Genomic DNA, 72,089 nt, shown 5'->3' on the forward strand with positions numbered 1-72,089 from the left:
AATAAAGATAAGACAATTCAAAGGTTAACAAACAAATTTGGAGGGTTTCTTCAATTGTTTTCACTTGTTTTGCAAATGAGATTCGAGGCCTCTCTCAGCTCGGATCCCTCACTTTCGGATCTGTTCCTCCAACTTCTCAGACGAGGTCTCGGATCTAAGGGTAATGATATGGATTCGAACTCAGATCTAGCTCCCCTATTTCCAACTTCAATTTTCTTCCTTTTTCGTGCGACTTTCTCTTCTTATTTCACTTATGCGTTATCCTCCAAGAAGTACATTACATCTTCAACTCAACCAAGTGTTTCATGCACCAATAACTTACAAACACCACACATTTATGCATTAATCCACTCATTTTGCATGTTTAGTTCCCGAAGTGACACTTGAAGAAATTTTCACCAAAATGGGCTTAAAAATGGCTATGAACCCCCTAAAAACATGCCAAAAGCTTGTAATGTAACCATATGAAACACATGTGAAATATTCACTATCAAACTCACCCACACTGAATCGTTGCTTCTCCTCAAACAATACAACAACCCAATTAAACAATGATTCAAGTGTCAAACAAAACATATGCACAATAAAAGTCAACTCTTACAATTTGACCATCAATTATTATGCAATTCTTCAAAATGCACTTACTACTCATAATATCTAATAAAAGAGAAACAATTATACATAAATTTAACCATATTCAAATCAATCTCTCACCCTAACTTGGCTCTACAAATAAGCAACTCACACAATCACAAAGTAATACTTTCTCCGACAACCATCATCATTTTTCAAAACTCCCTACCAACAAACCCATATTTCAACAATATTTTCACATGATCACCATTTCCACAATCATTTCCATCATTTCACTACAAAAGACAAATACTACATGCACTACTGACCACAAAAGATAAGTAAATCAACAAAACCCCTCCCCCACACTGAATATTCACATTGTCCTCAATGTGAAGGGAAGGAAAAGAAACTAGTACTCTCCTAGAACAATGTCAAGGTGCAAGTTGACACCACGATCATCACGAACATTCGAATCTACTTAAACTGCAAGAAAGGGTACATTGCGAAAAGGGATATAAGCTTAGCAAAAGTACAAAAGACATAGAAAGCTCGAAACTAAAAAAAATAAAAGCACTAAAAGACTTAAAAAACTAAGCCGAAGAGCCCCAAATCCTGAAGCATCTTGATGACCTCCATCCATAGGTACCTCTTCAATATCTCTTGCTTCGTCTTCACCACATGGCACATGAGTCGATATTGATAACAGTATAGTTTACATGTTTTTAGTGTGTTTTATTAGTTAGTCTTGGTGTTTTTTAATCACTTTTATAGCTAATTAACTAGGATTCTAGTAAAAATATGCATTTTATGATTTAAATGGTAAAAATTGCATTTCTATGGATTTTAACAGTGAAAACTTCATGTTTTTGTAGGTTTAAGGATTCAATCATCATGGAGTGAATTGAGAAGATAATTGGATGATTGATGATGATTTGAAGCAATCAAAAGAAAATATGAAATGCAAAAGAGGAAATGCAATCAGGAACAAAAGGAATCAAGTTTCACAACTTTGATACTTTGTGGTATTTCAGCAATATCTTGAGCTACAATGATAGGATTCGGATGATTCTTGAACCATTTTGAAGTTAAGAGATAACTCTACATTTGGTATACAGTCATCGAAGTATAGTTCAGTCATTTTCCTAGCCAAATAGCTGAAACACAAAAGTGCATGTGCATTGTTGAAAGCTGAAATATAGCTCTAACCAGTTGAGAGTATTTTGGTCATATCTCGGTCCATAGAGCTCCAAATGAAATGATTCTTGAGGCATTCAAAAGCTAACTCAAAGGGATAAAACTTTTATGTTTTTTCACAAGAGTTAGTTCGGTCTCTATCATTGAGAAAATATCGGTAGAAGTGGAACATGACTATCCAATACACGAGATCAAGTCGCATATTCCAAAGTTGTGTATTCTCTTGTGCTTTCTGCAACTTGCTCATCAACTTGCTCTACTTTTACACAACTTTTTCAACTCAATTATAGCTATCAATCCTGCTATATCTGATCAAGAAAAGGTTGGAAAGTTGGAAAGACAGCTCATGAGAGTTTCAAGAGTAAAAAAATGACAACCAGAAACAACTCATTTGGCTCTTGAATCCTCTATAAATAGAAGCCTTTAGAGAACACATTTGACAACTTTGGAAGGCTAGAGAAACTCACCAAAAATGTGGTCTTCACTAGAATTTTCTTAGTTCATTAGTTAGAGTAGTATAGTATAGGTAGTGTTGTTTATCCATCTTGTATTTGTAGTTAGATTTGGATGAAGATTGAGGAGCAAAGATGTGAGAGTTTGAATCTCATGTGACAAGGGTGACTTCTCTCCTTTCACTTTCTCTTTTGTATTTGATTTCATGTTTAACTATAATACAAGTTTAGATCTTGTTCATCATGTTTAGTTAAAGTTTATGCCTAGAGTTATGGATGAATTTTCTATATCTTGTTAGTGATGTTTACTTGGTTATTTGATGGTATTATTTTGAGCAACATATTTGTCACTTTTGCTTCTCTAATCATGATTAACCGGCCATTAATTATGATAATCTTAAGGTGTTAAGTTTGCAATGAGAATTGAAATTTAACACTAGTTCAAACAAGTGATAAATCTAGGGAGTTCACTCAGAAGAGTAGATGTGCACCTTTGTGGTTTTAGTGACTTGTTTCATGTAATTTCATAGAAAAAAATGAGATTGTAGTTAATTCATGACCACGAGAGTAGGTATGGTTTAGCTATAAGTATAGTTGATTTAGTACGAGAGTAGGTTTCATATACATGAGAAAATTACGCCATAACTTGCCAAGTTAATAGTATTCACTTAATCGGTTATCTCATTAGCAAGAGTAGTAACGAATTCTATACCTCTAGGAGCTTTCTAGTGTTAATTTTATTACCTTTACTTCATATTTATAGTCGAAATAATAAGGGATTTCGAAAATCACCGATAATTGAAAATATTCTCTGTGAGATCGATCCTTAATACCCTATACTCGCTCACGACCTATATACTTGCAGAAAAATAATGTCTGGGGTATTTAGAATTTATAAATGTGAAATTTGATTATGGATGAACTAATTGCATATGTATACCCCGCGCACGTCAAGTTTTTGGCGTCGTTGCCGAGGAGGATTTGGCAATATCGGTACTAAGAATTACTTTATTAATTTAGACATTTTTACTTGTTTTTCTTGTTTTTGTTGTGTCAAATGTCTTGTTTGTTATATTTAGTGTCTTGTTGAGTCTTTTATTTTGGGTTTAGTTTCTTATTTTTGTATGTGTCGAGTCATCTATTCTCTTTGATCAAACTTGTTTTTGAACAACTTTGAAGACATGTTTAGGAACTCAAGGAGAGTAGAAAATATGAGGGGACAATGCTGAGAAGTAGAAGATCGGCAATGAATTATTACTACGTGCAAAGCTCCATGGATAGAAGTAACCAAGATGCTGAAGGTATGACATTTGAAGATGGTTTAAGATGCTTAAAGGCTAAACTTGATGTTATAAAGTTAAAAATTTAAATGGACACCATTATGAATATGCTCTAGCAAAAGAGGAATGTTAATGTTTTTAATTCTAATCATATGATTTGTGACTTGTGTGGAGATTATCATACTACTTATACATGTAGGCAAACACACAATGTAGATAATTGTGATGAATTAGGGCATTACAATTATACATGTAGGCAAACACACAATGTGGATAATTATGATGAATTAGAGCATTACAATCCTTGTTTTGATCAATATGGTGTTAATAGGGGCAATTATTATGCTTATGGTTGGGATAATCAATGTGCTAATAGTAATTTTCTATGTTTTTATGATTACCAACCTGAATGTATCCAATTTGAATCTAAACCATCTTGGGAATTGGCAATAAAAAGGTTAGTTAATGCACCTTCACCTTTGGAATTAGAAAGTGAACCATTAGCTAACGATTCTAAGCCATCTTGGGAATTAGCTTTGGAAAAGCTAGCTAATATAACATCCGATCGTTTTGCTAGAATTGAAGAAAAGTTAGATGAATTAACTTCTCACTTTTGTAGAATTCAAGATCAACTACATGCATTATGTGAAGTTATTTCTTCTAACGATATACACTATGACCCTAGCATGAATGGTAAGCATGTTGCAAGTGAAAATGGATTGCATTTTGATGAAAATGATGAATCCAATTTGAGTTCCAATGAGAAAATATCCATTTCACATAATAGTACCTTTGGAGCTAACCTTGCATCTCAAGAGGTGAGACTTAACGACTTATTTTTCACCCCTCTTGAGAAATGTATTGATAATATAAGTTTTAAAGGTATTATTGCCCAAAAAGGTCAAGCGGACATTCCTTTGATGAGTACTCAAATGACACACATTTAAGGTAAAATAATGAATCACTTGAGATAGGTAAGCGTCTTCCATCTCTCTTATCATTTAATTATGTGATTTTTATTATTAAACCACCTTTTAATGATCCACCACGACCTAAAATGGTCGATTATTCATTAACAAAACCTCCTCGAAAAATGAGGCAAAATAGTCGAGTCAACGACTATAAACAAAAGCACTTTTTGGGAGGCAACCCAATGTTTGTTTAAATTTATGTTATTTTGGTGTGATTTTATGTTTCAATTATGTGTTTAAGTTATTTTGTTATTTTTCATTTGTAGAATTGGGAAATAGAAGCAAAGGTGACCATTTGAGGAGAAAAAGGCGAAGTTTGATTAAGGAACTCAATCCCTCGAATTGAGTAAATGTTGTTTATGATTCGTTAAAAGGGGTTAAAATGCATGTTTTGATTGTTTTACATGTGCGTGCATTGAAAATTTTGATAAAAGAATAATCTAGAATGCATTTTGAGTAATTGGGGTACCATATGCAATTTTAGAAAGTTAAGATTTCTGCAAAAACTTGCAGAACAATACACGATGCACAGAAATATGCGACTTATGGTCGCGTATTCAAGAACTCGTGTATTGTGTGCTGTATTTTTTCAATAGAAAATGTGATTACAAAAACGCGACTCCAAGTCACTTTTTCATGAGCCGCGTATTCGATCCTGTGTTTTTTCAACTGAAAACGCGAAGTTCCAAAACACAACTTCAAGGCCACGTATTCAACTCACGTATTTGGAGACCAATTTAGAAGACAAAATGCAGGTTCATTTCCTTTTTCTTCTTCTTGCTTCACCTCACACACATTTCGCCAATCTCCTCTTATACACCTTTTCCTTACATGAAATCATCCAACAAACATTATTTGACCTTCATAGAGTCTTGTTAACTTATTGAAATTCACGTAAAATATCTTAAAAATTGGTTTAAGGTTAGGGTTCTTAATTTCTTAATCATTAATTGGAGGTCAATGGGGGTGATTTTCATAGGACTTTTTGCATCATTTGCATCACCAAACATCACTCTACCAATGTGAGGTAAATTTCTTGAACTTAACTTGGTATTTTATATTCATCATTTGTATATCGTTTGAAGTTATTGATACACTTTGAATGATGAATTTGTGATGCTATTTGTTGGTGTATATAAGTTCTATTATGCTTATTTAACATTTCTAAGCATGTTTAAATGATCAAATATGGGAATGCGATGATCTATGCAATATTTTACTTTATGCATATTCCTATTTTATGATCAATGTTGTACTTGGCCTTGGATTATTGTTAAGCATAATTGAATGGTTCAAATTGCTAAAATGTGACTTGTTCATGTAGCTTACATGTCTACATTTTTTTATATGGTAACATTTTAGCAAATTTGAATTTGTAAACTTTAAAGAATGACTGGTTTATCTAGTTAGCAAAATGATGCATTTATATGGAAATTTATTGCTTAATTTTCATATAAAGTGAAGAAATTTGAATACGTGAAGGGCAAAATGTGTGAAGTGAAGTGTTTTATTGTACCTTGAGGAGTTTCTTGTCAACCATATACCAATACATCACCAAGACAAAGACATAGAGTTACGAATCGTCGTTATATGTTTACTAATGCCTTTGTTATCACCTTTGTTTCTCGTTTTCAATTTGTAGGTTTCTTACTAATGGTTACCTATGGAACTTGTGAAGTTCATGGCTTGGATTTAGTACATTTTGGATCAATGGCTCGTGAACTTTATGCTTTGACACTTCAATCGCAACAATAGAGGAGTATTACTTTCTTTATGTTGGTTCCCTTTTTACACATTGAGGACAATGTGCATGTTAAGTGTGGAGGGGGGAAATTGAGATTTTATATGTTGGTTGTGATTGAAATGATTTGGACTTGCTTAGGAAATACTTCTTGTGCTTTAATTTGTTCAAAACTGGGTTTGTTGGTAGGGAGTTTAGTCCATTCATAAGGGGAAACTCTGTCAAAATTTTTTCAAAATCTTGTCCAATTTTGCAAAATTGCCACAAAAAGTTTCAAAATTTTTTAATTTTATCCAAGGGGTAACAAGTTCCACACCATTAGTAACTCAAATTCCTTATACTTTTGAGATAAATATATGTGGTTTGAAAACTTCTTTTTTCATTTAACTTAAAAATGACTATTATGTGATTATAATTTGTGCATTTATAGGAAAGTATATCATGTAAAGCTGAGAAAATTATGCCTACATTTTGCATATTTGATGAAATTTCTTCTCTTTACTTGATTTTACATAGTTAAGTGGTTAATATGGTCAATAAGTGTAATATTTTTCTCATGGTTATTCTTTTGAGGGAATAATTATTATCTTTACTTTGAAAAAAAAACAAAGAAAAAAAGGAAAAAGGAAAAAGAAAAAAGAAAAAAAAAAGTGAATAAGAGTTATTCTATTCCAATGGTTCTGGTACTTAGTAACTGGGAGTCTTCATCTACAAATGTCGACTTTTGCATAAAACGGTACTTGAATTAAGAGTATGCAAAGCAACTTGAATATGTGAAATGTTCAGTAACCGGCGATTTTCATCTAAAAATGTCAATCTTTGCATCAAAAGGCACTTTCACAACTTAGGTAATATTTCGCTATATGATATGAATAAATCCCTCTCTAAGTTGAATAAGAAAATGATCATGGGATTAGATAGTACTTTTATTGACCATATGAGTTACTTACTTGTGACATTGGGTAAAGGTGAGAAATTAAGTTGAACTAGCATAATTAGGGTATGATTAGCTCTCCTTTACTAGATATTATGAGTACTTGAGGATTAATGGATGATTGCATAATGGTTGTTTATCTTGTTCTTGAGAAAATGAAGTTGATTGGTGCACATATGTTTATTTTCAAAACTTGAATCATTGTTAGTTTGTATTTCTTATTGCTTGAGGACAAGTAATGGTTCAAGTGTGGGGGTATTTGATAAGAGTAGATTTTACTTATTTTTAGTGTGTTTTATTAGTTAGTTTTGGTGTGCTTTAACCACTTTTATAGCTAATTAACTAGGATTCTAGTGAAAATATGCGTTTTATGTTTTAAGTGGTAAAATTTGCATTTCTATGGATTTTAACAGTGAAAACTTCATATTTTTGTAGGTTTAAGGATTTAATCATCAAATGGAGTGACTTGAGAAGATAATTGGATGATTGATGATGATTTGAAGTAATAAAAAGAGAATATGAAATGCAAAAGAGGAAATGCAATCAGGAACAAAAGGAAGCAAGTTTCACAGCTTTGATATCTTGTAGTATTTCAGCAATATCTTGAGCTACAATGATCGGATTGAGGTGATTCTTGAATCATTTTGAATCGAAGAGATAGATCTACATTTGGTATGAAGATATCAAAGTCCATTTCAGTCATTTTCCTAGCCAAAAAGCAGAAATACAGAAGTGCATGTGCATTGTCTTGAAATAGAGTTCTAACCAGTTGAGAGTATTTTGGTCATATCTCGGACCACAGAGCTCCAAATGAGACGATTCTTGAGGCATTGAAAAGTAACTCAAAGGGATACGACTTTCATGTTTTGCACAAGAGCTAGTTTGGCCTCCATCATTGAGAAAATATCGGTTGAAGTGGTGTTGAAGTGAAAACGCGACTATCCAATACACGAGATGAAGTCGCGTATTCCAAAGTCACGTATTCTCTTCTATTTTCTGCATGTAGACACCAATTTTTTTTAATTAATGTTGTATGTGTGGTTTTAGTGATAATCGGTTGATTTTTGTTTAGACGGTTTTTGCATTTTAGCTCATTTTCGTTTGTCTAGCTTTTTTAGGTTTTATTTTATTTCCCTTTTTAGTTTTTAGTTGTTTTTGTAGTTTTTAATTTATAAGTTTTAGCGTAGATTTATTTTAGAGGAAAAAAAAGAGAAAAGTAAAAAAAAGGGGGAAAAGAAATGGGAAAAATGGTTTAATGCATACTGGCCTGTTTTGAAAAAAATGAAAAGTTTGAATTTTGAAGGAAAAGTTTTTAGTGTAATAGGCATTATTTACTTTTTGATACATTTTAATTGTTTTTCAAAGGAAAAGAAAAAATATATTATTGTTTCAGATTACAAGCATTTGTGTTTTTGGTGGCATTTTATTGTTATCTCTTTTATTGTTATGTTTATTTAAGTAAAGAAAAGAAAGAAAAGAAAAAAGAAAATGGATGAAAAATGGAAGTTGTAATTTGCTGTTCAATTTCTGTTATCATAAACTTTGTTATTATCATTTATTTCATTTTTATTGTTATTAATTTCTGTTTAAGTAGCTAAAAAAAAAAAAAAAAAAAAAAAAGAGGAAAATTGTTGCCGCAGCATGAAAGCTGCGGACTTACGCAGCTTGCAAAAGAAATCTGGGACGGCTCCTTGGCTGCAATTACTGGAGAAAGGACAATGGTTTTAGGGCTCCCAATTGATCATATAAAAGGTTAAGAAACAGGGCAGCCGCAAAAAAGAGAGAGTCGGAGGGGGGACAAAAACAAGAAAAGAACGGCAAAAGAAAGGGAGAAAAACTAGGGGAGGGGTTTTTACGGCTGGAAGAGGCAGAAAAGGATTGAAGGCTGCGTGGGTTTTGAGAGGAGAGCTGAGAGTCTAAGAGCTTGGAAAGCTATAAACCTGAGAGAGAAAAAGGAGAGCTACGGGAGAGTGACGGGAGGCAAGCAAAACAAACGGCAAAAGAAAGAAACAAAAGAGGGAAACGGCAGAAATTCTGGTCTCCAAGGTTGCAATTTTTCCAGTGAACGGCAGAAAAAATTGAACTCCCAAAATCTGGATTCATACGTCTCAACTTCATAGACAACAAAGGTAATCCCAACAAACTCAGCAGTTTGTATGTTTTTTTTTTCTTTCCATTAGGCTTTTATAAATCTTCAATCTGGTTCACAAGTTCACGGTAGGAAGTGGCAGGTTTGAACATGTTTTGATATATTGTGTTTATCTTGTTTTTATGTGCTGGGTTTGTTGTCGGAGGTTGGGATTGAAAATTGGGAGGTTGTTTGTCAGGAGAATCAGATTTGTTGGGTAGTTATTGATCATGTCCGTTTGGTCTTATGGGCTATTTCTTCATGTTTGTTCTAACGGTAGAGGTGCTGAAAAGTATAGAATTTCTGGACTAGATTTCGCATGTGGAAGTGTTGGATATTGTTTTATTGATAGAAATCTAAAAGTTCATGATGATGGTTGTTGTGATGTGGTTCATGTTTTGAAATCCATACGACAAAGGTTAGCTGTCGGTCTGATTTGGCATACAACCAAATTTGCATTTGCCGATATGTTCCCTCATCTCTTCGTTAGTTGTTTGCATCTTCGTTGTTTCTGTTTTCTTGTTCCCTGGCCTTGCGTGTGATTGCATAGAAGTTTATGATGGGGTCGATAAATTGTAGCAACCCGATTGTTTTCCCAGATTTTCTAAGCGCTTGAAACCAAAGTTTGTTCACTTTCTGCTTTATGGTCTCCCGACAACTCCCTATTTTGTCATAGTCATAAGCCTGACCTTGTAAATGCCGAAGCATTGGTTGTTACAGGTTTATTTGCTGTATGTTTATGTCCAGTTTCCTCGTTAGAATGGTCTGAGTTTTATGAATAAATTGCTGTGCTAACAACAAAGTGAAGACCACTGATTTCATTCGCTTGTTCCAGATTCGCATGATCCTTTGTGAATAAGTCTTCCAGCACTTTCATAATCCCTAGCTAGTTTTTAGCCTGTCTAAATGTCTAAATTTTGTTTGTTTAGTTTAGAGTTTGAATGCTTGGTTAGGAAAATCTGATCAAAATTTGTTTTGGACATGAGTTGGCAAACGAAAAATGCAGCAGTTTTTCTTTCATTTTTTTTCGGCAAGCAAAAAAAAACTGATTTATTGGTTGTTCTTGGCATGATTTTGTTTTGTGAAACTGTATGGTTAATAAGTGCTAGCTATGTTAGTTAGAATCAAATTGAAAATGGTGCGTGAAATGCATTGATGAAATGATGTGATAGTTATGATAAAATGGTTAACACAAATTTTGGTTGCTCGAATGAATGGAAAAATTGCAGCAGTTTCGTTCTTCCAAATGTTAGAACTCCTGCCCAGAATTTTGTATGGAATTTTTCTAAGTTTTTTGCCTGCTTGGATGATGGTGATGATATAGTTGCTGTTTAGTTTAAAGTTGGGTTTTGGATTTGAAATCTGTTTCCGAAAACAAGTTTATGTTTGAGTTTGGTCTCGATTTGATGAAGGCATAGCAGAAATATGGCAGAGACAATTTTTCTTTCCGAGAGATTGCATGAACCTGCATGAAATGTTTCTGAAAATTGCGCTTTGGCCCCCCAAGTCTCCTTTCATTTCACTATGACCCAATTAATTGAATAATCTCCTCAATTTGATCCTTGGCAGTTTTAATTTTGCAATTTCAATGTTTTGCTTCGCTTCAATTAATTACCATGCTTTGCTTAAATGGCTCTTCGTTCATAATTTTAAGAGCTTTATGACCATATGAGCCTGTGTTTGCATGTTTTCTTTAATTTTTCCCAAATAAATTGGTACCTTGACCATTTCCTTTATTTTGGAGGGTAAATTAGTAACTTCACTACATTAGGGCGTCGATTCAAGGGAGGTACATTCTACCCCTTTATTTGCACTTCATTTGACCCTAGGTGCTCCTACGTGTTATGTGAATATGCATGCCTACTCCGCTTTCCTTACCTCCTTGCATGCATTTACTGGCTTTTACTTTTATTTAAGATAGAGCTCGGAGAGCTTCTGGTCCATTTTCCCTTCCCCTTTATGCTTTTATGGGGTATGTGTACACCTCTTGGCTTGTAATAGATAGGGCTCGGAGAGCCTTTGGTCCATTTTCCCTTCCCCTTTATGCTTTTATGGGGTATGTGTACACCTCTTGGCTTGTAATAGATAGTGCTCGTAGAGCATCTGGTCCATTTCCCCTTCCCCTTAGTTGCTTGCTTTTGTTGTTACATGTTAAATTGCTTTATTAGGCTTTTGCATCTAGTCGAGCATGCTAAGTGCTACGTGTTATGTGTTTACGAGCGTTTTGGCATGTCTACTCGCTTTTTTTGTAGTATAGATGAATGTGATGGATGACTGTACGTTTCCACTAGTCCAACGCTAGTCGGAATTCATAGAATGGGCTAGTCCAACGCTAGACCCTTAGGGATCTCCTCTCATTAGTACATGTGTGCATGTTCATTACATGTCATGCATTCTTTTTAGTTTTATCATTTTGCATGCCCCTCGAACCCCTTTTCCCTCCATTTTAGGATTTTTGCATTTCATGCTAGTTACAGGGTTCATTTGCTTGAAAGTCCCCTTAAATATGGGATATAGACGAGTGTGGCTTTTTCTAAAGCCTTAGCACGCTTATATCCTCTCTATAAAAGGGCAAATTGAGTCACGATTTAGGTCTCCCCGTCCCAATATGCATGAATTCCCTAGGCTCATGCATTCTAAGTCCACTCCATCATTACACTTTCACTTTCCCTCTCATTTGCACACGTACACCTTTTTATTCTTTCACTTGCACATGAACACTTTTCCTCCCATTTTTGCACACGTACACCTTTTTATCCTTTCACTTGCACATGAACACTTTTCCTCCCATTTTTGCACACGTGCACCCTTGAGTTTCTTCACTTGCACACGAACACTTTTATCATTACTTGCACACATGCACTTCATATTATCATGTCACATACCGTACATTGCCCACTCACGTGCGCACTTTCATTTACATATTTATTTTCTTTTTATTACTTTTTCAAACTCATGTCCTCACATTGCACGCATGCATTTCATTCATTTGCATCCCACTTGCATTATTCGTGACTTCTTCAAAGGATTGATATTGGGCTTCACAATTAATGTGATTGGCACCACTCAACCTTTGAAGGGAAATTTCCCCCAATTCCCCTAGGTCTAGGGTTTGCATTCATGTAGGGCACTCAAATGTAATAAATTCTTTGGTTAAAACAAGAAAATCTTTGATTAAATCAACGCAACTAGCCTTGGCTAGGTCAAAGGGGTGCCTTGGATTCTATCCTTGCCTTCCCCTTTGTCAAACGTGACTCCCGAACCTTTTTCTTTGGTTTACGTAGACTAGGAGTCGTTTTAAAAAGGGTTTATTACTACTTGACTTTAAAACTCATTTTTGGGTGACTTGGTACACCTTAAACCATTACCAAGTGGCGACTCCAAACTTTTCATTTCAAAACCCTTTTTAAAACTATTTTTTTGGCCAAATCGTCGCTTTCCAAAGTCCCATGGCCTTTACTTTTACTTTGCACACGTTCACACACCACACTTCACACACATACATTCGACGATCGAAAAGTGGGGCGCGACACTGCAACTTGCTCATCAACTTGCCCTACTTTCACACAACTTTTCCAACTCAATTCTAGCTATCAATTAGGCTGTATCTGATCAAGAAAATGTTGGAAAGTTGGAAAGACAACTCATAAGAGTTTCAAGAGTAAAAAATGACAACTAAAAACAACTCATTTGGCTCTTGAATCCTCTATCAATAGAAGCCTTTGGGGAACACTTTCACAACTTTGGAAGGCTAGAGAAACTCACAAAAAATGTAGTCTTCACTTGAATTTTCTTAGTTCATTAGTTAGAGTAGTACAATATAGGTAGTGTAGTTTATCCATCTTGTATTTGTAGTTAGATTTGGATGAAAATTGAGGAGCAAAGATAAAGAGTTTGAAACTCGTGTGACAATGGTGTGGATTAATTATTGGACTTCAGGTGATTATTTTAAGATAGTAAAATTAATCCACTCAGGTGATATTAATTTAGCAAAATAAAACTAAGTACTTTAGTATTTTATGTTGAGGTGCTAAAATTTATTCTAACTCTAAAAGTATTAATTTAGTCTAGCAAAATCGAGAAATTTCATGTCTTAGAAAAATTACATTATTCCTTTCATGAAAAGTGTTTTTACGCACTTATTTTGAAACAAGTGAAAATAATACTAGTATTTACTAATGAATTAAAAGTGCAAATGAAATATGACATGATATTTGTATTTATATACATATTTTTTTTCAGGGTTCTCACACGCCTGGGTGACTATCTCCTGGTGAAAAAGTTGTAACTCCTCCAATGTCACGTGTGTCTCTCCTAGACTCCCGGACGACATCCGACATCCCCATGCTTCTCCCTGCGGATAGGAAGACGTTGGGATGGGGAGGCGCAGACAGCCTCTAACATCCCAGCCACCCCACAGCTTTCCCCTAGCGTACTGAGGACTTCAAAGCGATTGCCCATGCCGCTCCCTTCTCCCTCCTGCTCTGTTACCAACTCTTGAAGGGGCACTGGCATTGGAGTCAGGTATGTCTATGGGCAATGCTGGGCTTCGGATACTCGATGCTCCTCCACCTCGTGAGAAGGATCCTGCCGGCGGTCCTGGGCAGGGAGTTAAGCGCCACAACTGCCATGTTGTCATGCATTGCCTCATTCACTTGGGTTTCCGTCTGCGATTGAGTTGCAAACCCTGGAGTCTGGTTCTGCCCGTGAGAAAGTACCGTGTCCCGCAGAGGCAATGGAGATGCGGCCGTGGCCTCTCCAGCGGCAACATTCTGAGAAATGCCACTGTCGTGTGATATTTGACCATCGCCATGGCGACAGTCAGTAGCATTGGCCAGTTTGGGGACAAACACTTGACGGTTGGACTGGGCGGGCACCGGCTGGGCCGCAGCGGATGAAGGCTTAGGGGGACGCAGGGATGGGTTTTTTATGTTGCACTCTACCTCCTCATGTCCAAATCTATTGCAGAAAGTGCAGAAGGCCAGCTACCCCTCAAACTCCACCGGTTGCCAAAAGCCAAAATTCTTATCTCCGATCCATATGTGCTTAGGTGGCGGCCTGGAGACGTCTAGTTCGACCAGAACCCTGGCCACTGACGGGCGCCATAGATCAGCTGTTGCCGCATCAATTCGCAACAGCCTTCCCAGCGTCGATGCAAGTTTGGAGAGTTGCGTCTTGTGGAAGAATGGGATGGGAAGCTCTGGGAAAGTGACCCAGACAGGGGCCACAACAATCTCCTGGTTTGCTCTGAAGTCTAGCGACCACTTTGAGACTGTCATGGGCGAACCATTGATATACCAGAGCCGACACAGGAACAGTCTCGCGTAATCCTCTTGGAGGGTAGGACGGATAAGAACATGATTTGGGTCCAACAGACCCACAGAGTAGGAGCCTTTCAAGCCCAGGGATACAAAAAACTTACGTATGAGATCCATGGAGGGTCGGCGTACTCCGAATCTCCCTACCAGCGCATGGCGAAAAGGTTCCTTCAAGCGCAGCATGTCCTCTCGAGTCATCCGCAGTGTTAGCTCTCCTCGAAAGGAAGAGACCACTCCAACCTCCGAGCCCGCATTTGGCAGGGCAGAACAGGCCACAGCCGCCGCAAAGCTTATGGGCGCTTGAGTGGGATTGGCAGCAGAGGGATCCACAATCTGGTGTCCAGGCGGCGTGGAGGCCGCCATGCCGACAAGCCAAAACAGAAACCCTAGTTATTTGGAAGTGCGGAGTTTAGAGTCCCTGGAAGAAAAACTTTTTTCATCACTTAGAGCTGAATTTAGGAATTCTTTTAAATGGTTGGACTAATTCCTTTGATGTCGGAAATGGTCCATCCTAAATCTTTCAAATGCTTCCTCAAAACTCTTTGGAGTTTATCAAATTGCTCCTCATCAAGAGTCACATTGACAATCACGGGCAAAGTTCCTTTCTCCCCAAGAAATGCATATTTAAGATGGTTGGAAAGTGACTTGACGTCAAACTATGGAGCTTGCTCATGAAATGGTGGCGAAAGTCCTTTGCTTATCCCTAAACTTTCATATGAGTTGCCTCTTTTGTAAGAGATTTGTGCATGCAAGTAATTGGTCATTTCTTCTACTTCCCCCTCATATAATCCTACATCATTTAAACAATGTTCAAGAGAATCATAGTCAAATTTAATTTGACTCATCTCTTTTGTCAATTCATCACATATGCCAGTGGAATAAACATGGTTGGTGAAAGAGTGATATTTTTTCATTTTTGTCAAATCGAACTCCACCTCTTCTTCATCAATTTGAAACTTGAATTTGCCACGTTTAACATTAATTATAGAACCTGCGGTGGCAAAAAATAGCCTACCAAGAATAACAGGTATATTAACATCCTTCTCGATATCTAGAACAACAAAATCAAAGGGAATAATAAATTTTTATATATTAATTAGCACATTTTCAAGAATATCCAATAGATATCTAATAGACTTATCGGCCAATTGAAAAGAGATGTTAGTACGTTTTAATTCATTCAATCCCAATTGCCTAGTCACAGTTAAAGGAATCAATGAGCACTAGCAGCAAAATCACATAATACCTTAGAGAGCTCTACATTACCAATAGTGCAAGGAACCATGAAACTCCCAAGATCCTTCAATTTTGGTGGCAATTTATTTTGTATGATAGCACTACATTTCTCGATTAACACAATAGTCTCGTAATCTTCTAATTTTCTCTTTTTGGTCATTATTTTCTTGAGAAACTTTGCATAAGAGGGAATTACAAAATAGTATCAACAAATGTAATGTTAATATGTAATTGTTTAAAAATGTTGACGAATTTTTCAAATTCTTTGTTAACTTTTGATGATTTCAATCTATGTGGAAATGGAACCGGTGAAGGAATAGGGATCATTTCGAAGGTTGATGGTTCACTTAATTCCACTTTGTCTTTTCCTTTGTTTTGCTCACTCTCTTCTACTAGCTCACTCCCCCGCTCTTCTTCTTTACTCTCATTTTTTTTCTTTCATTATCTCATCAACCGACAGCTCACTCAATCGCTTACCACTACGGAGGGTTATAGCCTTAAATGTTCTTCTGGGCTTATCACGATTTTGCTTGATAACTCCCCTTGGTTCCTATTTTTTACAACATTGGCTATTTGGCCTAATTGAATCTCAACATTCCTATACATATTGGTGAATTGGTCCATCCTACCCTCAATTCTTTCAAACCGTTGAGTAGTGGTGCTAGTTAATTTTTTAAATTTGTTATTTGATGCATTTGCTAGTTTCTCAATTGCCAACTCCGAAACTGGTTTAGACTACATAGGTGGTTGTTTTGGTTAAAAATTAGGTGGATTTGTTGGCTGTGATTGGTTCCCTTAGTCCTTCCATCCAAACTTTGGATGATTTTGCCACCCTGAATTGTAGGTATTGGAGTATGGATTGTTTTGGGGTTGCTGGCTATAATTGTTGAGATATTGTACCTGTTCAACACTTGAACAAATAAAGTCATCGTGGTCTCCTCCACACATAGTACAACATGCAACGTTTACTCTTTGATTAGAACTAGAACCAACTTGTCTATTAAGTATCTTAACCAAGACTCTGCAGATGGAAATAAAAAGGCAAGAACTGACCTTCTCAAAAGGCAACTGAACGAAGCATATAGGAAAGAAGAACTGCACTGGAGCCAAAAAGCTAGAATAAAATGGCTACAGGAAGGAGACAGGAACACAGTTTTTTCATGCATTTGTCAATGGGAGAAGGAAAAGGAACCAAATACAGCAATTGCAGAAATCTGATGGCAACTGGACCTCTAGTGATGAGGAAATAGGAGCTGAAATAGCAGAGTATTACAAGCACTTGTTCACATCTTCTTGCAAGGGAAATATTGAGAATATACTAGAGGGAATTCCAAATTCTATAACTGATCAAATGAACCAGGAACTGACCAAACCAGTGATGGAAGAAGAGATAAGTATTGCAACATTCTCTATGGATCCTAACAAAGCCCCTAGTTTGAATGGTATGTCTCCTATTTTCTTCCAAAAATTCTGGCATATCATTAAACTAGAGGTAGTAAATGCAGTTCAAAGTTTTTTCAATCCAAATTCATGTTCAAAGCTCTAAACCACACTGTTATTTTCTTGATTCCTAAAGTTGATTGCCCCACTGACCTGAAACACTATAGACCTATTAGTTTATGCAATGTGGTGTGTAAAGTCATTTCAAAGATTTTGGTGAATAGACTAAAACCACTCCTTAATACTTGCATTAGCAAAAATCAAGTTGCATTTGTCCCTGGGAGACAGATCCTAGATAATATTATTATTTTCCATGAATATTTGCATTTCCTAAAAAATAAAAGATATGGAAAATAGGGCTTTATGGCTGTGAAATTGGACATGGCTAAGGCTTATGATAGGATGGAATGGCCTTTCTTACAAGCCATGATGAGGAAAATGGGTTTCTGTGATTTGGGGATAGAATGGGTCATGAAATGTGTCAACACAATTTCATACTCTTTTAATGTTAATAGGGAATTAAAGGAGTATATTTCACCAAGTAGGGGAATTAGGCAAGGAGACCCTCTTTCACCATATTTATTTCTCATATGTTCTGAGGCTTTTCCCAATCTTTTAAAAAGGGCAGATCAAGAAAGGACAATCAAGAGATTGAAAATTAGCAGGAGGGGACCAACTCTTACACACTTGCTATTTGCTGATGATTCTCTAGTGTTTTGCAAAGCAGGAACTACTGAAGCTAGGAAACTAATGGAGCTATTGCATAGATATGAATTAGCATCTGGACAACTGGTTAATTTGGAGAAATCAAGTGCCTTCTTCAGCAAAAAATGCAGATGAGGAGCAGACAAGGCAAATCTGTCAAAAAATGCTTCATGGTTTTGGCAAAGTGTAACTAGAGTGAGAAATGAGCTGGATGATGGAATCAAAAGGAGAATAGGAACCAGAAGAAGCACCAGAATCTGGGAAGATAGATGGATTCCTAACTGTAATCAAGGCCAACCAATAACCAAAAAACCACCAGGCTGCACTCTGCAGAAGGTGGCGGACTTGATAATTGGGCATAGGTGGAACGGGCCTCTGATATACAGGCTTTTTAAGAAGAAGGAAGATGAAGATATCCTAAGTATTCCAATTAGTGTGGTTGACAAAGAGGACAGTACCTTCTAGCCAGATAATAAAAAAGGAGAATACACTATGCAGTCAGGTTACAAGAGAATATGGAGAAAAAACAGAACAAAACCAAAGGCGAATAGCAAGTAGACAACACAAGCTATACCAATCCCAAGTCTCCTATATGGAAAGTACTGTGGAAAGTGCCAGTCAAGCACAAACTGAAAGTGTTTATGTGGAAGTACTTAAGTGAGGGACTACCAGTGAATGAACTAATATGGAGGAGAACACATAAGAAAGACCCCTACTGTAAAGGTTGTAGGGAAAGGATGGAAACAATGGAACATATATTTTTTGAATGTGGCTAAAGAGATTTGGAAACTAGCGCCCATTCAATGGGATGGAATCATGGCATCAACTGGCAACTTCAAAAAATGGTGGTCATCAGTTATTGAAGCAAGATACGGACAACAGGGGATGGAACACATTGCACTCACAGTAACTATAGTTTGGCACATTTGGAAAGCAAGGAAGGAAAGAATGTTTGAGGCCAAAGTAAAGGAACCTATGAGAATCATTACTAAGGCCAGTAATGAATGGCTAGAGTTTCAAAGTATGGATAAGCCAGTAAGTATCAGAAGCATAGCAGAAACAGAAATACCACAGTAACAAATCAGGGCAGAAAGGCAACACACACTCAACACAAGAATATAGAGAAGAGTACTAAGAGTTTCAGTTTCAAGGCAAAAAGAGACAAGCACTGTTGGCTATGGTATAGCTGCCAAAGATGGAGGAGGATGCTACATAGCAGGATGGGGACTAAGAGAAAAGATGACAGGATGCAACATTCAACAGGAAGTTGAAGCTATACGTTATGCTTTAATTAAAACCTTGGAACAGGAATGGACAACAATTACTGTTGAAACAACCAGTAAGGAGCTGCTGAATCAACTGCAAAGGAATGCGAATAGGAACAACTTGGTGGCTACATTGCTGGAAGATATACAAGCACCGAGTATTTTGTTTCGAATGTGCTCCTTTTGTTTGGTAGGAATAGAAAATACGGATCTAAGCTACATAATTAGTGCTCAAGCTTTGAGCAGAAATCAAGATGTGGAATAGACTTTTCCAGTTCCATTATACTAAGTTGCACAACTTGTAAAACATCCTTGAGCCTTTGCTTAGATTGTATATATTTTTTATATAAGTAATACAAATTATCGTTTCGAAAAAATATATATTAAGTATCTTAACCACATTATCCATCTTGGCATTCAACATATTCAAGGTATCTACTTCAAGCATACCTGCGGGTCTTCTTGTATTACCTTACTCATTAGCCTATTGATAATTGTTTGCTGCCATCTCCTCAATGAGTTGTTGAGCTTCTTCGATAGATTTACCTATCAATGCTCCACCTGTTGCAGCATCTACATGAGTTTTGGTGGAATAATTTAGTCCATTATAGAAGGTTTGAACCATGAGCCAATCAGGCAAATCATGATGTCAACATCTATGTAAAAGCTCCTGAAAATACTCCTAAGCTTTATATAATGACTCTCCGTCTTGTTAAGAGAACCCAATTATATCCATACGAAATTTAGCAGTTTTGCCTGATGAAAAAAATTTATTTGAGAATGTCTTGGATAAATTGGCCCAAAATGTGAAAGTATTAGGAGGGTATGATTGTAACCACACCTTGGCCTTGTCTCTTAAAGAAAAAGGAAACAATTTAAACCTAATTGCTTCGTCACTCACTCCATTAAGTTTAATTGTATCACATATTCCCAAAAAGATAAACAAATGAGAATTAGGATCTTCGGTAGCATTACCTCTATATTGAGATTGTTGCACCATTTGAATTAGTGCAGGTTTAATTTCAAAATTATTAGCATTTACCGTAGGTCTTGCAATGCGTGTTTGTAGTTCATTCCCTCCAAACAATGCAAAGTCCCTTAAAGGTCATCTATTCTCTTCATCCGCTATTGTATCAATTGGAGGAAATTCAATGAAAATTCCCCTTCCTTCTTGATTTTCCACGATATCTTGCAGTGTTTGCCTTTGTAGTCTCCTTAGAATTCTTTCAATTTTCGAATCCAATGGAACTGTTTCATGTAGAGCTCGGTGCATGCACTATTGGGATCACAATTAAGAGAAGTTAACTACAAACTAAACAAACTTGATAAAGTAAAAACCACTCTATCTACTAACTAAAAGATATCCACAATACACTACAATATCTAGAGTAATAAAGATTGTTTTAGCCCTAATATTGCCATAGTTCCCCGACAACGGTACCAAAAACTTGACGAGATTTATACCTACGTTCTAATTTTAAATGTAATTCTCTCATTAATCGCAAGTGTACGGGTTGTGTATTGTAATACAAAGGAAATAGGGTTAAATTCCACAAGAACCAATTTTGAAGTACGGCTTAATCTGTGAGAGCCCGAAATTTACTGTGTATTTCATGCTTTTGTTTTAGAAATGAAGGTGTTGTATTTACTTGTTACTTGTTACTTGTTTCTTGTGATTAAATAACTTGGATGTACCCTATATTAGTGTTAGATCAACCTTTATAGAAATTAACACTAGAATAAGAAATTACTAGGAACATAACATGAGAATATAGAAGTGAGGGGTAATTGTTAGAATAACTCTTGACAATTCACATATGTTTGACAAGTAAAGATAGACTTACCTTGCAATTTTATTCATTTAGTTATCTATTTGTTTATTTATCGATTTGATAATTATTTTGCCTTAATATTTTTATTAAATTTTACATGTGAAAATTTGTGTGTGGGGTAAAATGCAATTTTTTCTTTTTAGTGGGGTGTGAAAGGAACTTTTGAAAAAAATGAGGGGGTTTAGTACAATAAGAATTCTCTAGAGGGTGACATGTGTCACCATAAGAGCCAAGCCTCTTTCTTTGACTTTTGACCAAAGCTTTCTTACCATTTATCTTCCATTTCTTGCCTTAAGAAATAACAAACAAATATAAGAGAAAGAAAGAGAGAGAGAACCGTGAGCCTGAGGAGGAAAAGAGAGAAGAAACTTCATCAAAAATTGCTTGAATCTTGCTTGTATTTTGTGGGAAAAGGAAGAACATACCTTGGGGAATCCATCTACCTTTGCTAGAGCTTGAAAAGGGAAGAAGATTTAGTGGTTGGAAATTCATCTTAGTTGGAAGGAAAAGAGATAAAAGGCTAGATTAACCTCCTTTCTTTGTTTTATGTTCAAAAATAAGGTTGACTATTGGATAAAGACATGATTTGATGGTGACTCTTGGTAGTTTTCAAGTTGATGATATTTATACTTCATACTCGAGTTAGGGTTTGATTATACATATGCTTATGGTATAATTTTAATGACTATCTTGTCATAATTTTGGTTTCATAAGTGTTTATTGTTGTGTTAGTGATGAAACCCTATGGAATTACTAGATGTTTTGGGCTGAACTTGGTACAATGAGTTGGAGGAAAGTCAAAAAAATTGGGAGGAAAATTTCTGGTTGCTGGCCGAATGGAAGGGCTGCAATTGCAGCTTTTGTTTCAAAATTTTCTTGATGATCTAGGCTTGGTTTTTCTCAAAATACGTTATTCTACTTTACCCTAGAAGTGTGTGCTGAAATTTGATCAAAATTATGCATTTTAAGTGGCTTAAACCTTACATTTTGACCAAAACCCATGGCTGGAAATTTTCCTGCAGGAGACTCTGAGTAGTCTTGGGAAATCTGTCATTTCTTGGTGTAAAAAAATCCAAATTGAGTTCTGCTTGTTGCGTTGGAAACTAGATTCAGAGTAATTTCCCGTGAAAATTTCAGAATTTTTCTCAATTCCTATGAATATCTGTGATTTTCCAAAGTTGACTGAATTTCCACACCTGCTCTGTTTTTCTACTGGATGAAGCAGCAATTTGAGGCTAGAATTTCACTGATTTATGGATAGAATCTTACAAATATTTCTTCTGGGAAATTGTAACCTTTTTAGTCTATTTTTCAATGGTATAAAGTTTATAAATTTTGGATTTAAGAAGCTTGAGATATGATTTTTCAAATAGCATCGCGCAAAATTGGAAAAATTCTATTTTCCTAAAACTGTTCTTACTTCATTTCCAACTTTAAGTTGAAGTTGTTAAACCATTTTGAACTTGGTTTTATGATTGGAATGAGGAAATTCTTGGTTACTCATGCCCCTTAGGTCTAAATATTCTCTTTTCACTCCAAAATCATATTTGCATCGTTGCACTAGTAGACTTGGATTTTCTTTAGTTCACCTAAGTTTTGAATGGTTGAACTATAATACTTTATCTTGGTTGTTCTTAGGGTTTGTTGGTGATCAAGGGCATAACTCGGGGGCAAATTTTTAACGTTATTTTGCTTAAACTGGTGAGTGTCAAGTGCATTTTTCTTGATATCTTGATTTGAATGATACCACGTGTTATGTGTTGAATTATAAATTTGATGAGGCGAGGGTGTACTTTATCACACTCGTCCTCCCCTTCTTGAATGATCTTTTACTTGTTTGAACTTGATTGACCTATACTTGTGGTTGTACTTGTGCTCGACTTGTAAGTGTTAAGTGACAGCATGTGCTACACTCAATCCGAGTGGGAGGTGTCTCTTATTCCGTCTCAACACTTTTATTTTGATTAAATCGATTGGAGAGTTATCTCATCGACTCCAGTGCTGAACGACAACATGTACCACACTCAATCCGAGTGGGAGGTGCCTCTCATCCCGTCTCAATACTTTTATCCTGATTAAGTCAATTGGAGAGTTATCTCATCGACCCTAGTGCTGAGCGGCAGTATGTACCACACTCAATCCGAGTGGGAGGTGCCGTTCATCCCGTCTCGGTACTTTTATCGTAATTAAGTCGATTGGAATGCTATCTCATCGACTATACTTGTTCTTGTTTGGGTATACTTGAGTATTACTACCACTATTTCTATTTGGCGTTCGGGTCCGGTAGGGGTTCGTGTCAAGTGAATTCTATGGACTTGTTATTTGCATGGTTGACGGAGTGTCAACAAAAGAAATAACATCCAAGATCATGAAATGGCAAACTTGTGGATTAATTCCTGAGATTAATTCCTGAGAGCTCGTGTATCCTCTTAATGAATGTGTTTTAGTCCTTTTGTGGCTTTACGTAAAACCATTGTTGCTATTCTATATATGTGCTATTTGAGTTGAATTATGGTACTTGTTCTACTTACTTGTTTGATATCTTGGCCTCACTGAACGTCTGCTCATCCCTTTAAGTTGTTATTCCTTAACAGGAATTTGAAGTGAAGAATTGGAGGTGCTAGGCTAGCCAACTTTTGTCTAGAGTTAGTGTGATTCCTTGAGTGACTTTTGGACATTTGAAAGTGTAGATTTCATTTGTATTTGAAATATTATGGTTGTAATAGTTAACACTATTGCCTAAGGATTGTGGTTGTTGTTATTCAAGTAGTTTTTTGGTTTTAAGAAATTGTTTGGCTTGAAAATCGTGATTTGTTTCAAGTGAGTGCATGAGTCTTGGCAAGAGTTGGGCAGGCGGTCCACCAAACCCTTAGGTTTGCCCTAGGTGGAGGTGGGGCTATCACAGGTGGTATCAGAGATTTAGGTTTTAGATCACTATAATGTATCCTAAACTAGATGTTTAGGATGCCGGACTGTAGAGCTAATGTGAGATGTAATTGAAATACTAAGTGAAAGGATGATTAGTAGAAGTTTAAATAAGACTTGAACCATTATTGGATTTATAGGAATGGAAGAAATTAGTGTGATTGTGAGATGATAGATTCTTTATCTTGATGGTGTGGTGCTAGCTATTGTTAGTACGAGGCAAAGGTTACCAAGTATATGAACTAAAAGAATATTTTAAGGATGTAAAATGACAAGACCCGAGAGCTTGAAACTAGTATGGTTAAGGAGTAAGAGTTGATTTACGCTATTCATGAGCAGTTATAAGAGACCAATTCTCGCCTCGCCCAAATGGCAAGATAATGGGGGATAGAATTGAGAGGATAAAGTTTAGTGGTGAAGGTTAAGACACGAAAGATCCTAAGGTTAGACCTGAGGCTGGACCGATTAAGGAGATTGGGTTACGAGTGTTGATATGAATTAGTCTAAGCAATACCTAATTGTACCTCAATAACAAGGGGTTAGACTTGAAATTTGATGCGTGTCTTGAATGTATAATGTGCTGGCACTGCAGACCTATTTAATTCCTCTTTTGAACGTTTGGACTTGCTATATGTTTACTGGAACTTGTTGTGATATAACTTAAACAAAGTATGCATTACTATGGTGAACCTAGAGGACCATCGTTTGGCTCCTGATTGTCTATCCTTACTTATATAATTAAGTGATTCCTACCTTATTGATTTTGTCTTTCTATGTGGATCTATGAACTTAGATTTGTGTGAGAATGGAAGTTGGGGATGGCTTGGGAACATCCATGTAAACCTAGGTAACCCTAGACTTAAGAAAGTGATCGGGAACCTGTGGTTTCCCGCATCAAGAATCAAAGGGCAAGTTAGAGGATCTAGTAGTAAGGGTTATCAATTGGATGAAAGGAAAGGCAAGTGACTTTCATGGTATTCCAATTCAAAGGAGTGGCTTGTTTGTGGAGAAACATTGTAAAAGTTAAATAGAATTTGGTACATTAAGTTTAATCGGTGTGACACTTTTGTGTTATTGGTTAGTGCATTAGCAAGAATTTCAAGTTGTAAATGATCTGGGGTTAAAGGTTTTAGTTTAGTTATCGAGACTTAGTTGGGAAATGGAAAGGGTTACCAAAGGGAGCAAGAGACTATAGATTCTTCGTAAACATACTTTGTGGAGATGATTGTAAAATGAGGTGAAATAGAGTGTGAAATTTTGGAGCTTGTGAACTCGTGAGTAATTTCGGGAAATTAAGAGATAGTACTTTAACATATGCAAAAACAAGCATAGTTATTGTGACGTAAGTACCGAAAATAGTAATTAGTATCTTTGGGTAATGCTCTACTGGAGTTGAGAATTTACTAAGACTCATTTTCTGTGGGAGTTAGATGCCTTTATATTGGATCCTCAAGAGTTTAAAATTATATGGTTAGAGTCTTCATTGGTGATGAGATGCTTGTAGACACCAAAATTTCACCATTTTTATTTCATTCATTTTATTCATATTTTTGTTTATTTTAACTTATTTTAATTTACTTTGTTTCATTTTACATTTCTTGAGGAAAATCATTTTAGAAAATCAGAAAAAAGAAAAAAAGAAAGAAAAGAATTAAAAAGAAAAACAGATGAGAATTGAAAATCAGTTTTAAAAGAAAAATAAAAACCCACGCGCGCGTTTTCTTCTTCAGCTGGTACGAGAACCAGCTATGCTAAGTACAGGAATTTTATTGTAGCTCCATTTTGCCCCGTTTTTCTACTCATTTTTCTGATTTTTCATTCCCAAACTTTGGCCACCTCAGCCCCTTTGATCCGCATCAAGAGCCTTCTAGAACAACAGCCATCGAGTGGCTCTAAAATGCCCAGCAAATCACAACTCTCATCCTCATCTTTGAGATGAGGGTTTGAGAGTTTGTGTTCCATACAAATAGAACAAAAATGACTGAACAAAAGAGGGGACAAGAAGTAGAGTAAAGGGGTGGCGGCCAGAAAGAAAAAGGAGAAGAAAAGGGTTTCGGGCAAAGGGTTAAGAAAGAAAAGAAAATGAGAGAGCTTGGCGGCTAGGGTTCAGAGGAGTAGCTACGGGTTAAGGGGGTTGAGAGCAAGAAAAAAGGAGAGCAAGTAAAAAGAAGAATGGAGAAAAAAGGAGAACGGAGAAGAAAGGAAAAAGGGAAGAGACCGGGAGAGTGAAGGGGGGAGAAAGAGAGAGGCTGAGCGAGAGAGGAAACTGAGAGCAAGAAACAAGACTGAACAAAAAAAAAGCAAGAGGAAAAACTGGAAGAGAGGTTTCGGCAGAGAGGGAAGAGATCTGGGAAGAAAGGAAGAAAAAACCAGAAAAAGCGAGAAACTAAGGAGGGTTTTTGAGGAAGGGAAGCCTGGGAAAGAGAGAAAACCAGAAGGAAAAAGAAAGGGTAAAGGGAAGAAAAGAAGCTATCGGCTGAGGAGAAAAGGAAAAAAGGCAAGGGATTTTTCGGGTAGAGAAAGAGGGAAGAGCAAGAACTGAGAAAGGGGAAAGGCTTCGTGGGAGCTAGATTGGGAAGAAACAACAGAAACAAAACAAAAGAAATGGAGCTTCGAGGCTGGGAGAGAAAGAGCAAGAAGGAAGAAAAGACGGGCAACAACAGAGAGATTGATAGAGGGAGGTGAGGATGCTCACCTTGGCCACCCCCGCATTGCCGAGGTGACCTCATTTCGTTCATCACACAAGCGCGGTCATGTCCTGGACATGACCCCTGAGTTCGGCCAGATCTCTGGCTGAACTTCTTAGATGACCTCTAGGCTCCCACCTTGGCTGCACGCTGATGATTTCAACACGTCTGACATCACATAGAACCAGTGCTTTATCTGAAAAGCACCTGATGCTCTTAATGGTTACTGCGCAAGACTCCCCTTCATCATGTCCAGACGGCTACAGTATTAGAGTCAGACCTCCTGCAGGAAACAGAACCGTAATGGCCAGGACATGGGTCCCACTAGCATGAGCCCTCCATCTTGTCTTCCATTCCTGCCATATAAATACCCCCCATGTGCTCTCAACGAGTAAGCATACTGTTCATTCATACACGCTCTTGTTTTCTCTCGTTCTCTCAATATACTAACTTGATCGTCGGAATGATCCTAGGGGAGAAGCCCTGCCATCTATTTCGGACAAGCGAATCACCACACTTCACTTGAGAGAGGACTGATTCAGGTCGGTTCGGCTACCCACCAAAAATCACCTCTGCAATTAGCGCCGTCTGTGGGAACGAGATTACTGCTAAATGAGATCCACGCGCTCCAGAAGCGGGAGAGGTCCCTCAACCGGGGCTGGGCAAGCCTCGAGAGCTCAGCAAGGTCACATCTCAGAGGAACAAGGGTCTCTGAGGACCCAGCCCACCAACGAAGACGCCATCGCCAAGATGGCCGAGTTCGTAGCGGACAATCCCAACATTTTCGAAGAACTAGGAAGGTACTTCAAGAGACAGGGGAAAGAAAAAACCAAATCCTCCAAAAGGAGGTTGACGAAGTCACCGGAGGTACATTCAGGTGAGGACTCTGATGAGGGGAATCTCTCTCGGAGCACCTCCAGGCGCGCCTCTTCCAAGGTGACCTCCAAAATTGCCTCTATTTCCCGGGCATTTTCCCGGAGTTTACTGGGAAGACGACTTGAGGACCCACCTCGGCGCCCAGGGGGCCTAGCAGCCGACTACATGAGGGCTCCGCCCTTTACCGATGACATCAATGGGGAAATGGTTCCACCTAATTTTAAGCTCCCAGTATTACATCCCTACGATGGCCGAGGTGATCCCAAGGATCACCTCCGCGCCTTCATCTCGGCATTCCGTCTCTACTGCGTCCCTGACGCCGTGATTTGTCGAGCTTTCTCCATTTTTCTACAAGAGACAGCCCGAAAATGGTTCTGGGACTTAGAACCGAGGAGCATTTTCTCACTGGACGAGTTGGCAGACAGGTTCATTCACCGTTTTGTATCGTCTCGCCCAGTGACAAAAACTTCAGCCTACCTCTTGAACCTACAGCAGGCTCCCGGCGAGTTACTGCGCTCATATGTGCAGAGGTTCAATGAGAAAATTGTGCAGATACCTGATCAAAATGAGCAGGTAACCATAGCTGCCTTCACCAACGGGTTGATCGCAGGGATCTTCCATACAGAGATACATCGGAATTACCCCCGCTCACTTCGGGAACTCTAGGAATGGGTAGACCAAGGAATCCGAAATGAGGATCTAAAGCGCATGAAGCGGGAAGTCCAAACAGCCCGTACCGGGCAAGAGCCCCGGAGGAAAAAAGAAGTCGGCCGAATCGAACAAGGCCCCAGTGGCTCGTCGAATCAATTTCGCGATCGTCGGAATGTCTTTGACCGGATCGTGAAGGGGAGGTCGTCCACCTCGGACGCTGAGCTGACTCCCCTTAATTCCAGTCGGTCTCACATTCTGGCTGTAATGAGGCAGAACCACCTCGGCCGAACCCCTCCTGAAATTCTAGGAAGGAGGGAGAAGAGGAACTCCAGCCTCTATTGTGCCTACCACCGAAATGTTGGGCACGAGACCGAGGACTGCAACGATCTGAAAAGGGAGATCGAGAACCTGATCAAACAGGGATACTTGAAGCAATTCGTTCGCAAGGATGGAAGCTTCAACCGAAGTGCCTCCCACCGAGATAATCGAGGCCCTCGTCGAGAGGACAGGCGGGACACAAAGAGTCATTGCCGTGGGCTCGAGTACCATAGGACAGGCGGGACACAAAGAGTCACGCTGGTGATGTCAACACGTCTGACATCACACAGAACCAGTGCTTTATTTGAAAAGCACCTGATGCTCTTAATGGCTACTGTGCAAGACTCCCCGTCATCAGGTCCAGATGGCTACAGTGTCAGAGTCAGACCTCTTGGCAGGGAACAAAGCCGTAATGGCCAGGACATGGGTCCCACTAGCATGAGCCCTCCGTCCTGTCTTCCACTCCTACCCTATAAATACCCCTCATGTTCTCTCAACGAGTAAGCATATTGTTCATTCATACACGCTCTTGTTTTCTCTCGTTCTCTCAATATACTAATTTGATTGTCGGAATGATCTCAGGGGAGAAGCCCCGCCATCCATTTCGGACAAGCGAATCACCACACTTCACTTGAGAGAGAACTGATTTAGGTCGGTTCGGCTACCCACCAAAAATCACCTCTTCAGGTGGCAGCGGGTAAGAAACTAGAGGAAAAAGGCTGGAGAAAGGAAAAACAAAAAAGGGGTTCTTGGCGGCTGCAAAAGAGGGCAGAAATAAGCAAAGGAAAGGAAAGAAAAGAGCTACCGGTTGAGAGAAACAAGGGTTTTGGGGGGAGGCGAGAAAAACCAAAACCGAGAGAACGAAAGTGAGGAAAACCGAGAGATCCAAGAAAGAACAAGGGAAAGAGGAGAAGGAAGATTCGAGGCTGAAAACCCAGGCTCAGGTTTCTTCATCAAAGTCTGCAGTTGGTCTCTCATCAAACCTAGGCTAAGGAGTCAAGTCCAGAGGCGGTGAAACAGGTAATCTTCTACCCTTTTTCTTGTCCATTTTCATTCCTATATGAAATCCAATCTGCTAACCAGAGATTCTGGATTCTTGCTTAGTTGTCAGTTTCGTATCTAGACCATGCTGTCTGCGTTCTTCCTAGGATGATTAAAGTCGCACTTGATTTAATTATAACTGAATCTCGTCTAGTTGTGCATGGTTGTTGTTTCTTCTTCCTTTCTCCCGTGGTTTTGTTCTCTCTTGTCTTGCGTGTCCTTGTCCCAGAAATTCTGTTTACAAAAACTAGGAGGCTTAGTTGATGTTTTTGGCAATTATGTTATAGGGTTGGGATGGTATTTCTTGTCGAAATCGCAAGCCGCGAATAGTCGAAAGTTGCAGAAGCTTATGGGTGAGAAATTGCAGAAGAATGGCTCCAGTTGCAGAATGTCTCTTTCGTAGCTTGCATGCAAATAAAAAAAATTGCACTTTAACCCTTTAATTTTAATCTAATTATATTATGGCCCAAAAACTTTTCCAATTGAACCCCTTTTGCTCTTTTTTGATTGACTTCATTCCTCTTGTTCATGTTTAGTGGCTCATTAGGTGGCTTAATTCTAGAATTTAGGATAATTGGTGTTGAATTTTGTTAGTTGATTTTTCTTTGCTCGTTAGTTTAGATTTAGGTAATATTTTGTGTTTGGGGTTTAGCATTTGATTTTGGTATGCTTCATCGTAAGCACTTAATTTTATTTTTTTTATTTAAACCTTTAATTTTTGTAATAATAATGATTCGACCCCTCAAATTTCTTTAATTCTTTCAATTGGGTTTTTGCTTGTTTAATTTGTTGCATGTGGGTTGTTTATGTTTATTTAAAAACTTTAATTGGTTCAATCACGTGTTTATTTCCATTTCTTGTGATCATTTGTTAATTAAAAGTGATGCCTTGACTTTTTCTTTGTTTTGGAGAGTAAATAAGAAAAATTTTATTTCATTAGGTCACCAATTTAAGAGAGGCACACTCTACTCCTTTATTTTGATTTACTTGATCCTATGTGCTCCTATGTGCTCCTATGTGACTTTATGTGTGTAATTGCATGTTTTTATTTTATTTTATTTATTTATTTATTTAGTCACTTTATTTGTTTTAGTTTTGTGTATTTATTTTAATTTAATTTTTGATTATTCGAAAAGGCATTTAAATGCCAAATTGTAATAGTTAGGGGGTTCAAGACATGTATTTAGATAGGATATGTAATAGTTAGGTATTTATTTTTTTATTATTTATTTTTATCTATTTTATTTCTCACCCCTTTAGATTGTAGTTAAGGCCCCCAATTGTAATAGTTTGGTCTCTCTTTACTCTATTTGCTTTGTGTGTTTTGCATGCTCGTGTGTTTACGTGTTACTCACTTTCTTAGGGTCTTGCATCTAAATATCATGTTTATGTGCTATGTGCTATATATGATTTATGTGTTTATTTACTTTATTATGTTTTACATAATTTATTTCATTGTAATAAATGCATGACGTCACCACACTAGTCTAACGCTAGTTGTGACACCCTTTTTCTGACTCCACACTAGTCCAACGTTAGTTGTGGCCCTCCTTTCTAATTTCTCATTAGTCTAACACTAGTGAGAACTTATAGCCATGGGTTAGTCCAACGCTAAACTCTTAGGAACCATCCACGCGCTAGATCATATTTGTATGACGAAACACTACATTTCATACATATTTTCTCCATTTTAGGATCCTTATTATTTTTGCATGATGTTTCCCCTATGTATATCTCTTATCCCTATGTGTGAATCATGACATTAGATTTACATTTCATTTAAGGAAAGTTAGAACTAGATTAGTTTATTTGCTTGACAACATAGGAAATAACCCCTTCAAATATGGGATATGGACGAGTATGGCTCTCTAGTTTTAGCATGCTCGTATTCCCTCTATTAAAGGGAAAATAGAGTCTCGAATTTTAGTTCCCCACACCCGTTATGATGCATTCCTTTAGGTCATGTATATTTGTATAATTATTATTTTCTTTTCTTTTCGTCGAGTCTCATTCTTTGCAATTTCGTGACCTCTTCAAATAATCACTTTGGACATCACAATTAATGCGATTTGCACCAATTAAAATTCGAAGAGACATGTTAACCCCGATACATTAGGTCTAGGGTTTGCATTCATATAGTACATCCAAATGTGATAAATTCTAAGATTAAAATAAGAAAATTTTTGACTAAATCACGCAACTAACTCTGGCTAGGTTGAAAGGGTGCCTTGAATTTTATCCTTGCCTTCCCTTTTTTCAAATGTGACTCCTGAACACTTTTCTCTGATTTTCGAAGATTTGGAGTCATTTAAAAAGGGGTTTTCTCTATTTTTTATTTTAAATTCATTTTAGGTAACTTGGTACATCTTAACTCAATACCAAGGGGCGACTCCGATTTGTTATTAAAAACCCTTTTTAAACTATATTTTGGGCCAAAATCGTCGCATTTTTAAGTCCCATTTTAGGCCCATTTTCTTTATTTATTTTCTAAAAGATCAAAAACTCATTTTTTCACTCAAAATAAATCAAAAATTTATTTTTGTAAACTTCATTATTCTTTTCATTAAAAATGGGGCGCGACAGCTTGGCGACTCCACTAGGAAGTTAGAGAGTCTGAGCATTTGATTTAGTCAATCTTTTTCTTTTTCTAACCTTCTTATATATCACATTTGGAAGTTTTAGGTTGCATTTTTCCTTTTTAGGATTTTCTTGCATTTCACAAGCGCAATTGTCTCGATATCCGTGTATGTGAATAATGTGTTTATCTCTTTCATTTACTTATGTGTAATCGCACTTTCATCTTAGGGGAAAGGGGTAGCCACCCTAGAGCTTTCACCTACATTTATGGTATTTAATCCCTCTCTTCAAAAGGGGCACTTCATACGTGCATACGTTTTACTTTTATAACCCCTCATTTCTTTTTACTTTTAGTGGTTGTCACACCACTCCACCCGTTAGGATTAGGATCGATCCACTTGAACATGTGGCCGTGGCACGACGTGCGCATAGCAATGTTCGAGAGATTACTCGAACCACCGACTCTTAGGCCTTAGAATTGATGATCCTTCACCTTTGGTCTGAAGATTTGGGGACCTGAAGTTTTATCGAGTCTAGATGCATTAGTGAACCCAACCTCATGCATTCATATTAGAAATCGCCTGGGATAGAATTGACCGTACCTAATTAGGAACACTATGCATGAAGGGAGGGATTCCACCCCTCTTTCCTTGTTTCTCTTTCTTTTTGCCTTCTGTATCATCTAATTGCTTAATGTATTATGTGTTATGTGTTGAACTAACATTTCCTTGTTTTCTCGTCTGTTGCATTCACAAATATTAGAAAGGGTAAAAAATAAAAAAAAACCCCTGTAGCAAAACTAATACACAGAAAAGCCCCCCATAATTTTAAAATATACAACACGACTCCTCATGCTTTGAACTAAATTGTAAAGGTGACGAAATCCGTTAAACTTAACGGAACTAGACGAAATGACCAAAATGCCCTGATATAATTAAGCAAAAGACAGCTCAAAAAAATCATTTGTTTTATTCTCTAAATAGAGAGAATTGAGAGTTAAAGGATAGAATAGGTATATTTGATAAAAATTAGGTATAAATTTTTTTTTTTAGATTCCAATAAGTCATTTCCGTTAAGTTTAGCGGATTCCGTCACCTTTACAATTTAGTTCAAAGCATGAAATATTGTATTGCATATTTTGAAACCATAGGAGATTTTTCTGTGTATTAGGTTTACCACAGGGAATTTTTTTGTTTTTTGCCCTAGAAAATAAGAGTTCTGACGTGATACTCTTTTAGAACCTACCCTCTTAGATAGGTTATGACATGTTTAGATTTCGATGTATTGCATTCGTTGGTTAATAATTGCATGTCATTTTAGACCCACCCTGACATATGAATGGTCCCTTAGATCATGTTTTCATTTTAAATTGCATATTTAATGGCTTTGATAAGTTGGCATCATGCATAAACTTTAGAGGGAATGCCACATACGGAATCCTATGTTAGGAATAAGCTACCCTTTTGTCTCGGATACTTAATCCAAGGAGATTTGCATGTTTACATTTTTGTAACATCCAGAGGAGTAGTGCACGAGGTAAGGTAGGATCCGATCGTTTTCATAGAGCGATCTTTTGTACATTAGAATATGAGCATCTAATACTCATTTTTTTGGCCTATTTTATCAAATTGGTAAAATTCTTTGCATAAAGGACCGTAAATTGAATAAATTCATGAATGACTCCTCATTATTGAGACAATAAATGAATCAAAGCCAAAATCTTGATTGTAGAAGGCTTATAGACTAATGCGTTGGCAACAAAAGTGTCAAATTAGGGTTTTTATCGATTAGATGAGCTAGTCTATTTTTAGCAAATTATCAATTTCATTCAACCCATTTGACCAATTAGGGTTTCAATGTCAAATTTCAAATTGGGAAACCTAGTCGATTTTGAGAAAACCATCCATTGCATCCAACCATTTGATCGGTTGGGGTTTCGATCCATGCTTCACTGAGAAAATTTGTCAACAAATTTCAATCTCTCCGATAGAAAGTTCTTCAAGGCCAAATCGTTGTGTTTTTACAAATTCTTGTATCAATCAATGCAATCAATCCATTCGGACTTTACTCTTGTTCTATCAGGCTAGAAATCTCCTGTCATTCAATTGGCCAAAATTTTCAAATTACCCTCCAATCGAATGGCAATAAGTTGATCGGATCCATCAGGTATTGTATAGTGCCTACCCTGAAGGATTGCATTTTCATACTAAACCAACCATTGGCGTAAAAAGGGTCCCTCAATAGGGCATGCATTTGAATTACCTCAATATATACTAATTAGTGTCTTTTTCTTTTTCTTTCTTTTCTTACTTTGCCAATAGCCGATTAAAAAATGATGCTAAATAGGGTTTTCTAAAATGTCAGGTGTTTTTCAAATATAACTACAAGAAGTCCTATCGTCACACGATCTCGCAGTCGAGTTTCGAGAAATCGTGTAAATATGAGCGCACATCCGGAACCATCTGATAGATCCACCACGGCACCTCCAACAGATGCTGCAAATTTGGGAGCTCAATTGAACGAGATGTTACACAAATTCAATGAATTGAGCGTGGAGATGACGGCCTAAAGGCGCATGATTGACCAATTGGTTGCTAGTAGTGGCGGTGTCCAACATGATCCCTTGCCTATTGGCCAACTTGAAATAGAACACCAACCACCTCCTCTATCCCATACCCAAGTTACCTTTGCACCATCCTTTACCCGAAGAAACTTTCACCTACTCCACTTCCAGTTTTCCATGTACTTACCCCTATAACACCCAAGTTAACTCAGCCGGCATTCAAATGCCTCAAAATTACCCATCGAACATGCCAACTGACTCTCGAGTACCTCATTACATCATCACGGGATTTACCCCCAATGAAGAAATTTGAAAATCTTGGAAGGGGCTGAATTAGTGAGATTCCTCCCTCTTAAAGGGAAGTTTCGATAAATTTGGGGAATTGTTTTGGTTAAAGCCAATGAAAAATCATTCATGCGTGTGTCTTTTGTTTAACTATGCTTTTTGTAAATAGTTTTCAATCAAGTGGCTTTTGAAAACACGTTTCGTTTAGCAAGTAACATGATATTAAGTTTGGTTTTTTTTTGAAATGCAATAAAATGTACAGTTTTATAGGTACTGTGACTTACACATTCTTTTCAAATGGCCCAAAATAAAACCCCATGACCCTTTGGATATTACCATTCCGGAATTTGATGGCTGTAATCTCGATACTGCATGAATGTAAGAATAGCGAGGAGGTATCCGAACATACTTCAAAGAGATTCGAAGGAGGAACTCAGACCGAATGGGGATCAAGATGAAGTAAATAAAATTAGTGGTCACTTAAATAAAAAGTAGAAAAAGGAGGCAGATGGAAAGCAGTGTCAAGAACAATAATCTTTATTTGATGAGAAGCAACCAAATGTAGTCAAAGTAGCAACATGTGCTTACAATAAAAGGGTAAAATCGTGACTACTCGAAAAAGAGATAGTGTGACTACTCGGAAAAAGAGACAAAATGTTGAGGCAACTGTTGTCGGTGCAAGATTGGAAAGGATTTGTTGTAAAAAAAAAAAGAAAAGAAAAAGGAAGAGTATTGTCCGTTCGGATCACTTATGTTTCACAGATATGGATGAACAGGGGTCTTCCTCTGTCAATTAATTCAGATACATGTAGGAAATTTCACATTAATGAAAGTTTCCTTTCAGAGTTAATGTAAAGAACGGAATGAAAGTCAGGCCTTCTTTCTTTCAAATTACACATTCTATCCCTAGTTATCCCATTTGAACTTTCAGAATAAATTATTTCATTTGGCAACCCCTGAGAATCGCAACCCCACACTGGGGCAAGTTTGAATTGAAAAAGGAGGAAAGAAAAACCTCAAGAGGTGAAAAGTGATAAAGGAACAAAAGGAAAGAAAATTAAAGGAAAAAAGCCTCAGTTAAAAAATAAATTGGGGCAAATTTTGAAAAAATTTCAAAAGGTGAATGGAATGAGAGAAGAAAAAAAGAAAAATTAAAAAAAAGAACCTCAGTTGAGAATAAGTTGGGACAAGTTTTGGTTTAACCCTAAAATAGGGTTGATACAACAATGCGATCTCAGATCATTTAAACCACTTTTGAAATCCGCTTTCAAGTCTTAACTTTTCTAAGCACTCCACCTGACCCCATTACAAAAGCCAAAAGTCGTGACTTCTGTTCTTTGTAATATCTCTGTCAAAAATTTTTTTAATTAATTGGCAAAATGATGTTCATCTACTGATACCAGGAAATTTTTTAGAGGTATTTCTGAATTGATTAGGTATGAGGTTGACACTGCTCATCATGTGAAAACCCGCAAGGACGCCTTTAAAAGAGAAAAGGAGAAAGAAAAAAAGAAAATCAAGAAGAAAAATAGGGAAAAAAGAGAAAGAAAAAGGAACAAACAAAAGGATGGAGGGTAATCTTGGTGAAAACCTGAAATGACGCAAAGGTAGGGTTGCACAAAGAAAGTAAAGGTGACTCAGTTCATTGGGATTCCTTTTCACATTGTGATTTTTCTGCTGGCATTGAATTTCAGACGGACGATATCCAAAGGGTCAAAAGGGGCACTTTGTTAGAGGCCAAAATATTTTGGTCATCAACATGATTGATGGATTTGTGATTCATTTCTCTAAAGTTATCTTTTTTTTCAATGCAAGTCGATGGTTATTTTTTGCATTACTTTGGTTTTTGACATTTTTGTATAAAAATTCTTTGGGTGTTGCATAGTTTCATTTGTCTCATTGGATTTTATCAAATGACAATTTTCTCTATTTATCGAAAGGTGCATATGTATAAGTTTTCATATTAAGTTAGCATTGGAAGCTGAGACAGCCAAGATGCAATTTGCGGTGCAAGGTCGGGTTTTGCAGCATCGAGAAAAAAATATCAAAATACTCATGTTTACATGTTTCTCAAAAGCCAGACGGATCGAACGGTGGTGACATTATTTTGATTATTTCACATAGCAAAACTGGAAAAAATTATTTTTGTAATAAAGTCATGGAATGCCACACAACAATTAAACATTCAGGGTTCAAATAGAAGAGTAAGTGCGAATCAAGGTCATAAGGAGGAGCAACAATGCCACAATGCAAAGCAAATGAATGGTTGTACAAAAATTGATTCAAATTGGAGCAATTTTTGAAAAGAATTTTCAGGTAAGTATTCAAGAACTTTTTCATGCAATAACGTGTTTTTCTATCACTGTTAGCATCGAATTTATCTCACTAACGTGTGTTTTTCTTTCACTGTTAGCATCGAATTTATCTCACTAACGTGTTTTTTTCTATCTCCGTTAGCATCGAATTTATCTCACTAACGTGTTTTTTTCTACCACCGTTAGCATCGAATTTATCTCACTAACGTGTGTTTTTCTTTCACCGTTAGTATCGAATTTATCTCACTAACGTATTTTTCTATCACCATTAGCATCGAGTTTATCTCACTAACGTGTGTTTTTCTTCCACCGTTAGCATCGAATTTATCTCACTAATGTGTGTTTTTCTTCCACCGTTAGCATTGATTTTATCTCACTAACGTGTTTTTCTATCACCGTTTCCATCGAATTTATCTCACTAACGTGTTTTTCTATCACCGTTAGCATCGAGTTTATCTCACTAACGTATGTTTTACTTTCATCATTTTTCTTTCACCGTTAGTATCGAATTTATCTCACTAACGTGTTTTTCTATCACCATTAGCATCGACTTTATCTCACTAACGTATGTTTTTTTTCACCGTTAAAATCGAGTTTATCTCACTAATGTCTGTTTTTCTTTCACCGTTAGTATCGAGTTTATCTCACTAACGTATTTTTTTATTCACCGTTAGCATCGAGTTTATCTCACTAACGTGTTTTTCTATCACCGTTAGTATCGAGTTTATCTCACTAAAGTGTTTTTTTTCTTTCACCGTTAGCATCGAGTTTATCTCACTAATGTGTTTTTCTATCACCGTTGGCATCGAGTTTATCTCACTAACGTGTGTTTTTCTTTCACCATTAGTATCGAGTTTATCTCACTAACGTGTTTTTTTTTCACCGTTAGTATCGAATTTATCTCACTAACGTGTTTTTCTATCACCTTTAGCATCGAGTTTATCTCACTAACGTGTGTTTTTCTTCCACCGTTAGCATCGAGTTTATCTCACTAACGTGTATTTTTCTTCCACTGTTAGCATCGAGTTTATCTCACTAACGTGTTTTTTTTCTTTCACCGTTAGCATCAAGTTTATCTCACTGACGTATGTTGTGTTTTTCTATCACCGTTAGCATCGAATTTATCTCACTAACGTGTTTTTTTATCACTGTTAGCATCGGATCCATCCCACTAACGTGTTTTCCTACTTCCGCTAGGTTTGGGTTTTATCCCGCTTACGATATTTTATTTTGGAGCATTTTGAACTAATCACTTTGTTTTGCATGACAATAAGTGTGTTGGACTAATCACTTTGGGTTGTTTGATTTAGTTCACCATTGGAATAATACATGTAAGTATTTGGTGTCTACGTCTTTGTCTCGAGTCACTTCGAAACTCAAATAAAGAGGGGCAAGCCGTAGACACCAAAATTTCACTATTTTTATTTTATTCATTTTATTCATATTTTTGTTTATTTTAATTTATTTTGTTTCATTTTATATTTCTTGAGGAAAATCATTTTAGAAAATCAGAAAAAGAAAATTAAGAAGAAAAGAATTAAAAAGAAAAACTGAAATGAAATGAAATCAGTTTTAAAAGAAAAATAAAAATAAAAAAAATGAAAACTGTGTGCGCGTTTTCTTCTTCAGCTGGTACGAGAACCAGCCATGCTAAGTACAGGATTTTTATTGTAGCTCCATTTCGTCCCATTTTTCCACTCATTTTTCTGGTTTTTCATTCCCAAACTTTGGCCACCTCATCCCCTTTGATCTGCATCAAGAGCCTTCTGGAACAACAGCCATCGAGTAGCTCTAAAATGCCCAATAAATCTCAACTCTCATCCTCACCTTTGAGGTGAGGGTTTGAGAGTTTGTGTTCCATATAATTAGAACAAAAATGGCTAAACAAAAGAGGGGACAAGAAGAAGAGTAAAGGGGTGGCGGCTAGAAAGAAAAAGGAGAAGAAAAGGGTTTCGGGCATAGGGTTAAGAAAGAAAAGAAAAGGAGAGAGCTTGGCGGCTAGGGTTGAGAGGAGTAGCTATGGGTTGAAGGGGTTGAGAGCAAGAAAAAAGGAGAACGGAGAAAAAAGGAGAACGGAGAAGAAAGGAAAAAGGGTAAAGACCGGGAGATTGAAAGGGAGAGAGAGAGAGAGAGGCTGAGCGAGGGAGGAAACCGAGAGCAAGGAACAAGACTGAACAAAAAAAAGTAAGAGGAAAAATTGGAAGAGAGGTTTCGGCTGAAAGGGAAGAGATCTGGGAAGAAAGGAAAAAAAAACCGGAAAAAGCGAGAAAGTAAGGAGGGTTTCTGAGGAAGGGAAGCCAAGGAAAGAGAGAAAACCAGAAGGAAAAAGAAAGGGTAGAGGGAAGAAAAGAAGCTCTCGGCTGAGGAGAAAAGGAAAAAAGGCAAGGGATTTTTCGGGTAGAGAAAGAGGGAGGAGCAAGAACTGAGAAAGGGGAAGGGCTTCGTGGGAGCTAGATTGGGAAGAAACAATAGAAACAAAACAAAAGAAAGGGAGCTTCGGGGCTGGGAGAGAAAGAGCAAGAAGGAAGAAAAGACGGGCAACAACAGAGAGATTGAGAGAGGGTGGCTGCGGGTAAGAAACCAGAGGAAAAAGGCTGGAGAAAGGTAAAACAAAAAGGGGTGGTTCTTGGCGGCTGCAAAAGAAGGCAGAAATAAGCAAAGGAAAGGAAAGAAAAGAGCCACGGGTTGAGAGAAACAAGGGTTTTGGGAGGGGGCTAAGAAAAACCAAAACAGAGAGAACGAAAGTGAGGAAAACTGAGAGATCCAAGAAAGAACAAGGGAAAGAGGAGAACGAAGATTCGAGGCTGAAAACCCAAGCTTAGGTTTCTTCACCAAAGTCTGCAGTTGGTCTCTTCATCAAATCCAGGCTGAGGAGTCAAGTCCAAAGGCGGTGAAACAGGTAATCTTCAACCCTTTTTCTTGTCCATTTTCATTCCTATATGAAATCCAATCTGCTAACCAGAGATTCTGGATTCTTGCTCAGTTGTGAGTTTCGTATCTAGACCCATGCTGTCTACGTTCTTCCTAGGATGATTAAAGTCGCAATTGATTTAATTAGAACTGAATCTCGTCTAGTTGTGCATGGTTGCTGTTTCTTCTTCCTTTCTCCCGTGGCTTTGTTCTCTCCTGTCTTGCGTGTCCTTGTCCCAGAAATTTTGTTTACAAAAACTAGGAGGCTTAGTTGATATTCTTGGCAATTATGTTAGAGGGTTGGGATGGTATTTCTTATCGAAATTGCAAGCCGCGAATAGTCGAAAGTTGCAGAAGCTTACGGGTGTGAAATTGCAGAAGAATGGCTCCAGTTGCAGAATGTCTCTTTCGTAGCTTGCATGCAAATTAAAAACAAATTGCACTTTAACCCTTTAATTTTAATCTAATTAGATTATGGCCCAAAAACTTTTCCAATTGAACCCCTTTTGCTCTTTTTTGACTGACTTCATTCCTCTTGTTCATGTTCAGTGGCTCATTAGGTGGATTAATTCTGGAATTTAGGATAATTGGAATTGAATTTTGTTAGTTGATTTTTCTTTGCTCGTTAGTTTAGATTTAGGTAATATTTTGTGTTTGGGGTTTAGCATTTTATTTTGGTATGCTTCATCGTAAGCCCGTAATTTTATTTTATTTTGATTTAAACTTTTAATTTTTGTAATAATAATGATTCGACCTCTCAAATTTCTTTAATTCTTTCAATTGGGTTTTTCCTTGTTTAATTTGTTGCATGTGGGTTGTTTACTTTTATTTAAAAAATTTAATTGGTTCAATCTCGTGTTTATTTCCATTTCTTGTGATTATTTGTTAATTAAAAGTGATGACTTGACCTTTTTTCTTTGTTTTGGAGGGTAAATAAGAAAATTTTCATTTCATTGGGTCACTAATTCAAGAGAGGTACACTCTACTCCTTTATTTTGATTTACTTGATCCTATGTGTTCCTATGTGACTTTATGTGTGTACTTGCATGTTTTTATTTTATTTTATTTATTTATTTATTTAATCACTTTATTTGGTTTAGTTTCGTGTATTTATTTTAATTTAATTTTTGATTATTCGAAAAGGCATTTAAATGCCAAATTGTAATAGTTAGGGGGTTCAAGACATGTATTTAGATACGATGTGTAATAGTTAGGTATTTATTTTTATTATTATTTATTTTTATCTATTTTATTCCTCACCCCTTTAGATTGTAGTTAGGGCCCCCAAATGTAATAATTTGGTCTCTCTTTACTCTATTTGCTTTGTGTGTTTTGTATGCTTGTGTGTTTACGTGTTATTCGCTTTCTTAGGGTCTTGCATCTAGATATCATGCTTATGTGCTATGTGCTATATGTGATTTATGTGTTTAGTTGCTTTATTATGTTTTACATAATTTATTTGCTTGTAATAAATGCATGACGTCCCCACACTAGTCCAACGCTAGTTGTGACCCTCCTTTCTAATTTTTCATTAGTCCAACTGTGACGACCCCACCTCTCCCTAAGGCGTACCAAAGGGTTCGGCGGACCGCCTGCCCAGCTCTCGCCAGGACTCACTCACTATCTCAATCGAATCATATATACACAACCATGCACCATAAATAATATTCACGATTCAAACTTATAATTTACATTGATAGGAATCAGGTACAAAGTCTTAATACACCAACTAGTACAAAACGTATACGATCCAAGTACAACATGTTTCGTTCGAGGAATAGCGCGAGTACAAGACCAAAAAGTCAAAAGTCAAAACAAAAGGCTACACTAGTCTTTTACAAGTCTCTCGCGTCACCCGTACCCCTGTAAGGAAAACAAACTAATGGGGTGAGCCAAAGCTCAGTGAAGTTCCCAAATATCAAATTGGTCAGCAACCAAGTTATAGCAAAATAAAAGTGAAATGGCGAGCAAACAAGTCAAATAAAGGAAATAGTACTTCAGCTAGTCAAGTAGTATTAGATGCACATTCACATATAAGGATACGGTATTCATGTTACGGCTCCATTCCAGCTTGGTCAAGTGGTAGTTGACACTCCGTCAACTTTCAAGTAATTTCAAGTCCAAATAAACTCCACTACACGCCAATTTCCGTCCACCGATCAACCCCCTATTCCGGCCCCGCACGCCATATAAACATGGGTGGTAATACTCGAGTATACCGTTAGTCGAGGAGATAACACTCCACTCGACATTACAAGTGACCCAGGGTTTGTTATCTAATCGACCAGGCCCTTGCCGGCTCGACTCGATTAACTAGCCACAGGGTTTCTGGAATTCCAGGCAAGATACAATTCAAGTACATGTACAACAAGTCAAGTATGATCAATAGCAAGAACAGGTCATATTAGGGCAAGTGCGATAAAGTACACCCTTGCCCTTTCATTCATTGTCATGTAATCACGCAAGTCAAGTAGGGAGTACACATATCAAGTAAAATCGGATATTTGGAAGCACTCACCACAATAGTGCTTCTAGTTTTCGCGTCGAGGTGGTACTCCGGGTTGGGAGTCCAAATCTGCGATAAAACTTTACTTGAGAACTTTGAAATCAACCAAGGTTCGAAACTTAAGCGTTTCGTTCAATAAGAATCAAGAAATTGAAATTCACTGGAGAAGAGTCGTGAAATAGTTGCTCGCTCTTTAAACTGAAAAATTTGATAATATTTTTGCTTGAAGATGACTCTTGAGTCAAAAGTGCAAGTAAAACGGTTTCGTAGTGATTCATATCGTTTTCCTAAAGGTACAAGTTCGGCCAAGTCCTAACATATAACCCTTGATAAACAAGTGACAAAGGTCCTCGATAGATCAAGTGATAATCACTTAACCTTCACTCAAATCGCAAAGATGGTTTTCTAGACCTCGAGTAAAAATTTGGGCAGCATGCCCTTTGTGTTTACCTAATTTCCAGCCATTTAGGCTTCATTATTTTTCTTCAACAACATCCCAACATCATACAAATAAGCAATTTATGTCAAGAGCCGTTCCATAGGCTCACAATATCATAACAACACGAATCGCATCAAGTACAAGTGCAGAAACGCAATGTAGTTCAAGACAGATTTGACGTACAAATGCGGTAATACCATACCTGAGGCTACGCTTATCGGATTAAAACGAAACCTACGCCGTTTCGAAGCTAAGACACAGAGCTACAACATTCATGAAGGTCACTTAGTCCATTTCCTAATGTAACTTAGTCAAAATCTCAGATTACTAAACCAGAAACCAATTCACCGGCAGTTTAAATGCATTATGCTGTAACGGACCTAACTCAGTGTACACAAGTCCGAATCAGGTTTTGTTTGAGGCATTTTAAAGCTACTTCAGAACACTAAAACTTTTATGTTTTGGCCCAGAGCTAAATCAGAATGGATCCTGGTCAAAAATCGTGATAAACTGGACTGAACTGAAGAAACGGACTGCTGGGAAATTCTTAAAACAGTAGGGGTATTTTGGACTTTTCACGTCCTACGTTGCTCCGATTGAGCTGAAATTTTACAGGCACTTATAAAACACCATTCTCTACAACTTTCCTTCTTTGACCAAAGGCCAATTCGGCCTCTAACATATAGGTACAATTTCGGACAGAATGCTTGGGAAATTTTCCAGAAATCTGGAATTTTTAGCTCTAAGTGTAATTTCCTCAAATTTCTGGTTCTAATCACCACTAAACAACCTTATATAACTTTAATTGCAACATTCATGCATCATACTTCAACTTGAGCAGAAATTCAGAAACCCTAGTTCATCAAATAAATTGGGGAAAAACTCCTACACATGCTAGCATCCATGAATCTACCACCAATCAAGCTACCAAGCTTACTTTAACCATGATTGAAAGAGAAAGTTAGAGAGATATCATCCTCTTACCTTGATTAGAAGTCCCTAAGAGCAGCCCCAAGCTTTCTCTTCCCAAATTTCCACCACCAATCACTAGATAATCACTCAAGAGTAGGTTTAATCGGTTTACTTTGTGGATTTTCTCACTAAGTTGTTGGATTTGAAGGTGAAATGAAGAAATCTTCCTTGGTGTTTTCTCCAAGCTAAGTTCGGCCAGCACCAGCAGAAATGAGGAAGAATTGGCTAAGTGTTAAGGTTATATGGATGGAGTTTGTCTTGGTAAGAAGCCATGAGGTGGTGACAAGTGTCACCACCACCACCCTTTCTTTTTTTCTCTTTCTTTCTTGCCTTTCTTAGCCACCAATTTTCGGTCAACATGCTGCCAAGAGAGAAGATATTATGTGCAAAAGTCAACAACTTGTTGGGTAAGAAAAAAAAATGGTGGTCAAGCGGTGCGTTCAATCGGTAATGCGCGGGACCCGCCGGTTCGCGCCGTTTTTCTTAAAAACTCACGTACTAGGGTTTTTACCTCCCATTCACTAACCTTATATCATTGCTACTACTCACATATTATTTCTCACTTAAGAGTCACTTTTAATCATCAAATTGATCCTTGGCCAGTACCGAAAATTCATCCGGCGGAAAAATCGCAAAAACCCTAATTTTTCCCAAAACTTGAAACCAAAGCGTAAAACCTTATTTTCTAGGTTTATTTACACTTAGTGTGATATAATGAGGTAGGGGTCTTAATAAATAATAATTTTCGAATAAAAGGCATTTTTGAGGGAAAATGTAGGAAATTTGCGGGTCCTCACATCCTCTCCCCCTTAAAAGAATTTCGACCTCGAAATTCATACCTTTTGTCGCGAACAGGCCAGGATACTTTTCTTGCATATCCATTTCTAGCTCCCAAGTTGCTTCTTCCACTTCATGATGCTTCCATAGTACCTTTACTAAAGGAATCTGCTTGTTTCTCAAGTCCTTCACCTTTCGATCCAGTATTTGAATAGGTCGTTCTTCATAGGTTAAAGACTCGTCAAGTTCAACATCTTCGGGTGGCAAAATGTGAGTCGGATCCGGATGGTATTTCTTAAGCAAAGAGACGTGGAAGACATCGTGGATCCTAGACAAGTTAGCTGGTAACTCAAGTCGATAAGCCACCTTTCCTATTCGCTGAAGCACCTTGAAAGGTCCTATATATCGTGGTTGCAACTTTTTCCCTTTTTCGGATCTAATCTTTCCCTTCAATGGTGTGATCCGAAGAAACACCTTATCTCCTATTTCAAACTCCAAGTCTTTCCTCCTATGATCGGCATAGCTCTTCTGACGGCTTTGGGCGGTTTGAAGTCTCTGGCGAATCACTTTCACCTTTTCATAGGCTTCCTCAACCCATGGTATAGTAGCCGGATCTATGACTTTTCTCTCCCCTACTTCATCCCAATGAATTGGAGATCGACACCGTCGTCCATACAAAGCTTCATATGGAGCCATTTGAATAGAGGAATGGTAACTATTGTTATACGCGAATTCAACCAAAGTCAAGTATTGGCTCCAACTTCCTTTAAAATCCACAATACAGGCTCTCAACATATCCTCAAGAGTTTGAATAGTTCTCTCAGATTGTCCATCAGTTTGCGGGTGATACGCTGTGCTATAACTCAGCTTAGTTCCTAGAGCCTCTTGTAATTTCTGCCAGAATCGGGATACAAACCTAGGGTCTCTATCAGATACAATGCTTACTGGTACCCCATGTAGTCTCACTACCTCATCCATATAAATTTTAGCAAGTTTCTCCAAAGGATATTTCATATTTATTGGCAAGAAATGTGCAGTCTTAGTCAATCGATCCACTATTACCCAAATGGCATCATGCCCCTTTTGTGTTTGTGGCAATCCTGACACAAAATCCATCGTTATGTGCTCCCACTTCCACTCAGGGATCTCTAAAGGCTGTAACAAACCTGACGGCTTTTGATGCTCAGCTTTTACCTGTTGGCACGTAAGACATTTTTGCACAAACTGGGCAATCTCCGCCTTCATTTTCTCCCACCAATACAGATTCCTAAGATCTTGGTACATTTTATTATTCCCTGGGTGCACCGTATACCTAGAGCAATGTGATTCCTCTAAAATCTCCCTTTTCAATTCCTCATCCCTAGGTACCACGACACGATTTCGAAACTTTAAAATTCCATCAGGGCTTAGATTAAAATTAGGTAACTCCCCTTTCTTCACTCTCTCTACCCACTTCTGCACTATTGGATCCTTCACTTGGCCCTCTTTGATTCGTTCCATCAATGCCGATTTCGCCTCAATATTTCCAAAAACCACCTTTTCCGGTTCCAAACGAGGTTTCCACTCACATAGATCTTCCAATAGGCTCCACTCTCTCACTATAGAACTTGCTAGTTGAGCCTTCCGGCTTAAAGCATCTGCTACAACGTTGGCCTTTCCAGGATGATAGTTAATTGTACAGTCATAATCTTCTAAGAACTCTACCCACCGACGTTGTCTTAGATTTAACTCCTTCTGAGAAAACAGATACTTAAGGCTCTTATGATCCGTATAAACCTCGAAAGTTACACCATAAAGATAATGTCGCCATTTCTTCAAAGCGAACACTACAGCTGCAAGTTCCAAGTCATGGGTCGGGTAATTTTGCTCATGAGTTTTTAACTTTCGGGATGCGTAGGCAATCACATTCCTATTCTGCATCAACACGCACCCTAGCCCTTCTTTTGAAGCATCGGTATAAACCGTATAACTATCCTTTCCACTGGGCAAAGCTAATACTGGAGCCATAGTCAGTTGTTTCTTAAGCTCTTGAAAGCTACTTTCACACTTAACATCCCAAATATATTTTCCTTGTTTCTTGGTCAGGTTAGTCAAGGGTCCTGCAATTCTCGAGAAATTCTTTATAAATCTGCGGTAGTATCCTGCTAAACCTAGAAAACTTCGCACCTCGGTGGGATTTTCTGGCCGCTTCCACTTAGCCACAGCTTCCACTTTCGCCGGGTCTACAGCAAGGCCATCTTTTGAAATTATATGACCTAAAAATGCCACCTCTTCCAACCAAAATTCACACTTACTGAACTTAGCAAATAGTTGGCGCTCTCTTAGGGTTTGCAATACTATCCGCAAATGTTGTTCATGCTCCTCCCTTGACCTCGAATACACCAAGATGTCATCAATGAACACCACTACAAACCTATCCAAGTAAGGTTTGAACACTCGATGCATCAGATCCATGAATGCTGCTGGGGCATTGGTTAAACCAAAAGGCATCACTGCGAACTCAAAATGCCCATATCGAGTATTAAATGCTGTTTTTGGCACATCCTCCTTCCTAACTCTCAATTGATAATACCCTTGTCGCAGGTCCAACTTGGAAAACACTACAGCCCCTTGTAACTGATCAAATAACTCATCTATGTGGGGCAAAGGATATTTATTCTTAATCGTTACGGCATTCAGCCCTCGATAGTCAATACACAACCTCAAACTTCCGTCTTTCTTTTTAACAAATAACACTGGAGCTCCCCACGGCGACTCGCTCTCATGTATGAACCCCCGTTCTAGCAAGTCCTGTAATTGCACCTTTAATTCCTTAAGCTCAGCAGGTGCCATACGATAAGGAGTTTTAGAAATGGGAGTGGTTCCGGGTACTAAATCAACCTTAAATTCAATCTCCCTTTCGGGTGGCAAAGACCCCAATTCTCCCGGAAATACGTCCGGGTATTCACTGATTACTGGCATGTCTTCCAACTTAGTCTTTTCACCCGGAGTGTTAATTAGGAAAGCTAGGTAACCACGAGCCCCACGACTAAGCAACTTCCTAGCCCTTATACCCGAAATAAGTGCAGAAGAGGCTATCATACCCCTCACATCAAGCTTTAGGGTTGCCTCTCCTGGTATACCAAATTCGACCACTTTCATCTTACAATCTACCCGAGCATGATAGTGAGCTAGCCAATCCATACCTAGGATAACATCATACCCCTTAATGGCTAGACTAATAAGGTCCACTACCAATTTCCGTTCGCCAATCCAAATATCACAATTCCTATACACCTCATTCGCAAGCAAAATTTGATTACCTGTAGGTGTTCTTACCTCTAAGTCATAAGGTAACCTTTCAACTTTCGAGTCAATTCCAAGCATAAATGCAGGATTAACAAAAGAGTGAGTAGCACCGGGGTCTATTAAAATTCTAGCTAACCGGTGAAAAACAGGGATTGTACCTTCTACCACCCTGGTTGGTTCAGGCACAGTTGTTTGATCTAGCGAGTACACTCTGGCCGGTACCCTCGACCTGGCCCCTCCAGCAGTAGTCGGCTTTGGGTTTGACCTGGCAGTCGACTGAGTGTCATTGATTAGCGGACAATTGATCATCTGATGATCCGCACTTCCGCACCTCAAACACTTCCGAGCCTTTCTCCAGCACTCGTCCTCAGTGTGGTTCGATTTTCCACAATACCCACATGTCACTCGAGGAGTGGAGGTTTGACCTCCCTGAGTAAAACCTCTACCTTGACCTCTACTGCCTTGGCCTCCCCTCTGGGCATTCCCTCTCGGAGCACTACCCCTAAACGTGTTCGAAAATCGTCCACCTCCAGCTCCACGACCGGATTTAGCAGGTGGCATGCTCCGCTCGCCTCGTACCGACCCTTGGGCTCCACTAGGTGCCCCTTTCCGCTTAGCGTGGAAATTTCTCACTTGCGTCCTAGCAGTTTCTATCCTTAAAGCCTTCTCCAGAACCTCCATGAAAGTATTGATTTGGACCGCTGCTAAGGCTTCTTGTAATTCCACATTTAACCCTTGTATAAACCTTCGTACTTTCCTTGGTTCCGTAGCAATCAATTCGGGAGCGAATTTAGACAATTTGGTAAACTGAGTCTCATACTCAGTTACACTCATCAGTCCCTGACGGAGTTTAATGAATTCGTCCTCTCTCTTCTCCTGGACAATGGGTGGAAGGTATTTTTCGTTGAAGTCCCGTACAAAGTTTAGCCAAGTCCAGGCAGTTTCTTCTCTCTCCCACTTGGCCCTCACTACATTCCACCAAGCCCTAGCTGGCCCTTCAAATTGGAATACGGCAAATTGGACTTGTCTCTCCTCAGTGTAGTTTAGGGCAGCAAAGATATTTACCATGGCCTCCAGCCATTTCTCAGCCTCATACGGGTCTGGTCCTCCTAAGAATTTGGGTGGAGAGAACTTCTGGAATCTCTCCAAGGCTCTATCTTGCCCTGAATCAGGGTCTCTAGGTTGATTTACAGAACCTTGACCCTGTTGTTCCACCAACCGAGTCAAAATATTAGTCATCTGTTGGATGGCAGTGGCCACCTGATCTCCCCCGGCAGTCTGGGGTTCAGGTTGCTGTTCAACCGCTGCCTCCCTCTCCTCTATCGGTTCAGGCACCAGTTCCTGTACTTGCTCACCCTCACGGCCTCGCTTAGAACCGCGTTCTCGATTAGTTTTCTTGGTCCGACTCCTTTTATCTTCCATGTTGAGAGTCAACCAACTACACGCATATAAACAAAATAAGGTACGGCTCATATAACACGTTGCAACAGAATAAATAGAGGCAATCGAGCATGTAATAAACAAGCACTTTATACATATAACAACCAAGCCATATATACAGCCAACAAGTCACGTAGTCAGAGGCTATGACAGCCAAGGAACATAGAACAAAAGATATTTACATCCATCAGGACACGTCTAAAACAAAACCAAAAGAAGACATGTCGTCCCACTATGTTCCTAACTAGCCCACAAAACTCCTAAAACCTCCATCCTAACAAGTGGTCTGGCTAGACGCCGACCCAACTGACTCCGAGGACGCGCTCGGCTCCTCCTCCATGTCCTCCTCAGGATCCTCCTCTGGATCCTCCTCAGGGCCACCGGGAGCGGCAGGAGCTACAGGGGCTTGGCCCTCCTCGGCCAAGTCCTGCATCACATCCTCTACAAGTGCCTCGCACTCAGTCAGGATGTGGTCGGTCCGGTCTCGTATGTGTCCAACTATGTGCATCAAACGTCCAGTCACCGCATGAGCCTGATCACGGTAAGCATCAGACTGCTGCTGCTCTGCCAGAACTGCGGCCTCCAACTCGCGTATCCGAGCTCCCTGATCTCGGAGAGTGGACTGGAGACGCTCTATCTCCGCAAAGCACCTACGATTGGTGCTACCCAATCGTCTCCGATCGTCATCTATAGCAAGCACTACTCGGTCAGGGTAAGAGTAGGTCTTCCAACAATCGCAGCGCCAGATCTTGCGCGCTGGCGACCACCGCTGCACTGGCCCGCCGGGAACCTCCTGGTATGTGATCACGCGACATACAGGGCCCGCTAGATATGGCTCGACCACGGGAGCGTCAGTAGGTGCGTCAGTAGGCACCTCAGGCACCTCAGACACCTCAGGCACCTCAGTAGGTATCTCGGTCGGTATGTCAGTAGGTGCAGGCTGGGACGGTCCAGCACCCCCAGAAGAGTCAGTGTCTGCCATCACCTAAGTTTGCAAATAACATTGCAAAGGTAAGTACACATCAAGCACAAAACAAGGCTAAGGCTAAACTCGATAATAAAACCCTAGCCTATCAAGTCAAGCACTCAATCTATCCAGATCAATTCAAGCCTAAGCTCTGATACCACCTGTGACGACCCCACCTCTCCCTAAGGCGTACCAAAGGGTTCGGCGGACCGCCTGCCCAGCTCTCGCCAGGACTCACTCACTATCTCAATCGAATCATATATACACAACCATGCACCATAAATAATATTCACGATTCAAACTTATAATTTACATTGATAGGAATCAGGTACAAAGTCTTAATACACCAACTAGTACAAAACGTATACGATCCAAGTACAACATGTTTCGTTCGAGGAATAGCGCGAGTACAAGACCAAAAAGTCAAAAGTCAAAACAAAAGGCTACACTAGTCTTTTACAAGTCTCTCGCGTCACCCGTACCCCTGTAAGGAAAACAAACTAATGGGGTGAGCCAAAGCTCAGTGAAGTTCCCAAATATCAAATTGGTCAGCAACCAAGTTATAGCAAAATAAAAGTGAAATGGCGAGCAAACAAGTCAAATAAAGGAAATAGTACTTCAGCTAGTCAAGTAGTATTAGATGCACATTCACATATAAGGATACGGTATTCATGTTACGGCTCCATTCCAGCTTGGTCAAGTGGTAGTTGACACTCCGTCAACTTTCAAGTAATTTCAAGTCCAAATAAACTCCACTACACGCCAATTTCCGTCCACCGATCAACCCCCTATTCCGGGCCCGCACGCCATATAAACATGGGTGGTAATACTCGAGTATACCGTTAGTCGAGGAGATAACACTCCACTCGACATTACAAGTGACCCAGGGTTTGTTATCTAATCGACCAGGCCCTTGCCGGCTCGACTCGATTAACTAGCCACAGGGTTTCTGGAATTCCAGGCAAGATACAATTCAAGTACATGTACAACAAGTCAAGTATGATCAATAGCAAGAACAGGTCATATTAGGGCAAGTGCGATAAAGTACACCCTTGCCCTTTCATTCATTGTCATGTAATCACGCAAGTCAAGTAGGGAGTACACATATCAAGTAAAATCGGATATTTGGAAGCACTCACCACAATAGTGCTTCTAGTTTTCGCATCGAGGTGGTACTCCGGGTTGGGAGCCCAAATCTGCGATAAAACTTTACTTGAGAACTTTGAAATCAACCAAGGTTCGAAACTTAAGCGTTTCGTTCAATAAGAATCAAGAAATTGAAATTCACTGGAGAAGAGTCGTGAAATAGTTGCTCGCTCTTTAAACTGAAAAATTTGATAATATTTTTGCTTGAAGATGACTCTTGAGTCAAAAGTGCAAGTAAAACGGTTTCGTAGTGATTCATATCGTTTTCCTAAGGGTACAAGTTCGGCCAAGTCCTAACATATAACCCTTGATAAACAAGTGACAAAGGTCCTCGATAGATCAAGTGATAATCACTTAACCTTCACTCAAATCGCAAAGATGGTTTTCTAGACCTCGAGTAAAAATTTGGGCAGCATGCCCTTTGTGTTTACCTAATTTCCAGCCATTTAGGCTTCATTATTTTTCTTCAACAACATCCCAACATCATACAAATAAGCAATTTATGTCAAGAGCCGTTCCATAGGCTCACAATATCATAACAACACGAATCGCATCAAGTACAAGTGCAGAAACGCAATGTAGTTCAAGACAGATTTGACGTACAAATGCGGTAATACCATACCTGAGGCTACGCTTATCGGATTAAAACGAAACCTATGCCGTTTCGAAGCTAAGACACAGAGCTACAACATTCATGAAGGTCACTTAGTCCATTTCCTAATGTAAATTAGTCAAAATCTCAGATTACTAAACCAGAAACCAATTCACCGGCAGTTTAAACGCATTATGCTGTAACGGACCTAACTCAGTGTACACAAGTCCGAATCAGGTTTTCTTTGAGGCATTTTAAATCTACTTCAGAACACTACAACTTTTATGTTTTGGCCCAGAGCTAAATCAGAATGGATCCTGGTCAAAAATCGTGATAAACTGGACTGAACTGAAGAAACGGACTGCTGGGAAATTCTTAAAACAGTAGGGGTATTTTGGACTTTTCACGTCCTACGTTGCTCCGATTGAGCTGAAATTTTACAGGCACTTATAAAACACCATTCTATACAACTTTCCTTCTTTGACCAAAGGCCAATTCGGCCTCTAACATATAGGTACAATTTCGGACAGAATGCTTGGGAAATTTTCCAGAAATCTGGAATTTTTAGCTCTAAGTGTAATTTCCTCAAATTTCTGGTTCTAATCACCACTAAACAACCTTATATAACTTTAATTGCAACATTCATGCATCATACTTCAACTTGAGCAGAAATTCAGAAACCCTAGTTCATCAAATAAATTGGGGAAAAACTCCTACACATGCTAGCATCCATGAATCTACCACCAATCAAGCTACCAAGCTTACTTTAACCATGATTGAAAGAGAAAGTTAGAGAGATATCATCCTCTTACCTTGATTAGAAGTCCCTAAGAGCAGCCCCAAGCTTTCTCTTCCCAAATTTCCACCACCAATCACTAGATAATCACTCAAGAGTAGGTTTAATCGGTTTACTTTGTGGATTTTCTCACTAAGTTGTTGGATTTGAAGGTGAAATGAAGAAATCTTCCTTGGTGTTTTCTCCAAGCTAAGTTCGGCCAGCACCAGCAGAAATGAGGAAGAATTGGCTAAGTGTTAAGGTTATATGGATGGAGTTTGTCTTGGTAAGAAGCCATGAGGTGGTGACAAGTGTCACCACCACCACCCTTTCTTTTTTTCTCTTTCTTTCTTGCCTTTCTTAGCTACCAATTTTCGGTCAACATGCTGCCAAGAGAGAAGATATTATGTGCAAAAGTCAACAACTTGTTGGGTAAGAAAAAAAAATGGTGGTCAAGCGGTGCGTTCAATCGGTAATGCGCGGGACCCGCCGGTTCGCGCCGTTTTTCTTAAAAACTCACGTACTAGGGTTTTTACCTCCCATTCACTAACCTTATATCATTGCTACTACTCACATATTATTTCTCACTTAAGAGTCACTTTTAATCATCAAATTGATCCTTGGCCAGTACCGAAAATTCATCCGGCGGAAAAATCGCAAAAACCCTAATTTTTCCCAAAACTTGAAACCAAAGCGTAAAACCTTATTTTCTAGGTTTATTTACACTTAGTGTGATATAATGAGGTAGGGGTCTTAATAAATAATAATTTTCGAATAAAAGGCATTTTTGAGGGAAAATGTAGGAAATTTGCGGGTCCTCACACCAACGTTAGTGAGAACTTATAGACATGGGTTAGTCCAACGCTAAACCCTTAGGAACCATCCATGCGCTAGATCATGTTTGTGTGACGAAACACTACATTTCATGCATATTTTCTACTTTTTAGGATCCTTATTATTATTGCATAATGTTTCCCCTATGTATATCCCTTATCCCTATGTGTGAATCATGACATTAGATTTGCATTTCATTTAAGGAAAGTTAGAACTAGATTAGATCATTTGCTTGACTAGATAGGAAATAACCCCTTCAAATATAGGTTATGGATGAGTATGGCTCTCTAGCCTTAGCACGCTCGTATTCCCTCTATTAAAGGGAAAATAAAGTCACGAATTTTAATTCCCCGCACCTGTTATGATACATTCCTTTAAGTCATGTATATTTGTATAATTATTATTTTCTTTTCTTTTTGTCGAGTCTCATTTTTTGTAATTTCGTGACCTCTTCAAATAATCACTTTGGGTATCGTAATTAATGGGATTTGCACCAATTAAAATTCGAAAAGACATGTTGACCCTGATATATTAGGTCTAGGGTTTGTATTCATATAGTATATCCAAATGTGATAAATTCTTAAATTAAAATAAGAAAATTTTTGACTAAATCGTACAACTAGCTCTAGTTAGGTTGAAAGGGTGCTTTGGATTTTATCCTTACCTTCCCTTTCTTCAAATGTGACTCCCGAACACTTTTCTCTGATTTTTGAAGACTTTGAGTCATTTAAAAATGGTTTTTCTCTACTTTTTTTTATTTTAAATTCATTTTAGGTGACTTGGTACATATTAACTCAATACCAAGTGGCGACTCCGATTTTTTATTAAAAACCCTTTTTAAACTATATTTTGGGCCAAAAATCGTTGCAATTGTAAGTCCCATTTTCTTTATTTATTTTCTAAAAGATCAAAAACTCATTTTTTTCACTCAGAATAAATAAAAAATTCATTTTTGTAAACTTCGTTATTCTTTTCATTAAAAATGGGGCGCGACAATGCTAATTTAGGTACTTGATTTGCTTAGCAAGTTATCACTTGAGATCAAGTGAACCAGAGATATGAAGACTTTGGAAGATATGTCCAAGAAAAGAGAGGTTCTTTAAAAGAAGGTAGAGTCCCAGAAGAGATTAATTGAATATTGGGAAGGACGATGAAAGTAAGAATATGTTGAGAACACTGAACTCATGAGCAAGTACGTGGAAAAAAAAAATATATATATATATATGAAAGGATCTAGTGGAGCTGCAAATAAGAATGAAATGAAGCACCTAACTATTCAAATGGCATTTCTAAATACTCCTAACAACCAAGTTAAAAGTGGTGAAGAAAGCTCTCGTAATACAAAAGAGGAAATGCAAAGAGATGAGTGGAGTTGAATGGCGATTAACAAGGAAGAAAAGAAAGAAGAGATTGATAGCTATTAAGTGTGAATGTTGTCACAAAAACTGGAATGTGTTATTGGATAACTGGTGTATATTTTAGAAGTGGCAAGCTTGAACACCAAATGAGGAACTATCCAAACAAATCGATTATGCTATGTTTTGTCTAGTGAGAGTTAATGTTTGTCTTTGTTTGGAGATAAATCCTTATAAGTGCCTAATTATGTGTGTTGTGCATTGCTATTCTTGGGGTTGAACTAGAACTCTCACTTGTACTTCATAAGTAAGGACCGATGGATGGTAAACCTGGGATATGACTGGGATATTTGTACCTAATAGTGAGTGTGAGATAGGTTAGGATCATTCTCAAGAGATATTCCAAAATGATTATGAAGGCATGTAAGAATTTCGAGGACGAAATTCTTTTAAGGGGGAGAGAGTGTGAGAGCCCGAAATTTATCGTGTATTTCATGCTTTTGTTTTAGAATTGAAGGTGTTGTATTTACTTGTTACTTGTTTCTTGTGATTAAATAACTTGGATGTACCCTATATTAGTGTTGGATCAACCTTTATAGAAATTAACAATAGAATAAGAAATTACTAGGAACATAACATGAGAATATAGAAGTGAGGGGTAATTGTTAGAATAACTCTTGACAATTCACATATGTTTGACAAGTAAAGATAGACTTACCTTGAAATTTTATTCATTTAATTATCTATTTGTTATTTATCGATTTGATAATGATTTTGTCTTAATGCTTTTATTAAATTTTACATGTGAAAATTTGTATGTGGGGTAAAATGTAATTTTTCCTTTTTAGTGGGGTGTGAAAGGAACTTTTGAAAAAAATGAGGGGGTTTAGTACAATAAGAATTCTCTAGAGGGTGACATGTGTCACCATAAGAGCCATGCCTCTTTCTTTGACTTTTGACCAAAGCTTTCTTACCATTTATCTTCCATTTCTTGCCTTAAGAAATAACAAACAAACACAAGAGAAAGAAAGAGAGAAAGAGCCGTGAGCTTGAGGAGGAAAAGGGAGAAGAAATTTCATCCAAAATAGTTTGAATCTTGCTTGCATTTTGTGGGAAAAGGAAGAAGATAGCTTGGGGATTCCATCTACCTTTGCTAGAGCTTGAAAAAGGGAGAAGATTTAGTAGTTGGAAGTTCATCTTGGTTGGAAGCAAAAGATGTAAAAGGCTAGATTAACCTTCCTTCTTTGTTTTATGTTGAAAAACAAGGTTGATTGTTGGATAACAACATGATTTGATGGTAACTCTTGGTAGTTTTCAAATTGATGATATTTATACTTCATATTTGACTTAGGGTTTGATTATACATATGCTTATAGGATAATTTTGGTTGCTATCTTGTTGTAATTTTGGCTTCATATGTGTTTATTGTTGTGTTGGTGATGAAATTCTATGGAATTACTAGATGTTTTGGGCTAAATTTGGTACAATGAGTTGGAGGAAAGTTGGAAAAATTGGGAGGAAAATTTCTGGTTGTTGGCTGAATGGAAGGGCTGCAATTGCAGCTTTTGTTTCGAAATTTTCTTGAAGATTTAGGTTTGGTTTTGCTCAAAATACGTTATACTACTTTAGCCTACAAGTGTGTGCTGAAATTTGATCAAATCATACATTTTAAGTGGCTTAAACCTCACATTTTGACCAAAACCCATGGCTGGAAATTTTCCCACAGGAGATTCTGAGCAGTCTTGGAAAATCTATTATATCTTGGTGTAGAAAAATCCAAATTGAGTTTTGCTTGTTGTGTTGGAAACTAGATTCAGAGTAATTTCCACCGCGAAAATTTCAGAATTTTTCTCATTTCTTATGAATATCTGTGATTTTTCAAAGTTGACTAAATTTCCACACCTGCTCTGTCTACTGGATGAAGCAGCAATTTGGGGCTGGAATTTGACTGGTTTATGGACAGAATCTTACAAATGTTTCTTCTGAGAAATTGTAACCTTTTTAGTCTATTTTCCAATGGTATAAAGTTAATAAATTTTAAACTTAAGAAACTTGAAATATGATTTTTCAAATAGCGTCTCGTAAAATTGGAAAAATTCTGTTTTCCTAAAATTGTCCTTACTTTCATTTCCAACTTTAAGTTGGAGTTGTTAAACCATTTTGAGCTTGATTTTATGATTGGAATGAGGAAATTCTTGGTTACTCATGTCCCTTGGGTCTAAATGTTCTCGTTTCACTCTAAAATCATATTTGCATCGTTGCACTAGTAGTTTTTTGGATTTTCTTTGGTTCACCTAAGTTTTGAATGGTTGAACTATAATACTTTATCTTAGTTGTTCTTAGGGTTTGTTGGTAATCAATGGCATAACTCGGGGGCGAACTTTTGACATTGTTTTGCTTAAACTGGTGAATGTCAAGTGCATGTTTTTTTTATATCTTGATTTGAATGATACCACGTGTTATGTGTTGAATTCTGAACTTGATGAGGCGAGAGTGTACTTTATGACACTCGTCCTCCCTTTCTTGAATGATCTTGTACTTGCTTGAACTTGATTGACCTGTACTTGTGGTTGTGCTTGTGCTCAACTTGTAAGTGCTGAGCAGCAGCATGTATCACACTCAATCCGAGTGGGAGGCATCTCTCTTTCCGTCGTCTCAGTACTTTTATCCTGATTAAATCGATTGGAGAGTTATCTCGTCGATCCTAGTGCTGAGCGGCAGCACGTACCACACTCAATCCGAGTGGGAGGCGCCTCTCTTCCCGTCTTAATACTTTTATCCTGATTAAATCGATTGGAGTGTTATCTCATCGACCATACTTGCCCTTGTTTACATATACTTGAGTATTACCACCACTATTTCTATTTGGCATTCGGGCCCGGTAGGGGGTGAAATAGTGGATGTGGATTCGTGTCAAGTGAATTCTACAGACTTGTTATTTGTGTGGTTGACGGAGTGTCAACAAAAGAAATGACATCCAAGATCGTGAAATGGCAAGCTTGTGAATTAGTTCCTGAGAGCTCCTGTATCCTCTTAATGAATGTGTTTCATTCATTTTGTGGTTTTACATGAAATCATTGTTGTTATTCTGTATATGTGCTACTTGAGTTGAATTGTAGTACTTGTTCTACTTGGTTGCTTGATATTTTGGCCTCACTGAGCTTCCGCTCATCCCTTTTAGTTGTTATTCCTTCACAGGAATTTGAAGTGAAGAATTGGAGGTACTAGACTAGCCAACTTTTGTCTAGACTTAGTATGACTCCTTGAGCGACTTTTGGACATTTAGAAGTGTAGATTTCATTTGTATTTGAAATATTATGGTTGTAATAGTTAACGCTATTGCCTAAGGATTGTGGGTGTTGTTATTCAAGTACTTTCTTTGTTTTAAGAAATTATTTGGCTTGAAAATCGTGATTTGGTTCAAGTGAATGCATGACTCTTAGCGAGAGTTGGGCAAGCGATCCACCAAACCCTTGGGTTCGCCCTAGGGGGAGGTGGAACAATCACATAATCACACTCTCTATTATCTAAGACTAAAACGAACCCGCCCAAAGGTATGAACTCGTATCCCACCAAACCCTAGACCTAGACAAAAAAATCAAGTTGGGTGCGGAATAACACTTGAATGTGAATAACTCACAATGTTTGCTGGAAAAATCTGATCATCGTTGAACAACTAAGACTTAGGCTATTTATAGCCTTACAATGACTCCAAAACCTAATCTAATTTGGACTTACTTAAATGACTAAAACTCTAATTAAATTGACCCTAATTTCGGCTCATTAAAGGACATAATCTGGCCGAAATAGAACTCCTAATAAAATGACTAAAATTAGCAAGAAAATAGACATTTAAACCCTCGCTTAACAAGACTAATAAAATGAATTCAACTTGTAACTAAACTAAGCTAGCTTGCTCCTTCAATCTTCAACTGAATTAACTTGAAGCTTGTGTGATGGCATATCTAAATTCGTATCATTCCAAGACTAATAAAATGAATTCAACTTGTAACTAAACTAAGCTAGCTTGCTCCTTCAATCTTCAACCGAATTAACTTGAAGCTTGTGTGATGGCATATCTAAATTTGCATCATTCCCCTCCTCTTGAAAGCGATTTGCCCACAAATCGGAACTCAAAAACTTTGATTTCTCATAAGGTGCCGGCGGAGTCCTTAAAGTAACATCCGCCGATCCCTAGTCGGCATCGTTTATGGTTGAGACTAGGACAATATCTGATCGTCTTCGAGCCCCCAACTTCATTCTTAATTAATGAAAACATCCTTGGTAAATGCTTTCGCAGTTGTTCGTCTTTCATAAATCCAAGAATTTCACCTCTGACTATGAAATACGAATGCTCCCGACTGTCCCTGTTAATCATCACTCCGATCCCGAAGGCCAATGTAATAGGACCGAAATCCTATAATGTTATCCCATGCTAATGTATTTAGAGCGTAGGTTTGCTTTGAACACTCTAATTTCTTCAAAGTAACAGTGCCGGAGGCACGATCCGGCCAATTAAGGCCAAGAGCGCATCGCCGGCAGAAGGAACAAGACGACAGGTGGACACCATACGGCGAACAGGCCGGCCCATCCCAAAGTCCAACTACGAGTTTTTTAACTGCAACAACTTAAATATACGCTATTGGAGCTAGAATTACCGCGGCTGCTGGCACCAGACTTGCTCTCCAATGGATCCTAGTTAAGAAATTTAGATTGTACTCATTCCAATTACCAGACTCAAAGAGCCCGGTATTGTTATTTATTGTCACTACCTCCCCGTGTCAGGATTGGGTAATTTACGCGCCTGCTGCCTTCGTTGGATGTGGTAGCCGTTTCTCAGGCTCCCTCTCCGGAATCGAATCCTAATTCTCCATCACCCCTCACCATCATGGTTGGCCACTATCCTACCATCGAAAGTTGATAGGGCAGAAATTTGAATGATGCGTCGCCGGCACGAGGGCCGTGTGATCCGTCGAGTTATCATGAATCATCGTAGTAATGGGCAGAGCCCGCGTCGACCTTTTATCTAATAAATGCATCCCTTCCAGAAGTCGGAGTTTGTTGCACTTACTAGCTCTAGAATTACTATGATTATCCGAGTAGCAGATACCATCAAACAAACTATAACTGATTTAATGCGCCATTCGCAGTTTCACAGACTGAATTAGGTCATATTTACATATGCATGGTTTAATCTTTGAGACAAGCATATGACTATTGGCAGGATCAACCAGGTAGCATTCCTCACCGACGCTTATGTCGCACGAGGTCGACGAGCTTGAAGGAGACGTGACGTCTCAAGGCGACAACGACAGTCGTTCAATACGGGCGATTGACACTGAGTTCGGGTAAATAGAGATTGGCGATCTCCTGCCCTCCTGATATTCCGCGTCCGAGAGCTCAGGCTGCAGTTCATGGATTGAGACGCATCGCTTGGCTGCGACTCAGAACACGGCCTCGCTTTCATGGTTTCCCGACGCCGTCGAAGCCCGATCGGGCGGGACGGCGCTGGGTGAATGTTGAATGTTGCGACATCTGAATTCCTTCTAATAGGTATGCAACACAGGAAACCCGCGGGCGGCCAAGGTTAACGATGCTACTCTTGCGCCAACAATTGAAGGGGAATGCGAGGGAAGACGTCACCGCACCAGCGGGGATCCGACCAGCACAAACATGCCCACCACTACCCACGAGCCGTCACGGGCTGCACCGTCTGAGCACGCATGTCGTGCATCGACAACGCCAATCAGTCACCGATGCCAGCTTCGATGCCAAGACCATGCAATGTAAGGCACGCAGCACACACAAAAATAATGTAAACGAACGAGCGCCGTGCACGACGCCTGCTCGACCGACCGATCGACTCTGCCCTGAGTGCCTTCCCGACCTCGACGGCCCGAGCATCAGAAGTTTTTTTGAAATTTTGATGCAAAAAAAGAATTTAAGTGCCCTTACATGTCCAACGATGTCTAACGGGTTTCTAATGCTGACGGCCTTCCTATGGCCTTGACAGGTCAGACATCTCAACTCTCCCTAAGAGTCTTGAAACTAAAAAACTCAAACCGTTAGTAGACCCACACCCTATTTCCCTCACAAATATAGCCACCTATAGATGCTAGTTTAATGTGTATTTAACACACTTACACATGGGTGCTTGAAACAAATATAAAAAAGTTTCAAGATGTACTTGAACAAAAATAAAAAAATAAAAAATAAAAAATAAAATAAAATAAAATAAATTAGTTTAATTAAAAAAGAAGCAGTTTATGAATTCTAACGATATATGGGTGTGAACACTAACGTGACTCAACATATATGCTTAAAAAGATAAAAGCAAGAGAAAACACGCTAGTTCTTCCGTCAACGGCCTAACACGCTGTCGTTACATTGCGTTGGTTTGGAAACGGCCTAACAACGACTCCCCGTTGGTCCTAGCCGCATGTGCACGACATTTCACCGACGACGTGAAGAAACGCATGACGGTCGTTCCCAAGGCTAGGCAGTGAGCCTTAGGCTGCACGGCGGTCGTTCTTTTCCATTGAGGCACCGCATGCGACCATGTGGCTCGGAAGAAGCCGTTCTTCCGTTAATAGCCTAGCACACGGTCGTTGCCTTGCATTAATTAGGAAACGGCCAAGGCATGGGCACGATGCTATACCGACGACGTAAAGAAATGCATGACGATCGTTCTCAACGCTAGGCGGTGAGCCTTAGGCCGCACGACGGTCGTTATTCCGTATGATGCACCGCGTGCGGCCACGTGCCCTAGAAGGGGCCGTTCCTCCGTTAACGGCCAAGCACGCAGTCATTGCCTTGCGTTGGCTAGGAAACGGCCTAGCTAGCAATGACTCCTCGTTGGTCCTAGCCATATGGGCATGACATTCCACCCACGACATGAAGAATCGAACGACGGCTGTTCTCAAGGCTTGGTGTGAGGACCCGAAAATTCCTTTAGAATTTCCCCCCATTTTTGAAAAATTAATTTATATTTCCTTCTATGTTTCTTTACTTGATTATTTAACTATTTACTAACCCTAAATTTCATGGTGATTTCATTAGTTGAGTCAAGAGTTTTACTTTTACTTTTCAACTTAGGGTAAGTTAGGGTTTTTGCGTATTTTGGTAGTGTGATTAATTGGTGAGATTTGTGTACTAAATTTGGTGGTTAAGAGTGAGTTTTAGATAAGAAAAAGTGTGAGATTAGAAGTAATAATAATAAGTTAGTGAATTATAAGTTAAAACAAAGGTACGAGAGAGTTAAGGAAAATAGGCTTGACCCGACGTGCGCTGTTTGTTACCGATTGAGTACACCGCTTGAACAATATTTTCTTACCTTAATCTCCTTAGTTCTATTTCATTTAATCCTCCCTTAATCTGGCCGAAATTGTTGACTAAAAACAAGAGGAAAAAGAAAAAAAACAAGAGAAAAATTGGTGGTGACAAGTGTTGCCAATCAAAGCTAGGGTTGACTAGGACTTTTCTTTCCTTCTTATGTTTCCTTTTGCCCAATTTTTCTTCATTCTTTCTTCATCATGGCCGAACCTCTTGAGGAAAAAACAAAGAAAGAAAACTTCCATGCCTATCTTGATTCTTACGTTGTTTGAGTGAAGATCAACAAGAACAACAAAACTAAACCGATCAAAGTGCCAATAAGGTAGCAAGGAAGCTTGTAGTGGAGTTTCTTTGGAGAGGAAAACCTTGGTTTTGTATTTTTCCTTGAGATTTGAAGGTATTAAGCTAAGAAACTCTTCTTCCCTTTCTTATGTTACATTTTATTGGATAGATGACTTGAATATGGAAGTTTTATGGAAGATATTATGAATTTGTGAAGTTGGTAGAATTTTCTAGCATTTGGTAGTGATTCTACCCTGTTTTTGGACTCAACTGGAACTGCATATTCGTCTATGATAAAAGCCAAATTAGTTCTTGCTCAAAACATGAAAGTTGTAGGGATTTGAGTAACTTTCTACCCAAAAAATTTCAGTACAATCGGAGCACTGTAACTTGTGAAATGAATAAAATACCCCTGACTGCCCGACTGCCCTGTTTAACCGACAGTTTTCTGTTTTCTCTGAAATTTCAATTTTTAACCATGAAAATACATGATTTGGCTTTGGAGGTCTTCATAATAAACATAGGTCTATGTCTTAGTTTCGAAACACCATAAAATTCATCTCGATCCGATATACTTAGTTGCAGTTATGACCAAAACGCCGAAGGATAGCAAATCTGCCACTTATAAGTTTTCTTTAAACTGATTTCCAGCTTTGATTTTGATGGAGTAATTGCTAGAATTACCTTGTATTTGGATGATATTAACTGTGACTCCCCCACTTCTCCCCAAGGTGAACCAAAGGGTATTAGCAGGATGCCTGCCTAACTATCGCTAGGATTCGGTACAAATTCAATTCAAACTTAAGGGTAACTATCGATACTAAAAGTCAAAATTATAAAGAAAGTTCGCTTTCTTAATAAACATTCAAGTCTTACATCACAAGATACCAAAAGTACATCTCATTCCCAAAATATACAACCTCCAAAAGTTGTCTAGACAAAAAATACACTCAAAATCCCAATCAAAAGTGCATCAAGTCCCAAAATACAATCATTATAAGTCGACTAAACAATTACAACCAAGGTACTAATCAAAAGAGTAATCTAGTCGGCTTTTCTCTAAAATCTTCCCATCCAGTCCTGTTAAGGAAAACAAATCTAACGGGTGAGCAAATGCTCGTGAGGCCAAGAAACACATATGCAAGTACGTAGTCCAAGTAGCAATCACATTTACACAATAAGTAAAAACTGTAAAGTTCGAGTATTTAGCATTTCAAGTAGGAAAAGTAAACAGAAACAATTCAAGGATACTGTAGCTCTCAGGAGCTAAATTCCATGTAGTCGAGTCAAGATCTTCATCAAATTTCATGTTGACACTCCGTCAACCACATAAGTATCAAATCCTGTAGATACACCACTTTCTTCGAATCCCGTCACCTTTACACCCCCTCACCGGGCCCGCTCATCAAAGTTTTTGATATTATTCGAGTATATCACGGCAATACTATGCGAGTATGCCAAGCAAGATCTCTCCAATAGATCAAGCTTTACGAATATCTCATGGTTTGCCAAGTTTATCGACCAAACCCCTGCTAGCTCGATTCGGAAAGTTAGCCAACGAGTTTGGGCGTCCCCCGAATACGAATACGAATACGAATATAAGTCGAAGGGCAGTGCTCCAATCGACGATTCCAAATACGAATCACATATACGAATCACATCCACATCACTTCGCACAAGATGAATATGGATTCACATAGCAAAATTCGAATATAATTTCATTTGAAAGAGAACGAGTGCTGTAAAATACACACTCGTCTCAAAATTCCAAATTCACATAACGGATAAGAAGCAAGTTAAGCACTTAACAACAAATTCATGCACTTGACACTCACCAAATCAAAACAAAAGTGAGTGAGAAAGTCTTTAACGATCCGCTTCGGGATTCTCTTCGAGACATTCTCTTGATCGCCTGAAGAAAAACGACCGACAATCACTCTCACACATTCACAAATTCCTTATCAAACAAAAAAGAATGCACACTTGCTTTAAAATTCAAGTCAATGTCTTTATAAGAGTTTCACTCTATCGAAAGTCAAGATTCAAAAGTAAGAATTTTAAAGTTACTAAGGAAACTCATATCCTCAATGAATTCAGGTTCAAAGCACTAGATCAATATCAAGATAAGAAGTCAAGTTCGCAAAATTTCATTTTCTAAGAATTCGGCAAATTTCAGCTTTGCGCGTCAAATTTAGAAAAGTCAGATCTTGCACTCAATAGGTCCAAAATTAGAAAAAATAGTACCATTGGAAACTAGATCTAAAGTACTAAAAGTTCCTAGAAGGCACTTTTCCAAGATTCTAAACGAAAGACATTTAAATTTCAGCTCAAAGTGGCTGATTTGAGCATACAAGACAGTTTCGATCATGTTTTTCGGCAAATTTTGAAAATTCGGCAAAATTCATAGAAAGTGAACTAGCCTCTGAAATTTATAACACAATAAGAATTTCAAACAAATTTTCGAACACAATAAACAAAACTAATTTTGAAGTTTATAGCAGTTCAAAGTTGGCCGAAATTGAAGACTGTTTAGTCAATTTTTCAGATTTGAAGAACAATTTTGGCACATCATTTGTATATCGAAATGTTCTTAGAATGACACCAAATTTGGTACAATTAAACTCCCATATGAGGGCTATTCCTCTATCAAATTTTATGTAAAAATTCGTACGGAAAGGTAGTTAACAAAACTACCAAAGTTCAAGAAATTCCCAAAGCAAATCTGTCTTCTTGTTTTCTTTTCCTTTTCAAACACTTTGCACCATAAAATCAGTCCTATTTTGGTTCATTTGTGAAACCAAAGTCCAAGAAACATTTCAAAAACAATTGATAGTTGGTTGACATCAAAATTTTGAAATAAAACATCTCACAAACAACCAAACCAGTCAGCCAGCAAAAGAAATGGTTTTCCAGCTTTGCCGCAGTTTGGAAATTTAACCATATTTCACTCAATACAACTTGAAATCGAGAATGGTTGGTGGCGTTGGAAAATAAAATCATAAGGATATATTTCATCAGAACAAATCATTTTCAAAATAAATTCATAAGTGAGAGAAAATAGAGCCACAAAATGTAGCTTCTACCTTTCTCTTGGATAGGCCATCAGAACAGGACAGCAACTTTGCTGACTCACTACGGCTCACTCAATTCAAACTAGAAAGTAAATTTTATACCCTTGGAAAGCTACAAATATCTAGTTTCAAATGCCACAAACGGTACTCGATTTCGATATTTGTACAAAGAGATATGTTCTATCAAAGGTACACTATTCAGACAGCCTGAACACGTTTTCGAAATTTCAAATTTTACTCAACCAATTCAAATGATTTTCTGTAGAAACATTCTACGCATCATATACAACATATCTACATTAGTTTCACTGCAAAACAACCCACCAAATTTTGAAATAAAGGCACGGCAAAAATAGGACAGATTCGGCCAGCATTCCTACGCAATTTCCTTCGATCTTTCCTTCAATTTGTAACCTTAACACTCATCACAAAGACACTAACACACATTTTAACATCATGGTAGTCCTTATATAACTAAGGTGAGAGTTCATAGAGACCATTCAACCAATCCAATCCAAATAACAACAACAACAAGGAAGCTACAAGCTTCAAAACCAAGAATGAAACTCTTTAAAGCCAAGAAATGAAAGATTGGATGAGTTGAGGTGTATACCTCTTGAACCCTTGAAGAATCAGAAATTTTTTATCACAAAAGCTCCAAGAAAACTGCCAAGATGAAATCTTCCACCAAGTTTAAGCTAATCTCTAAGTGATATGGAAGTTGAGTGAAGATTTTGGAGTGAAATTGTGCAAGAATGGAGCAAGAACGATGAAGAGCTTTCTCTTCTTCTTTCTTGGCTGGTTTGGTCTGCACTAAGAGAGAGAAAAGAGAGGTTGGTGTGTTTTGAAGCCCTTTGGAAGCTTGAGGGTTTTGTGGCCAAAATTCTAACAAAAGTCAATTGAGAATAGTACTCACGCGCGCGCGTTTCGTATCCGATTTCTCTCGGATTTGTTTCACTTGAGCACTAAACATCTAATGTACTTCCTTTAACACTATAATTATTCACTCTTAGTAGTCTAATATAAGTTTCTTAAATCTCCATTACCCGTTCCGGTTCGACATACGTGAACTTTCGATTCACGTATGATAAGGCGAAATTTAAGAAAAATTCTTGTAACGATAATATAACTAACTAATACCAGAGTAATTAATTATAAAAATAACTATTTTAAAAATAAAACACGAGTCCTCAAATCTCCAAGATCATTGCACTCTCGGATCGAATATTGTCTCGAAAAACATGTATTCGCTATTTCTTACAAAACGAGTCTCCGAAAAATTAAATTTGCAAACGGAACGTTTTTAAAACATAAGTGAGGCATAGTTCCATGTAAATGGATTCAAAATGGTTGAAATAAATTATTCAGAGAAAACGAGTGAATAAATATTTAAATAAGCCAATAAAATTAAGAAAATTTTCGGGTCCTCACATCCTTCCCTCCCTAAAAAGAATTTAGTTCTCAAAATTCACGCCTAGGATAATATCATACCCCCTAATAGTTAGGCTTATCAGATCAATCAATAAATTACACTCTCCAACCTATATCTTATAATTTACATCCATCCAGTTAGCGATCAAATTTTGATTTTTCCTAATAGGCATTTTAACTTCCAAGTTATAAGATAACTGAATCAGCTTTATGTGTACCTCAATCATAAATCTAGGGTTCGAAAAAGAGTGTGTCGAATCAGCATCATTTAGAACCTTAGCTAAGCAATGAAAAATAAGAATCATACCTCCAATGAACTTAATGGAATTGGAAACCTGCTGATAGTCTAATGCATAAACCCTAACCGGTGTTTTAGATCGACTTCCTCCAGCACTAGACTGCTTAGCGGCTGCCTTTTCAGGCCTTTGAGTACTACCTCCTTCTTTTGGTACGGTTGGGCATTTTGATATTTGGTGCTCGGTATTACCACAATACAAGCACCTTCCCAGTTTCCTTCAACAGTCATTCTCCGTATGGTTGAACTTGCCACAATAGCCACAAACAACTTGAAGAGCCACAGCTTGACCACTTGGAGGTGTTACTCTCAATTGACCTCGTCCATTGTGGCCTTCTCTAGATTGAGTCCCTTTTGATGTACTGGTTGTTTCTACTCTTCCCGTTCCTTTTTCCTTTTTAAAAGGTGGGGCACCCTTATCCGCTTGTTCAGGAGGGTTACTAGGAGTGCCCCTTTTCTTGGCATGAAAGTCTCTAACCTGCAACCTTGCACTTTCGACTCTCTGCGCTTTCTCTAAAACTTCAGTGAACGTAGAGATTTGGGCTACTACTAACTCTTCTTGAATCTCCACATTAAGTTCTTGTACAAAGCGTCTTATCCTTTTCCGCTCATTGATCACTAATTTTGGAGCGTACTTAGAAAGTCTAGTAAATTTTCCTTCATATTTGGCCACACTAGAAGTTCCTTGCCTCAACTTTATGAATTCGTCCTCCTTTTTCTCTTGAATCAAGGGCAGGAGGAATTTCTCATTAAACTCTCGGATAAAGTTTTTTCAGGTCCAAGGGGTCTGCGCTCTTTCCCACTTTCCCCTTATCAAGTTTTACCAAGCACGTGCAACGCCCTCAAACTGAAAACCAGCAAAGCTCAGTTACCTCTCTTCTGTATAGTCTAGGGCGGCAAAAATGTTGGTCATTCTCTCTAGCCAATTCTCTGCTAACTCTGGGCCAGGTCCTCCAATAAATTTAGGCGGAATAAATGTCAAAAATCTCTCCAAAACCCTATCATCTCCTCTATCCTGAGCTCCAGGTTGGTTATTAAGTCCTTGACCTTTTCGCGCTGCTAATCGCTCTAAAATATCTGTCATGCAGTTGATGGCAGTAGCCACCTGGTCACCCTCTATATGACCTTGTCCTTGGATCGGCCCAGTTGCCGATCCTTGATCGTCCCCTAGAGGTTGAGTTTGCCTAACCCCACGCCCCCGACCTCCACCTCTCCTTCGCCCATCCATGATCTTAGCTATGCCTAAATGCAAGAATAGAATTAATTATGCGAGAAAATACATGAAATACAAGCCAATGAAAAAAATATTTGAAATAATGATAATTAGCATATATTAACAATTAAAGATCCATACAAGATCAGCAAGTCATGGGGCATTTACAAAAATATGGCATACAGATGCCACAAAAGTGCAATTAGTCGTGCACGTCAAAAGTAAGTTCAAGTGCCTCAAAAGTAGGCCACACAGTCAAGCAAAATACAATGGCTTTTGCACTAGTATCACCCCAACTATTTCCAACAACAAAAGTCAAAAGAGAGTCATCACTCTAGTATAATCCACCGTAGGACTATCAGGCGGAACCTCCTCCTCAGGATCTTCCTCCGGATCCTCCTCGAAAGGCTCCTCCTCATGCCCTCCTGAGCCGGACTCTGAATAACTTCCATGACCTCATCAATCAACATAGTAGCGTCTGCCAAGATCCCAGAAACCCGATCTCAGACCTCATCACCTATCCTAGTCAGACGAACTCTAACCCTCGTAACCTCATCACGAGCGGTCTCAATCCTAGCCATCTCGTCCACTACAGTCCCCTCTAACTCTGAAATCCGATCACCCTGAGCGTTCACCATAAGGCTCAGCTCCTCAACCTCCTGAAGTAAAACCCGGTTGGTATCCACCAACTGACAACGCTTGTCATCAAGGAACAGGACTAAGTCATTAGGGTACGCATAAGTCACCCTACAGGGACATCGAGGAAACCTAGTAGCAGGCGAGTAACGCACACGAGTTCTTCCACCCAGTGCTCGGTAGTAAATAGACCTAAGGGACTCCACGTGGCCATTGACATGACCATTACCATTAGCAGCAAGTCCTCCATTTTCATTCTCTATCCCTGCAAAACAACCACAATTTCCGAGTTAGAAACTTAGAGTCACTAACTCGCTCAAATATCACTTAAAGTATAACTAAGTCATTTAATCCCCCTTCTCAAGAGTAAAGTTGCAAATACATCTCCCAAATAGATCTCTAAACCTAGTTTCTTTTCTACCAATGCCATTTAAGAAACTATCGAGTGCCAATTTTCTTTAACCACTGGAATACAATAAATTAATATTCAAGTGAATCCCACGGTCCGGTATCCTAAATTTCGAGCCTAGAATACACTACAGAGATCTGAAACCTAAGCTCTGATACCAACTGTGACGCCCCCACTTCTCTCCAAGGCGAACCAAAGGGTATTAGCGGGATGCCTGCCTAGCTCTTGCTAGGATTCGGTACAAATTCAATTCAAAGTTAAGGGTAACTATCGATACTAAAAGTAAAAAATATAAAGAAAGTTCGCTTCCTTAATAAACATTCAAGTCTTACATCACAAGATACCAAAAGTACATCTCATTCTCAAAATATACAACCTCCAAAAGTTGTCTAGACAAATACACTCAAAATCCCAATCAAAAGTGCATCAAGTCCCAAAATATAACCATTATAAGTCGACTAAACAATTACAACCAAGGTACTAATCAAAAGAGTAATCTAGTCGGCTTTTCTCTAAAATCTTCTCATCCGGTCCTGTTAAGGAAAACAAATCTAACGGGGTGAGAAAATATTCGTGAGGCCAAGAAACACACATGCAAGTACGTAGTCCAAGTAGCAATCACATTTACACAATAAGTAAAAACTGTAAAGTTCGAGTACTTAGCATTTCAAGTAGGTAAAGTAAACAGAAACAATTCAAGAATACTGTAGCTCTCAGGAGCTAAATTCCATGTAGTCGAGTCAAGATCTTGATCAAATTCCATGTTGACACTCCGTCAACCACATAAATATCAAATCCTGTAGATACACCACTTTCTTCGAATCCCGTCACCTTTACACCCCCTTACCGAGCCCGCTCATCAAAGTTTTTGATATTACTCGAGTATATCACGGCAATACTACGCGAGTATGCGAAGCAAGATCCCTTCAATAGATCAAACTTTACGAATATCTATGGTTTGCTAAGCTTATAGACCAAGCCCCTGCTGGCTCAATTCACAAAGTTAGCCAACGAGTTTGGACATCTCCTGAATATGAATATGAATACGAATGTGAATATAAGTTGAAGGGCAGCGCTCCAATCGACGATTCCAAATACGAATCACATATACGAATCACATCCACATCACTTCGCACAAGATGAATATGGATTCACATAGCAAAATTCAAATATAATTTCATTTGAAAGAGAACGAGTCCGGAAAAGTACACACTCGTCTCAAAATTCCAAATTTACATAACGGATAAGAAGCAAGTTAAGCACTTAGCAACAAATTCATGCACTTGACACTCACCAAGTCAAAACAAAAGTGAGTGAGAAAATCTTTAACGATCCGCATCGGAATTCTCTTCGAGACCTTCTTGATCGCCTGAAGAAAAATGACCAACAATCACTCTCACACATTCACAAATTCCTTATCAAACAAAGAAGAACGCACACTTGCTTTAAAATTCAAGTCAATGTCTTTATAAGAGTTTCATTTTATCGAAAGTCAAGATTCAAAAGTGAGGATTTTAAAGTTATTAAGGAAACTCATAACCTCTATGAATTTAGGTTGAAAACGCTATATCAATATCAAGATAAGAAATCAAGTCCCCAAAATTTAATTTTCTAAGAAATCGGCAAATTTCAGCTTTGCACGTCAAATTTAGAAAAATCAGATCTTGCACTCAATAGGTCCAAAATTGGAAAACTTAGTACCATTGGAAACTAGATCCAAAGTACTAAAAGTTCTTAGGAGGCACTTTTCCAAGATTCTAAACGAAAAACATTCAAATTTCAGCTCAAAGGGGCTGATTTGAGCATACAAGACAGTTTCGATCATGTTTTTTGGCAAACTTTGAAAATTCGGCAAAATTCACAGAAAGTGAACTAGCCTCTGAAATTTGTAACACAATAAGAATTTCAAACAAAGTTCCGAACACAATAAACAAAACTAACTTTGAAGTTTTGAGCGTCAAGATATAGCAGCTCAAAGTTGGCAAAAATTGAAGACTGTTCAGTCAATTTTCCAGATTTGAAGAACAATTTTGGCACATCATTTGTATATCGAAATGGTCTTAGAATGACACCAAATTTGGTAAAATTAAACTCTCATATGAGGGCTAT

General features: G+C 38.3%; 1 protein-coding gene across 1 annotated transcript; it reads left to right on the plus strand.

Annotated features, from left to right (window-relative positions):
- Nucleotides 1–18,791: 18,791 nt before the first annotated feature.
- On the plus strand, nucleotides 18,792–19,505 carry LOC113718152 (uncharacterized). Its single transcript, XM_027243071.1, has 2 exons — nucleotides 18,792–19,010; nucleotides 19,098–19,505. Exons 1-2 carry the CDS (start codon nucleotides 18,792–18,794, stop codon nucleotides 19,503–19,505), a joined length of 627 nt encoding a protein of 208 aa, XP_027098872.1.
- The last annotated feature ends 52,584 nt before the right edge of the window (nucleotides 19,506–72,089 follow it).

This window comes from Coffea arabica, chromosome 11e, assembly GCF_036785885.1.
Source record: "Coffea arabica cultivar ET-39 chromosome 11e, Coffea Arabica ET-39 HiFi, whole genome shotgun sequence".
NCBI lineage: Eukaryota > Viridiplantae > Streptophyta > Magnoliopsida > Gentianales > Rubiaceae > Coffea > Coffea arabica.

Excerpts from the sequence above, each read along its gene's own strand:
- LOC113718152 (XM_027243071.1), top strand. The coding sequence starts at position 18,792 with ATGGCATCAACTGGCAACTTCAAAAAATGGTGGTCATCAGTTATTGAA. Across the intron at positions 19,011-19,097 it reads TTCAAAGTATGGATAAGCCA|AGAAGAGTACTAAGAGTTTC; the intron begins GTAAGTATCAGA and ends ACAAGAATATAG.